The following is a 68,779-nucleotide window of genomic DNA, read 5'->3' on the forward strand; positions in this document are numbered from 1 at the left end:
TGCCTGCAGCTGCCTGCAGGGAGGCTGTAGCCAGGTGGGGTTGGGCTCTGCTGCCAGGCAGCCAGCAGCAGAAGAAGGGGACACAGCCTGAAGCTGTGCCAGGGCAGGTCTAGGCTGGATGTTGTTAGGAAGTTGTTGTCAGAGAGACTGATTGGCACTGGAATGGGCTGCCCAGGGAGGTGGTGGAGTGGCTGTGGCTGGAGGTGTTGCAGCCAAGCCTGGCTGGGGCACTGAGTGCCATGGTCTGGTTGGTTGGGCAGGGCTGGGTGCTAGGCTGGGCTGGCTGAGCCTGGAGCTCTCTGCCAGCCTGCTTGAGTCTATGGTTCTATACTTTTTGCAGCTCCCTTACCTTTCTCTACTGAGACTCCTTGAAGGCTGGTAGAGACTTTGGCCCTTCCCCAGAATAAATTGCCAGCCCAGAGTGGCAATTAGGTGGAACTGTCATCCAGAACTGTAACCCTAGAAGCCTGATGCTCTGCTGCTGCCTAACCCTACTGTGTTTAAACACTGCAAGCCTTGAGTTCATGCATGGAAGACCCTGAGGCTCACAGGCTCACAGGTTGGAAGGGACCCAAGGAGATCATCCAGTCCAACCCCCTGCCAGAGCAGGAGCACACAATCCAGCTCAGGGCACACAGAACACATCCAGACAGGCCTGGAAAGGCTCCAGGGAAGGAGACTCCACAGCCTCTCTGGGCAGCCTGTGCCAGGCTCTGGGACCCTTCCAGGCAAGAAGTTCCCCCTTGTGCTGAGCTGGAACCTCCTGTGCTGCAGCTTCCATCCATTGCTGCTTGTCCTGTCCCAGGCAGCAGTGAGCAGAGCCTGTCCCCCCCTCCTGACCCCCAGCCCTCAGAGAGTTACAGACATTGATTCAATCCCCTCTCAGTCTCTTCTCCAGACTAAGCAGCCCCAGGGCCCTCAGCCTCTCCTCATCAGGCAGTGCCCTCCTGTCCCCTCAGCATCCTCCTAGCCCCTGCTGGACCCTCTCCAGCAGATCCCTGTCCCTCTGCACCTGGGGAGCCCAGAACTGAACACAGTACTCAAGATGAGGTTCCTCAGCACCAGCAGCTCTGACAGGCCAGGTGAAAGTGGCATCTCCCTGGCTGCTGGGGCAGGTGCCCTGACCATGTGCTCAGAGGGTGCACCTCCAAGCAGGAGTTACCACTGCAACATCCTTCTGGACAAGCTCAGGAGATGTGGCACAGGCAGTTGGGCTGTGAGCTGCATCAAAACCTGCTCCACAACAGAGTTCACAGAGTTGTCATTAGTGGCACAGAGTCAAGTTGGAGGCCTGCAGCCAGTGGTGTTCCCCAGGGATCAGTCCTGGGCCCAGCTCAGTTCTGTATCAGCATCCTCCAGCTGGAGCATGCCAGGCAGCTCCACAGAGCCAGTGTCTGAAGTGGCTGCTGTAGAAGTTACCTTGTGCAAGGATAAAAGCTTGGAAGTGTTTCCCTTGCCTTCAGCTGTGACCTTGGGAAAAGAGCCATTATTATGTGGACATCCTGCTAAGGAAAAGAGGACAGGGAGGTGGTTGTGCCCCCATCCCTGGGGAGATGGTCAAGGTGAGGCTGGACTGAGCTCTGGGCAACCTGCTCCAGTGGAGGATGTCCCTGCTGAGGGCAGGGCATTGGACTGGATGACCTCTGGAGGTCCCTTCCAACCCAGGCTGTTATGGGGTCTTTACCAACCACCTGGATGAGGGCACTGAGTGCACCCTCAGCAAGTTCACTGATGATACAAAACTGGGGGGCTTGGGGGTGGCTGACAGCCCTCAGGCTGTGCTGCCACCCAATGGGACATGCATAGGCTGAGAGCTGGACAAAGGCTAACCACATGAAGCTCAACAAGTGCAGGGTCCTGCTTCTGGGGAGGAATAACAACAGGCACCAAGACAGGTTGGGGCTGCCCTGCTGGAAAGCAGCTCCATGGAGAAAGGCCTTGGGAGTGCTGGTGGGCAGCAAATTCTGCCTGGGCAGCAATGTGCCCTGGTGGCCAAGAGAGCCAGAGGCATCCTAGGGGCAGCAGGAAAAGTGTGGCCAGCAGGGCTGGGGAGCTTCTTCTTCCACTCTGCTCTGCCTGCTGAGACCACAGCTGCAATGCTGTGTCCAGTTCTGGGCTGCCAGCTCAGGAGGGACAGGGACCTGCTGGAGAGAGCCCAGTGCAGAGCCACAGGGATGAGTGGGGGCCTTGAGCATCTCCCCTCTGGAGAGAGCCTGAGAGCCCTGGGGCTGGTTAGTGTGCAGAGGAGGAGGCTGAGAGCAGATCTGAGCCATGTGTACAGACACCTGAGGGGTGGGGGTCAAGTGGAGGGGGCCAAGCTCTTTTTGGTGGCCAGCAGCAGTAAGCCAAGGAGCAACAGCCACAAACTGGAGCAGAGAAGGTTTCAGCTCCACAGGAGGATAAACTTCTTTGGTGTGAGGGGGCTGGAGGCCTGGAGCAGGCTGCCCAGAGAGGCTGTGGAGTCTCCTGCTCTGCAGACTTTCAAAGTCTGCCCAGAGAGTGATTGGCATTGGAATGGGCTGCCCAGGGGGTGGTGGAGTCACAGTCCCTGGAGGTGTTCAAGCAAAGCCTGGCTGAGGCACTTAGTGCCATGGTCTGGTTGACTGCACAGGGCTGGGTGCTAGGTTGGGCTGGATGATCTTGGAGCTCTCTTCCAACCTGCTTGATTTTGTGATTCTCTGATTCTGTGTGCCCTGCCCTGGGTGATGCTGCCTTGGCAGGGGGTTGGACTGGATGATCTCTGGAGGTGCCTTCCAGCCTCTGAAGTTCTGTGGTGCTGTGATTCTGGCTAATGGCATGGCCACGTGAAAGAGAGAGCTGCCTTCACACCCCCTCCACCCAGCCCAGGCTCTGGTGCCTTCCCTGGGCTTTTGGGGCTGGATGTGGCTGTGATGCTGCTGGAGAGGAGGAGATGCTGGACTGCAGTGATGGGAGACAGCCTCTGGGCCTGGAAAGGAGAGCCAAGCCAGGGGAGTGGCCAGCTTTGTGGCAAGCAGGGTGTGCATTGTGGCTATCAGTTGAAATTGTTGCTAGTCAAAGCTTTTTCCCAGTCAATCAGGGATGATCTGTGGGAGCTTCCTTCCCTGCTTCAGGGCACTCTGTGCTTGATACATACTGGCTGGAGAGGAGGGCAAGTGCTGTGGTGAGGGCTCTGCTGGGATTCATGGGGTCCAGTCACAGAACCATAGGATCATAGACTCAAGCAGGCTGGCAGAGAGCTCCAGGCTCAACCAGCCCAGCCTAGCACCCAGCCCTGCCCAACCAACCAGACCATGGCACTCAGTGCCCCAGCCAGGCTTGGCTGCAACACCTCCAGCCACAGCCACTCCACCACCTCCCTGGGCAGCCCATTCCAGTGCCAATCACTCTCTCTGACAACAACTTCCTAACAACATCCAGCCTAGACCTGCCCTGGCACAGCTTCAGGGCAGGTCTTCCCTTTCTTCTATCCCTGGCTGCCTGGCAGCAGAGCCCAACCCCACCTGGCTACAGCCTCCCTGCAGGCAGCTGCAGGCAGCAATCAGCTCTGCCCTGAGCCTCCTCTGCTGCAGGCTGCACCCCCCCAGCTCCCTCAGCCTCTCCTCACAGGGCTCTGCTCCAGGCCCCTCCCCAGCCTTGCTGCCCTGCTCCAAACACCTTCCAGCACCTCAACATCTCTCTGCAATGGAGGAGCCCAGAACTGGACACAGCACTGCAGGGGTGGCCTGAGCAGTGCTGAGCACAGGGGCACAAGAACCTCCCTTGTCCTGCTGCCCACACTGCTCCTCAGCCAGCCCAGGATGCCATTGGCTCTGCTGCCCACCTGGGCACTGCTGCCTCCTCTGCAGCTGCTCTCTGCCAGCACCCCCAGCTCCCTCTCTGCCTGCCTGCTCTCAGCCACTCTGGCCCCAGCCTGTAGCATTGTAGTCCTTGTGCCCACTGCAGTTCTTGTGTTTTCTGCCCAGCAGGTGCAGCACAAAACACTTCAGCAACCATAACTCTGCTGTCCCCTCGTATACAGAGTGTAAAAACCACCAATTGCTAACTCTACTGATGGGAAGAGCTGTGAAAGACCTCCCTGGACATCAGTGGGGACCACAGCAGGAGCTCTGGCACCCAGATCCCTCTGAATACTTTTAAAAGACATAAAGTAAAGCTAAGAAAAAAATCTGAAGGTCTTCAGCTAAGAAACTGCTCTTCTGGTGCCCCTGGAACGTGCCTTGCTTGGAGGCATGGAGATATCCTTCCACAGAGCTGGCAGTGCCCTCCTGCAGCCCAGCAGGCAGCTGAGTGCTGGCTGCAGCCAGAGCAGTGTGGGCAGCAGGGCAGCAGAGGGGATTCTGCCCCTGGGCTCTGCTCTGCTCAGACCTCACCTCCAGCCCTGCCTCCAGGGCTGCTGTCCCCAGCAGAAGGAGGGCACAGAGCTGCTGGAGAGAGGCCAGAGGAGGGCACAGAGATGCTGGCAGGATTGGAGCAGCTCTGCTGTGAGCACAGGCTGAGGGAGCTGGGGGGGTGCAGCCTGGAGAAGACTCTGAAGGACCTTAGAGCTGCCTTCAAATACCTGCAGGAATCCCACGGGAAGGCTGCAGAGAGACTTTTGCCGAGGGTGTCTGAGCCAGGCCAAGAGCAATGGTTTGGAGCTGAGGCAGAGCAGGCTGAGAGTGGAGCTGAGGCAGAAGTTCTGCAGTGTGAGGGTGGTGAGAGCCTGGCACAGGCTGCCCAGGGAGGCTGTGTCTGCCTCCTGCCTGGAGGTGCCCAAGGCCAGGCTGTAGAAGGCATTGGGTAACCAAGTCTGTCTGAGAGGTGTCCCTGCCTGTGGCAGGGAGGTTGGAGCAGATGATCTCGGGGGTCCCTTCCAGCCTCAGCCATGCTGAGTGCACTGCAGTGGGAATTAGGGCAGGAATCCTGCTTTTTCCTTTTAGACTGAGCTGTGCTACTGTCACAGGGGAGGTCTGGTGGTGTTAGCTGATGTGGGGCTGCTTTTGCCCCTGGAAGAAGCTGCACTGGCTTGGAGGAGCTATTTCTGAGAGCAACTGCTAAGCTGCAGGGAGAGGTACCACAAAGGGAAGGTGTTAGTGGACTTCATTCCCTTCCTAAGATATCAGTGTGGCTAACAGCCTGGCTTTTATCCTGCTGGGAAGGAAGGACAATCACAGGCATAATTCCCTTAGAGATCCCATAGCAAGACCCAATGTTAGCACAGAAAATGACCTGAGTGAAAAGAAAACTGAGCTGAAAGGTCTTGGCTCAGCTGTACAGCACTCAGGGCTTCAAAGCTTTGCTCTTCAGGCAAAACCTCCTCAAGACCAACAGAGTGGTTTGGGATGGAAGGGACCTTAAAGCTCATCCAGGTCCAAGCCCCTGCCACAGGCAGGGACACCTTCCATCAGCCCAGGTTGCTCAAGGTCTCATCCAGCCTGGCCTTGAACACCTCCAGGGAGAGGGCAGCCACAGCCTCCCTGGGCAACCTGTGACAATGTCTCCCACCCTCTCAGCAATTTCTTCCCCATCTCCACTCTCAGCAATTTCTTCCCCAACAATTTCTTCCCCATCTCCACTCCCAACAATTCCTTCCCCATCTCCACTCCCAACAATTTCTTCCCCATCTCCACTCCCAACAATTCCTTCCCCATCTCCACTCCCAACAATTCCTTCCCCATCTCCACTCCCAACAATTTCTTCCCCAATTTCTTCCCCATCTCCACTCCCAACAATTTCTTCCCCAATTTCTTCCCCATCTCCACTCCCAACAATTTCTTCCCCAATTTCTTCCCCAACTCCACTCCCAAGAATTTCTTCCCCAACAATTTCTTTCCCATCTCCACTCCCAACAAATTCTTCCCCAACAATTTCTTCCCCATCTCCACTCCCAACAATTTCTTCCCCAATTTCTTCCCCAACTCCACTCCCAAGAATTTCTTCCCCAACAATTTCTTTCCCATCTCCACTCTCAACAATTTCTTCTCCATCTCCACTCCCAGCAATTTCTTCCCCAACAATTCCTTCCCCAACAATTTCTCCACTTGAGAGTGGAGATGGGGAAGAAATTGTTGATAGTGAGGGTGGGGAGACACTGGCACAGGTTGCCCAGGGAGGTTGTGGAGCACAGAAGCACCCAATGTGATCAAAGATCACATTGGGTGCTTCTGTGCTCCACAACCTCCCTGGAGGCATTGAAGTCCAGGCTGGATGGGGCCTTGAGCAACCTGTTCTAGTGGGAGGTGTCCCTGCCTATGGCAGGGGGTTGCAACTGGCTGATCCTTGGGGTCCCTTCCAACCTAACCCATTCTATGGTTCCATCATAGAATCAAGCAGGTTGGAAGACACCTCCAAGCTCACCCAGTCCAACCTAGCATCCAGCCCTACCCAATCAACCAGACCATGGGCACCAAAGCCTGGTTGAGAGGTGTCCCTGCCCATGGCAAGGAGGTTACAGTAGATGATCTCTGAGATCCCTTCCAAACTGGGCCATTCTGTGAAGAAGCTAAAAATGAAACTGCTAATGAGACTGAGGAAGTCAGATCAGAGGAGCTGAGTCTTGTCCTCCCTCCTAGCCTTTGTTCTACTCAGTTACATCACTGCCCAGTTTCTAGTGGCTACACCTCTGAAGTATTTCCCAACAGCCAGGTCATGCCATTGCAACAGCTCCCTGCTCATTAGGTTCTGATAATTGGCAGGCTCCCAGGGTTTAGCTCTCCTGAACTTTAGCTCTTCCTTCTAAGTAGCTATTTGTTGCTATGTCTTCCATGTTACTGGCATTTGGCATTGGCACAGAGCTTCAGTCCCCCCACGACAAATGGAACACGTCTGGAGCATGCCTCTGGGATGGGCAGGGAAAGGGCAGCTGGAGTGAGACCTGCCTGATGTGTCTTGGGCAGTCCTGGAGGTGTGCCTTAGTAGCACAGAATGGTTTGGGTCAGAGAAGAGCTCCAAGATCATAGGAGGAGGAAGTTGTGGGCAGAGGGAGTGATAGGCACTGGAATGGGCTGCCCAGGGAGGTGGTGGAGTGGCTGTGGCTGGAGGTGTTGAAGCAAAGGGGATGAGATTGAAGAAGACTTGGTGCCATGGTCTGGCCTTGAGCTCTGTGGTAAAGGGTTGGACTTGATGATCTATGAGGTCTCTTCCAACCCTGATGATACTGTGACACTGTGATAAGACCAAGGGCAGGGAACTACACCTTGGCCACAACAAGCCCAAGCAGCACTAGAGGCTGGGGCCAGAGTGGCTGAGAGCAGGCAGGCAGAGAGGGAGCTGGGGGTGCTGGCAGAGAGCAGCTGCAGAGGAGGCAGCAGTGCCCAGGTGGGCAGCAGAGCCAATGGCAGCCTGGGCTGGCTCAGGAGCAGTGTGGGCAGCAGGACAAGGGAGGTTCTTGTGCCCCTGTGCTCAGCACTGCTCAGGCCACCCCTGCAGTGCTGTGTCCAGCTCTGGGCTCCTCCATTGCAGAGAGATGCTGAGGTGCTGGAAGGTGTTTGGAGAAGGGCAGCAAGGCTGGGGAGGGGCCTGGAGCACAGCCCTGTGAGGAGAGGCTGAGGGAGCTGGGGGGGTGCAGCCTGCAGCAGAGGAGGCTCAGGGCAGAGCTCATTGCTGCCTGCAGCTGCCTGCAGGGAGGCTGTAGCCAGGTGGGGTTGGGCTCTGCTGCCAGGCAGCCAGCAGCAGAAGAAGGGGACACAGCCTGGAGCTGTGCCAGGGCAGGTCTAGGCTGGATGTTGTTAGGAAGTTGTTGTCAGAGAGAGTGATTGGCACTGGAATGGGCTGCCCAGGGAGGAGGTGGAGTGGCTGTGGCTGGAGGTGTTGCAGCCAAGCCTGGCTGGGGCACTGAGTGCCATGGTCTGGTTGGTTGGGCAGGGCTGGGTGCTAGGCTGGGCTGGCTGAGCCTGGAGCTCTCTGCCAGCCTGCTTGAGTCTATGGTGGAGGGCCCATCCCCGGGCACATGTGAGATCAGACCTGATGTGGCCCTCATCAGCCTGGTCTAGTTGAAAGACAGAATGACAGATCATAAAGATTGGAAGAGACCTCAAAAGATCATCTCCTGTGGCATTTACTGTCTATATCTATGAAAATTCACCTTGCTGAAGATATAAAATATGGTTGTAACCCACTGCTGCTTCATCCTTGTGCTCTGCCTTTGTGACTCCATATTAAAATCTAGAATCACAGAACCAGGCAGGGTTGGAAGGGAGCACAAGGAGCAGCCAGTGCCAACCCCCTGCCATGCCCAGGGACACCCTACCCTAGAGCAGGCTGCACACAGCCTCAGCCAGCCTGGCCTCAAACACCTCCAGCCATGGGGCCTCAACCCCCTCCCTGGGCAACCCATTCCAGCCTCTCACCACTCTCCTGCTCAACAACTTCCTCCTCACCTCCAGCCTCACTCTCCCCACCTCCAGCTGTGCTCCATTCCCCCCACTCCTGACACTCCCTCACAGCCTCAAAAGTCCCTCCCCAGCTTTTTTGGAGCCCCCTTCAGATGCTGGCAGGCCACAAGAAGGTCCCCTGGGAGCCTCCTCTGCTGCAGCCTGCACAGCCCCAACTCTTTCAGGCTGTGCTCACAGCAGAGCTGCTGCAGCCTCTCAGCATCCTCCTGGCCCTGCTCTGGACACTCTCCAGCATCTCCACATCCCTCTTGTCCCAGGGGCTCCAGAGCTGGATGCAGCACTCCAGGTGGGGTCTCAGACACGAAATGTGGCTGTAAACCTCTGCTTCTTCACCCATGTGTCCTGCCCCTGTGACTCCAGATTAACATACAGACCTCCTCAGGTGTCTATCAGGGGTATATTTCTTTGCTGCAAGAGTGGCCTGGCAGTGGCACAGGCTGCCCAAGCAGGTAGTGAAGTCACCATCCCTGGTGGTGTTCAAGCAGTGTGTGGCCATGGCACTTTGGGCCATGGTTTAGTGGCCAGGGGGATGCTGGGTTGAAGGTTGGGCTTGGTGCTCTTGGAGAGGTTTTCCAACTCAGACAATGCTATGACAACACAACTCTGCCCACCCACGAGCCTCCACTTCTGCCAAGTGCTGCAGCTCGTTGTGAGTGAGCAGACAGCAGCAGCTAAACACAGGAGAGCTCAGCCTGAGGCAGCAGGCCCAGCCAGCACCCATGGGGGATGGCAGAGTGACCATCAAGTCTCTCTCCTGCCCAACCAGGGGGGCCACCAGGCTCCCCCCAGCCTTCAGTTCCCCTCCACCATTCACCCAGTGGGCACCATGGGCACTCACCAGTGGGGACAGGAGGAGGGTCCCTCTGCCCAGCTGGGCATGCTCGGGGCTGCTGCTTTTCCTGCTGGGGCAGCTCTGTGCAGCCAGAGTGTCACCTAGAAAGGATGGAGCAGAGGATCCTCCTGCTGGGGCAGCTCTGTGCAGCCAGAGTGTCACCTAGAAAGGATGGAGCAGAGGATCCTCCTGCTGGGGCAGCTCTGTGCAGCCAGACTGTCACCTAGAAAGGATGGAGCAGAGGATCCTCCTGCTGGGGCAGCTCTGTGCAGCCAGAGTGTCACCTAGAAAGGATGGAGCAGAGGATCCTCGGGGCCCTTTCCAAGCTGTCAGTCTGTGGTTCTGTAGAACTTGCCCATCACTGAAGGGATCGATGTGTATTGTGCTAACTGCAGGTCGCAGCCTGCTACAAATGCCCACAGGCAGATGTGCTTTGAGCAGGGTTTGAGGTCTCCACCCTCAGCCATGAAGAAGGAATGCTCCTAGGAGCATGGCTTGGGAGGCTCAGGCATTTGGCATTCAGAGCACCTCTGCAACTCTTCTGCTGGGAGGAGATACAGCAGGGAGCCTTCAGCTGCCTCTTTCCATGGAATCAGAGAAGCAGAATCAGGCTGGTAAAGCTCCTCAGGATTCCCAAGCCCAACCCAGAGCCCTGCTCTGCAAGGCTCGCCCTAAACCACAGCCCCAAGCCTTGTAACACAGCCAGGGTGGGTGACTCCAGCACCTCCCTGGGCAGCTCAATCCAGTGCCTGACCACTCTGGCTGGGAAAAATGTTTCCTGATACTCAGCTTAAACTTGCCCAGTGGCAGTTTGAGGCCATTCCCCCTTGTTCTGTCCCCAGTCACCTGTGAGCAGAGCCCAGCAGCAGCCTCTGCACAGCCTCCTCTCAGGTGGCTGCAGCCAGCCATGAGCTCTGCCCTCAGCCTCCTCTCTTTCACACTCACCAGCCCCAGCTCCCTCAGCCTCTCCTCACTCTCCAGGCCCTTCCTTGCCCTCCTCTGCTCTGGCTCCAGCACCTCCACATCTCTCTTGCACTGAGTGCCCCAAACTGAACACAACACTCAAGGTATGGCCTCAGCAGAGCAGAGTCCCAGGGGACAATCCCCTCCCTGCTCCTGCTGGGCTTGGGGAAAACCTCATCAAGTGCCACTCATTGTGCTTAGGCCAATCTATGTCTTTAAATAAGGTGTGGTGGAGTGCCAGAGCCTGTGAAGGATTCCCTCCAGAGCCCTGTGAAAGGAGAAATGGATTTGATAAACCCCTGCTGCCAAATACAGAATCAAAGATGCTCTGGGTTGGAAGAGATCACAGAGTCATGGACTCAGGCAGGCTGGCAGAGAGCTCCAGGCTCAGCCAGCCCAGCCTAGCACCCAGCCCTGCCCAACCAACCAGACCATGGCACTCAGTGCCCCAGCCAGGCTTGGCTGCAACACCTCCAGCCACGGCCACTCCACCACCTCCCTGGGCAGCCCATTCCAGTGCCAATCACTCTCTCTGACAACAACTTCCTAACAACATCCAGCCTAGACCTGCCCTGGCACAGCTCCAGGCTGTGTCCCCTTCTTCTGCCCCTGGCTGCCTGGCAGCAGAGCCCAACCCCACCTGGCTACAGCCTCCCTGCAGGCAGCTGCAGGCAGCAGTGAGCTCTGCCCTGAGCCTCCTCTGCTGCAGGCTGCACCCCCCCAGCTCCCTCAGCCTCTCCTCACAGGGCTGTGCTCCAGGCCCCTCCCCAGCCTTGCTGCCCTTCTCCAAACACCTTCCAGCACCTCAGCATCTCTCTGCAATGGAGGAGCCCAGAGCTGGACACAGCACTGCAGGGGTGGCCTGAGCAGTGCTGAGCACAGGGGCACAAGAACCTCCCTTGTCCTGCTGCCCACACTGCTCCTCAGCCAGCCCAGGATGCCATTGGCTCTGCTGCCCACCTGGGCACACTGCTGCCTCCTCTGCAGCTCCTCTCTGCCAGCACCCCCAGCTCCCTCTCTGCCTGCCTGCTCTCAGCCACTTTGGCCCCAGCCTGTAGTGCTGCTTGGGCTTGTTGTGGCCAAAGTGCAGAACCCTGCCCTTGGCCTTGTTCAGTCTCATCCCATTGGCCTCTGCCCACCCATCCAGCCTGGCCAGGTCCCTCTGCAGGGCTCTGCTACCTTCCAACAGATCTAGATCCAAAGTCTTTTCTGCAGGCAGGGACACCTCTCACTAGAACAGGTCACTCAAGGCCTCATCCAACCTGGCTTTGAACATCTCCAGGGAGGTTGTGGAGCATAAATGCACAGAATGGGATCTTTGATCTTTGATCCCATTCTGTGCTTCTGTGCTCCACAACCTCTCTGGGCAACCTGTGCCAGTGTCTCCCCACCCCCACTGGAAAGAATTCCAGTCTCAATCTCCACTTTCCCACCTTAAATCCATTCCTCTTCATCCTATCCCCACAAACCCCTCTGAAAAGTCTCTCCTCAGCTCTCCTACAGCTCCCTTCAGGTACTGGAAGGCTACTCTAAGGTCTCCCTGGTGCTGTGGTGTGGTGGTTTAAGGCTTATTGGACTATTCTGATAAGAGAAACTGGTGCAGGATCCAACTCAAGTGGATGATTGGTTGCAAAAAGAAAGTCATGATCAAGTCTTTATCATTCATTGGGCTGGTAAGAGGTATAAAAACCCAATGTATAAACCACTGGGAACAAGGCTGAGTTGGGGCTGTTCAGCCTGGAGAAAAGAAGGCTCCAGGGAAACCTTAGAGCAACCTTCCAGTATTTGAAGCAGGCTGCAGGAGAGCTGGGGAGGAACTTTTGGCAAGAGCTGGCAGTGCCAGGGTGAGGGACAATGGCTTTGAGCTGGGAGAGGGGAGAGTGAGAGTGGAGATGGGGAAGAAGTTGTTGAGAGTGAGGGTGGGGTGAGACACTGGCACAGGTTGAGGGTGGTGAGACACTGGCACAGGTTGCCCAGGGAGGCTGTGGCTGCTCCCTCCCTGGAGGTATTCAAGGCCAGGCTGGATGAGCAACCTGTGCTGGTGGGAGCTGTCCCTGCCCATGGCAGGGGGGGGTTGGGACTAGATGATGTTTAGGGTCCTTTCCAACCCAACCAGATGTTCAAGGTCAGGTTGGATGAGACCTTGAGCAAGTTGGGCTGGTGGGAGGTGAACTGGAACTGAATGATCTTGAAAGTCCCTTCCAATCCAAACCATTCTGTGGTAAGATGAATCACTTCTCCATCCTGTGTTGCAAGCAGGAGTGCCACTTCTTGCTCTGCCTTGCTTCTAGGTACACTTCAACCTTGCTTACAGCTGGCAGGCAGCAGAGGGAAACAGTTCTCAGCAGGAGGAGAGCACTGCCTTGCTTTCATGAGTCTCTTAACCAAGGGTTCTTTGTATGCTTATTTCTTGTGAGTTATCAGTAAAGGTTCACAGCTTCACAGGATGTTAGGGGCTGGAAGGGACCCAAGGAGATCATCCAGTCCAATCCCCTGCCACAGCAGGACCACACAATCCTAACACAGGGCACACAGAACACATCCAGACAGGCCTGGAAAGGCTCCAGGGAAGGAGGCTCCACAACCTCTCTGGGCAGCCTGTGCCAGGGCTCTGGCACCCTTCCAGGCAAGAAGTTCTCCCTTGTGCTGAGCTGGAACCTCCTGTGCTGCAGCTTCCATCCATTGCTGCTTGTCCTGTCCCAGGCAGCAGTGAGCAGAGCCTGTCCCCCCCTCCTGACCCCCAGCCCTCAGACAGTTACAGACATTGATTCAATCCCCTCTCAGTCTTCTCTTCTCCAGACTAAGCAGCCCCAGGGCCCTCAGCCTCTCCTCACCAGGCAGTGCTCCAGTCCCCTCATCATCCTCCTAGCCCTCCACTGGACCCTCTCCAGCAGATCCCTGTCCCTCTGCTACTGGGGAGCCCCGAACTGAACACAGTATTCAGGATGAGGTCTGAGCAGGGCAGAGCAGAGGGGCAGGAGAAGCTCCCTTGCAGGTGTACCTGCATGACAGCTGTACCTGCATGACAGCTGTAGCTGCTTTGGTTCCTGGGGCAGGAATCTACACAGGCAAAAAAGTGATGCTGCCCAGGCAGCAGAGCTGGCCCCAGCAGCTCTTCAGGTGGCATCCTCCTGCTGGGTTGGACTGTTAGCCTTGCAGTATGCCAGGAGCACTGCATCCAGTTCTGGAGTCCCCAGCACAAGCAGGACCTGAAGAGGCTGCAGTGAGTCCAGAGGAGGCCATGATGGTGATCAGAGCTTTTCAGCTGTGGGGACAGGCTGAGGGAGCTGGGACTGCTCAGCCTGGAGTAAAGAAGGCTCCAGGGAGAACTTGGAGCAGCTTTCCAGTACCTGAAGGGGCTCCAAGAGAGCTGGGGAGGGACTTCTGACAAAGGCTGGCAGTGCCAGGATGAGGGACAATGGCTTTGAGGTGGGAGAGGGGAGAGTGAGAGTGGAGATGAGGAAGAAACTGTTGGCAGTGAGGGCAGGGAGACACTGGCACAGGTTGCCCAGGGAGGCTGTGAATGATCCTTCCTTGGAGGTGTGCCAGGCCAGGATGGATGAGGCCTGGAGCAACCTGGGCTAGTGGGAGGTGTCTCATGGACAGGGGGATTGGAACCAGATGACCTTCAAGGTCCTTTCCAACTTCAACCATTCTATGAATCTCTGAAAGATTCCTGAACTGGAGCTCCTGGTTAATTTGGGCTCCTGGCTAGGGCAGGTCATTTTGAACTAACTTTTGTGCCAGGGCAGGTCTAGGCTGGATGTTGTTAGGAAGTTGTTGTCAGAGAGAGTGATTGGCACTGGAATGGGCTGCCCAGGGAGGTGGTGGAGTGGCTGTGGCTGGAGGTGTTGCAGCCAAGCCTGGCTGGGGCACTGAGTGCCATGGTCTGGTTGGTTGGGCAGGGCTGGGTGCTAGGTTGGGCTGGAGGAGCTTGGAACTCTCTTCCAACCTGCTTGGCTCTATGATACTCTGTGGGCAGGCTGCTTCAGGGCTCAGTGACCCTTGCAGCAAAGAAGTTCCTCCTCACGTTGAGGTGGAACCTCCTCCATCATCCTTGTCCTGGCCTCTTCCTCTTGCCACCCACCCCTCAGACACTTACAAACGCTGCTCAGATCCCCTCTCAGCCTTCTCTTTGACAGATTACACAGTCCCACTCCTCAGTCTTTCTTCACAGGAGAGATGTTCAAACCCCTTAACCATCCTCACAGCTCTTCTTTGGAGTCTCTCCCTGTCCTTCTTGAGTTGGGGAGCCCAAATCTGGGCACAGTATGGCAGGTGTGGTCTCAGCAGGGCAGAGGGGCAGGAGAGCCTCTCTTAGACCTGCTGGTCCCCCTTTCATCAACACACCCCAGGATGCCACTTGCTGTTGGATCTCCAGCACCTACCAGTTGGGATCAGAAGAAGTAAACAAGCCCCAGCTTTGCTGAATCACTCTTGCATGCCTGCCAGGTGCCCAAATTAGTTATCACTGCTGGTCCAGGAGGTGCAGGTGAAGCAGCAGGACTTACTCACCGTGCTCTTAAGCACAGCAAACACCTCTGCTTCTTCACCAGAGGTCTGTTTGTGTTAGCCAAGAGCAATACCCCCAAGCTGATAACAGCACTGGTGCAGCCAAATGCAAACCATGGAGATCTCCCTGCACCCAGCAAGTGTCAGGGTTGTTTGCTGTGTTCTCAGCACGTTAAGGTTATCATCACTGCTCTGATTTTTTTTCCCCTGTCCTTTTTTTTGGGGGGGAGGGGAGGTTTGGGGTTTTTTTTAGCCCAGTGGAGCAAAGGTGGTCAATAAGTTATCAAGGTTATCCAGGGGCATCTCCCAAAAGGAAAAGAAAGGTTTACACAGACACTTTGGTTATGCCTGCTAGTCAGGGGGTGGGATACACCATGGGATGTGTTGGGAAGGCACTTCTGACAAGGGGTTGTGTTGATAGGGTAAGGGAGAATGGACTGAAGCTGGAGGAGAACAGAATATGAGAGAGGCAAAACCCCACTCAGAACTTAGGCTGGGCACTGTTGTAGAGGAGAACAGTTAATGTTTCTACAAAGATATTAATGGCAAGAGAAGGGGCAAGGACAACCTCCACTCTGTTAGATGCAGAGGGGAATACAGTGACAAAGGAGGAGGAGGAAAAGGCAGAGGTGCTTAACACCTTCTGTGTCTCCAGCTTCAACAGTGGAACAGGTTACCTCCAGGACAACTGGCCTCCTCAGCTGGCAGATGGAGCCAGGGACCAGTATAGTCCCCCTGTAATCCAGGAGGAAGAAGTAAGGGACCTGCTGAGCCACTTGGACCCTCACAAGTCCATGGGACCAGATGGGATCCATCCTAGGGTGCTGAGAGAGCTGGCAGATGAGTCCCCCTGTATAATCCCTCTGCAATCCAGGAGGAAGCAGTAAGGGACCTGGTGAGCCACTTGGACCCTCACAGGCCCATGGGACCAGATGAGATCCATCCTAGGGTGCTGAGAGAGCTGGCAGCTGAGAGGAGATTGAGAACGGAGATGAGGAAGAAACTCTTGAAAGCGAGGGTGGTGAGACACCGGCACAGGCTGCCCAGGGAGGCTGCGGATGTCCCCTCCCTAGAGATGTTCCAGGTCAAGTTGATTGATGCCTTAAGCAGCCTGGGCTGGTGGGAGGTGTCCCTGCCCACGGCAGTGGGGTTGGAGCTGAGTGATCTTTAAGGTCCCTTCCAACCCAACCCACTGTATGAAGCTATGAAATGAGGCATGGCAGAGCCAAGCTGGCTCGGGTTTGCTGGCTGCTATCTCTGAGACATTCCAGCGGTAATTGGCTTTGCAGGGTGCTTGGCCAGTGATGGGTGGCTACAATAGCTGCCAGCAACCAGCCTCCAGGGCTCAGCCTGATGGGCTAACATCCTCTAGCAAATGCAAATCGCAGTATCTGTGCTATTCAGCTGCATAGCAGAGGCAGAACAAAGCCCTGCTTCGGGCACAATCCTCCCTTCAGTGATACTCATCTCTCCTCTGCTCAGCCTCTGGAGTCATTCGCTTCCTTAGGCGCAAAAAACGGACAAGAAACCAAACTTCACACGCGGCCAGAGACAAAAAGCATCCCAGGAGTGGTACCTCTCTAGGAGTGGTACCTCTTTAGTATGAAGGGAGGCTGCAGCCAGGTGGGGTTGGGCTCTGCTGCCAGGCAGCCAGCACCAGAACAAGGGACACGGCCTGGAGCTGTGCCAGGGCAGGTCTAGGCTGGATGTTGTTAGGAAGCTGTTGGCAGAGAGAGTGATTGGCACTGGAATGGGCTGCCCAGGGAGGTGATGGAGTGGCCGAGGCTGGAGGTTGTTGAAGCCAAGCCTGGCTGGGGCACTGAGTGCCATGGTCTGGTTGGTTGGGCAGGGCTGGCTGATCCTGGAGCTCTCTTCCATCCTGCCTGATTCTGTGATTCTATGCTTGGAGTCATCTGGAGTTGCACAGGGAGAATGCCTCAACGGGTGACTCTGCCAGGTTACGACATGCACTTAATCCCAATCAGGAGGGAGAGGCTGCAGCTAACAGGTTGTTTTTCACCTCACTCCATCTCTAAACAAGCTGATAACCACTTCTGAATCACGAGCTCAGAACAGTGGCTGCTGTTGCCATGCTCAGCGCTGTTTCCTGGGAGGGTTTTGCTTCCCCCTGGGGAGATGGGGACCCCCAGATACTGGAGATCCTCAGGATCCAAGCCCTGCTATCCCATTTTACTTCAGATTTGAAACTGGGATTGGGATTACCAGAGAGGCTCACTCAGTTCACCTGCAGCCCTGATTAGCTTCAGAAGAATGCTGCCTGGCTTCCCAGCATGGGCTTTGTCCTGGTTTCATACAGAAGCATACTGGAGGTCTCTGCTTGGCACTGTGGCCTCTTGAACCCAGAGGGTTAAGGGGGTGTTTCCTCAGATTTTTTATCTATCTATCTATCTATCTATCTATCTATCTATCTATCTATCTATCTATCTATCTATCTATCTATCTATCTCTCTCTGTCCATCTATCTCTCTGTCTATCTATCCATCCCCCCCTCCTTTAATGTGTTTATTTTTCCCCTGCTTCTGCTTGCTTTTCTGTTCCAATGATAGAGACCATCCTGGCATCCAGAGACTATTCTGGCACCCTTTCAGCTTTGAAAAGTCTCCCAGAGAACCTGCTGCACAGGCTTGTCACTCTGACCTCACCTTCCTACCTGCTGGCCCACACACTCCTCCCTCCAGTGCACCTCTTGCTTGTGGCTAGATGGAACCATGCTGACCTGATCTCAACACGAAGTGCTGCTGGTTGAGGTCATGGTGGGACCTGGCAGGGCCACGGGAAGCAGCAGCTAGGAATGGAGGAGAGCAATTAATCATAGAATCATGGAATCAACAGGTTGGAAGAGAGCTCCAAGCTCAGCCAGCCCAACCTAGCACCCAGCCCTGCCCAACCAACCAGACCACGGCACTAAGTGCCCCAGCTTCACAGGGCTGTGCTCCAGGCCCCTCCCCAGCCTTGCTGCCCTTCTCCAAACACCTTCCAGCACCTCAACATCTCTCTGCAATGGAGGAGTCCAGAGCTGGACACAGCACTGCAGGGGTGGCCTGAGCAGTGCTGAGCACAGGGACACAAGAACCTCCCTTGTCCTGCTGCCCACACTGCTCCTCAGCCAGCCCAGGATGCCATTGGCTCTGCTGCCCACCAGGGCACTGCTGCCTCCTCTGCAGCTGCTCTCTGCCAGCACCCCCAGCTCCCTCTCTGCCTGTCTGCTCTCAGCCACTCTGGCCCCAAAGCAGCCAGCCAGGCAGTGTCCCCTTGTGCCAGCGTCCTCCCGCATGTCCCGAGGAGACGCCCGGGGCAGGAGGCTCTGCTGGGTGAAGCAGGAGAGTGCTTCAGAAAGGAGCTGAAGTCGTTCTCACATTCCTGCTCCGGCAGTGCCTTGGCTCTTGCGACCTGCCCTTTCCCTGCCTGTCAGGGTGGAAGCTGCGTGCGAAGCTCAACTTCCCCATCCCCTTTACCCCACCTTGTGCTCCTCGCTGCCCCGCAGCTGCCCAGCCGCGGCCCGGGCGTGGGACGGGTCAGGCAGCAGGCAGCCGCGGGCGGGCAGGGAGCCATGAGGCAGCTGGGCAGGGGGGGCACAGCCCCCGGGGTGTGCGGGCGGGCAGGGGCTGGCAGCGCTCACCGGAGAGGCAGAGCTGGCAGCCGTCGGCAGCGGCGGAGGCAGGCGGCAGGCCGGGGGGTGTGCGGCTGTGCTTACGGGGAAGAGCCGTACCCACGGACTGCACCGGGCTGGGGAGCACCCTGGAAGGTCATCCCGTCCAAGCGCCTGCAGCGAACGGGGACACCTCCAGCTACAGCAGGCGGCTCAGGGTCCCCTCAAGTGTGAGCCCGAATGCCGGCAGGGGTGCCGCAGTGCGCGGGGCAGCCCGGGGCGCTCGGCGGCCCCAGGAGGAGGGCGGGCGGCGGCCGGGCCGGAGCGCGGCACGGGCAGGGGCACAGGCAGCGGCCGGGACAGCGGGCGGGGGCCGGGGCGGCCCGGCGGGGCGGGAGGTGCCGCGGGGAAGCCCAGGGGCCGCGGTTAACGGCAGGGCGGTGCGGGGCGGGCGGGAGGCGGCCCCTTAAAGGGCCGGGCGCCGGGCGGCGCGGGCAGAGCGGAGCGGCTCCCGCGGCCATGGGGATGCTCAGCCTGCCCCGCTGCCTCTCCTGCGGCAAGAGCAAGGTGAGGCGGCGCCGGGCGGCCGGGCACACGGCGGGCAGCGGGCGGCCGGGCAGGCAGCGGGCACACGGCGGGCAGCGGGCGGCCGGGCAGGCAGCGGGCACACGGCGGGCAGCGGGCGGCCGGGCAGGCGGCGGGCGGCCGGGCAGGCGGCGGGCACCCGGGCAGGCGGCGGGCACCCGGGCAGGTGCGGGATCGGGGGCAGCCCAGCGGGTGTAAAGCAGCCGAATAGGTGCGACGCTGGGGGCATCCGGGCAGGTGTCGGAGCACCTGGGGAGGTAGGGTATTGGGGACGCCTTGGCAGGTGTGAAAGCAGCCGCGGAGGTGGGATACTGGAGGCATCTGGGCACGGAGGGAAGCACCTGGGCAGGTATCAAAGCAGCTGGATAGGGGGCACGTTTGGGGTACTTGGGTGGGTATAAAGCACCTGGATAGGTGGCACGTTTGGGGTACTTGGGCAGGTATCAAAGCAGCTGAATAGGTGGTACGTTTGGGGTACTTGGACAGGTATCAAAGCACTAGGATAGGTGGCACGTCTGGGGTACTTGGACAGGTATCAAAGCACTAGGATAGGTGGCACGTTTGGGGTACTTGGGCGGGTATCAAAGCACTAGGATAGGTGGCACGTCTGGGGTACTTGGACAGGTATCAAAGCACTAGGATAGGTGGCACGTTTGGGGTACTTGGGCGGGTATCAAAGCACTAGGATAGGTGGCACGTTTGGGGTACTTGGACAGGTATCAAAGCACTAGGATAGGTGGCACGTTTGGGGTACTTGGGCGGGTATCAAAGCACTAGGATAGGTGGCACGTCTGGGGTACTTGGACAGGTATCAAAGCACTAGGATAGGTGGCACGTTTGGGGTACTTGGGCGGGTATCAAAGCACTAGGATAGGTGGCACATTTGGGGTACTTGGGCGGGTATCAAAGCACTAGGATAGGTGGCACGTTTGGGGTACTTGGGCGGGTATCAAAGCACTAGGATAGGTGGCACGTTTGGGGTACTTGGGCGGGTATCAAAGCATCTGGGCAGATTGGGATATTTGGGACAACTGAGGGGGTGTAAAAGGAACTGACTTGGTGGGACACTGGGAGTATCTGGGCAGGTATAAAGTCACTTGGGCAGGTGGGATGCTGGGGACACCTGAGCAGGTGTCGAAGCACCAGGGGAGGAGGGGTATTGGGGATAGCACCGGAATAGATGGGGATGTCTGGGCAGGTATGAAAGCAGCTGGGGGGGTGGGATATCGGGGACACCTTTGCAGGTACAAAAGCAGCTGTGGAAGTGTGTTTGGGACACCTGAGTAGGTGTAGAAGCACCAGAGGAGGAGGGGAATTGGGGGTACCTGTGCAGGTTTAAAAGCACCTGGACAGGTGGTCATTGAGGGTGCCTGGGGAGGTATCAAAGCACCTGGATAGGTGGCACATTTAGGGTACCTGTGCAGGTGTGAAAGCAGCTGTGGAGGTGGGATATTAGGGGCATCTGGAGGGGTGTGGGTGAGCACAGGCAGGTATGGGTGCACCTCAGCAGGTACGGGCATGGATGTGTCCCAGTGGACACAGGGACACTCGGGCAGGCAAGGTGCTGGCTCCTGGGCAGGTGATGTATGGGGCACCTGGGCAGTTGTGGCATTATCTGGGCAGGTGATATCCAGACAGATATAGGAACACACACTGGGGTAAGCCACGAGGGATGCTCTGGCATGAAAACCTGGACAAGTGTTTTTGAGGTGGCACACAGGAATGTGCCCGGGTGGACATCCGAATGGGTGGGTCTGAGGGCATCTGGGACTGAGTAGGGGAGTCCCCTGGAGGTACTTGACAGCACAGAGGGCTGAGACAGGATCAGAGCAAAGCTGCCTGTGAAGGTGGTTTGGGCTTGCTGGTGGGACCCTCTCTGAAAGGTTTGTGCTGCCCTGCCAGGGATCAGCTGGACTGGCAGCCCACCTGGCTCTGCCGACCCTGCCTGGCTGCCCTGCCCAGTGACGCCAAGGAGAAACGAGGATGTGCCAGCCCTGCCGGCCTGTGGGGCAGTCCTGACCCTTCCCTCTTCTCTCCCAAGGACTTCAGCCTGTCGAACGAGAAGGATGGGCACAGCAGTGAGAGCGGGGGCAGCTCGGAGCGAGGCAACTGGTCCAACAAAAGCGAGTACCTGCTCTCCATGGTGGGCTACGCCGTGGGCCTGGGCAACGTCTGGCGCTTCCCCTACCTCACCTACCAGAACGGAGGAGGTACCTGTGCCCGCGGGGGCTGCTGGCTGGGCACGCTTTGCCAGCCCCCAGGGAGAGGGGGGCAGCTCTCAGGGGGGGTCGCCAAAGCTGGATGTGAGCATCACCCTGGCAGATGGGACGGTGCCTGCTGCTGGGCACGGGAGGTGGCGTAGGATGGGAGAAGAACAGAGTGGCAAGGGTAGGAAGGGACCTCCAGAGGTCAGCCAGTCCAACCTCCCTGCCAGGGCAGGACTGCCTGGGGCAGGGCATGCAGGAACACATCCAAGCAGGTTTGGAAAGCCTCCAGAGAAGGAGACCTGACGACTTCTCTGGGCAGCCTGCTCCAGGGCTCAGTGACTCTCACGGCGAAGAAGCTTCTCCTCACGTTGAGGAGTGAGAGGCATCTCCAAGCTTTTTGAGTGCCAGCTGAGGAGGAAAAGAGCATTTAGCTCGAATTGCAAAATACCACCTGAGGATTCCAGAGCTCTTCTGATGTGCTCATGACCAACTGTTTTGTCACCGTGCTGATACCCCCTGCTTCCCCTGTTCTGCCTTCCCGCTGCTTGCCTCCCTGGTATGTGTATGCAGAGCAATCAAATCCTCTCTGCACCTTTTGTTTTGCCAGGCAAACAAGCTAAGCTGGAATAATTATCCAGGCTCAGTAATTAGCCCCATCTGATGGTTGGGAAGTGCAGGGCAGCGAGAGGCTCTACTTGCTTGCACAATGAAGTAGTGGCAAAGCCAAACGGAGGCATTGACTTCCCTGGCTGCTGTTCCAGAGCTTTGTCTGCTTGCCAGGCAACCACTGGTAGTTAGGGCAGAAATGCCAAGGCACTGCAGGTGCCTTCATAGGATCATAGAATCAAGCAGGTTGGAAGAGACCTCCAAGCTCATCCAGCCCAACCTAGCACTCAGCCCTGGCCAATAAAACATAGAATCAGGCAGGTTGGAAGAGACCTCCGAGCTCAGACAGCCCTACCTAGCACCCAGCCCTGGCCAATCCAACATAGAATCATAGAATCAAGCAGGTTGGAAGAGAGCTCCAGGCTCAGGCAGCCCAACCTAGCACCCAGCCCTGCCCAATCCAACATAGAATCAAGCAGGTTGGAAGAGAGCTCCAGGCTCAGCCAGCCCAACCTAGCACCCAGCCCTGCCCAACCAACCAGACCATGGCACTAAGTGCCCCAGCCAGGCTTGGCTGCAACACCTCCAGCCACAGCCACTCCACCACCTCCCTGGGCAGCCCATTCCAGTGCCAATCACTCTCTCTGCCAACAACTTCCTAACAACATCCTGCCTAGACCTGCCCTGGCACAGCTTCAGCCTGGGTCCCCTTCTTCTGGTGCTGTCTGCCTGGCAGCAGAGCCCAACCCCACCTGGCTACAGCCTCCCTGCAGGCAGCTGCAGACTTGTTGCAAGCCAAGCTCTGGCCTGCAGATGCATCAGAGCCCCCCCAGAGCTGCAGGTGGAACACAAGATGGCATTCTTGGTGCAGAAGTTTTGTTGCAGCCAGCTGGGCCAGGTCGTGTTCCTTCGGGTTGTGCTGGAGGAAAGGGTGAGAACAAAAGGAGCAGTTACATCCCCCCCTCCCTCCTAGGTGTTTCTTTTCCTGTCGGCCACAGCAGAGATTTGCATGTAAAGCTTATTTATGCTGCTCTGTGCCCCTTGTCCACAGCTGATAAAGACACCTGGCACATCCTTGTTTCGACACACAGAAGTAATGCAGCTCATTCTGTTTACTTCCTTCAAGCTCAGCAGGTGCCTGCAGATCCCTGCAGAACTGGGTCCTTGCTTGCTCTGAGTTCACTGAGAGGGAAGGGATTTCTGCAGGGGTGTTGCTGGGTGGTGGGTAGGAAAGCTGTGCTCTCACTTTCCCCTCCTTTTGCAGGCACATAATGAAGTGCCAGTCCCCTTCACAGAGCAGGGCTGGCACTGCTGCCAGGTTAATGTGCACTTTAGAATGGCCTGGAACAAGAGCCAGGCCGAGATGCTGCTTGGCACAGGAGTCAGCTAACCATAGCAAGTAACTTTCATGCTTTGACATCCAGCAGCTGCTCTTAAGGAGGCAGTTGCATATCACAGCTTGCTACATGAAGGAATGAGGTCCTTGTGAGATTAAAAGCTGGAAGATCATCTAGAAAGCAGCTAAAACTGCTGGTGCCTACTGCTGATCAGTGCTCCTGCTTGTGTGCTTTGATTCTGGAATAATCATGGAATCAGGCAGGGCTGGAAGGGAGCACAAAGAGCAGCCAGTCCCAACCCCCCTGCCATGCCCAAGGACACCCTACCCTAGAGCAGGCTGCACACAGCCTCAGCCAGCCTGGCCTCAAACACCTCCAGCCATGGGGCCTCAACCCCCTCCCTGGGCAACCCATTCCAGCCTCTCACCACTCTCCTGCTCAACAACTTCCTCCTCACCTCCAGCCTCACTCTCCCCACCTCCAGCTTTGCTCCATTCCCCCCACTCCTGACACTCCCTCACAGCCTCAAAAGTCCCTCCCCAGCTTTTCTGGAGCCCCCTTCAGATGCTGGAAGGCCACAAGAAGGTCACCTGGGAGCCTCCTCTGCTCCAGCCTGCACAGCCCCAACTCTTTCAGTCTGTGCTCACAGCCTCTGAGCTGCTGCAGCCTCTGAGCATCCTCCTGGCCCTGCTCTGGACACACTTCAGCATCTCCACATCCCTCTTGTCCCAGGGGCTCCGGAGCTGGATGCAGGACTCCAGGTGGGGTCTCAGCAGAGCAGAGCAGAGGGGCAGAATCCCCTCCCCGGCCATGCTGGCCACACTGCTGCTGCTGCAGCCCAGGCTCTGCTTGGCTCTCTGGGCTGCAAGTGTACACTGCTGGCTCCTGCTGAGCTTCTCCAGCAGACAAGAAGCCATCCCACGTGAGTCACTGTGACCCTTTCCCTTTGGGCACTATCTACCCTCACACAAAAACAGGCTTTCCAAACTGGCTCTGCATCTCAGGTGCTGTTTGGTGTCACACAAAGCAGGAGTTACAAACCAACCCCTACATTCTGTGGAGGTGTTCAAGGCCAGCTTGGATGAGGTCTTGAGCGACCTGTTTGAGCTGGAGGTTGAGGGTGGTGAGAGACTGGCACAGGTTGAGGGTGCTGAGACACTGGCACAGATTGAGCATGCTGAGGCACTGGCACGGGGTGAGGATGCTGAGACACTGGCACAGGTTGCCCAGGGAGGTTGTGGAGCACAGAAGCACCCAACGTGATCAAAGATCACGTTGGGTGCTTCTGTGCTCCACAACCTCCCTGGAGGTGTTAGGACCAGGCTGGATGAGGCTTTGAGCAGCCTGTTTTAGTGGGAGGTGTCCCTGCCTATGGCAGGGGGATGGAACTGGCTGAGCTTTGAGGTCCCTTCCAACCTAAACCATCCTCTGATTCTATTCATTCTGCCAAAAAAAAGAAGCAAGAAATCTCCAAACCCTCCTAGTGTGGGACCCTTGAGGTGGGGGGAGGGGGAAAGAGAATTGTGTGGTGAACACTGAAACATGAACTGTTACCTCTGCCTGTGTTTTTTTTTCCCTCTCCTCTTTCCTTCCAGGTGCTTTTCTAATCCCCTACACCCTGATGCTGGCATTAGCAGGCTTGCCTTTATTTTTCATGGAATGTTCCCTTGGGCAGTTTGCCAGCCAGGGGCCAATTTCCATCTGGAGAATACTGCCGTTGTTTCAAGGTTGGTATTGTTGTGTGTCCTCAGAGAATTCTGTTTCATAGTCATCAGGTGTGATTAGTGATTTCTTCACCACGTTGCTGCTGCTGAGAATTCCCAGTGAATTATGAAGCCAATGGTGTGATCCCAGCTGGATCCCAGCTGCACCTTCACAGAGTCATTGAGGCTGGAAAAGACCAATGACATCAAGTCCAGCCTGGGACCTAACACCACCACATCAGCTAAACCGTGGCACCACCTCAATTCCAGAGAGATGTTGAGGTGCTGGAAGGTGTTTGGAGAAGGGCAGCAAGGCTGGGGAGGGGCCTGGAGCAGAGCCCTGTGAGGAGAGGCTGAGGGAGCTGGGGGGGTGCAGCCTGCAGCAGAGGAGGCTCAGGGCAGAGCTCATTGCTGCCTGCAGCTGCCTGCAGGGAGGCTGTAGCCAGGTGGGGTTGGGCTCTGCTGCCAGGCAGCCAGCAGCAGAAGAAGGGGACACAGCCTGAAGCTGTGCCAGGGCAGGTCTAGGCTGGATGTTGTTAGGAAGCTGCTGGCAGAGAGAGTGATTGGCACTGGAATGGGCTGCCCAGGGAGGTGGTGGAGTGGCTGTGGCTGGAGGTGTTGCAGCCAAGCCTGGCTGGGGCACTGAGTGCCATGGTCTGGTTGGTTGGGCAGGGCTGGGTGCTAAGCTGGGCTGGCTGAGCCTGGAGCTCTCTGCCAGCCTGCCTGAGTCTCTGACTCTAAGTGCCACAACCAATCTTTTAAAGACCTCCAGGGGGGGTGACTCCACCATCTCTCTGGGCAGTCCATCCCAGTGCCCATCCACCTTCCCACGAGGAAGTGCTTCCTGATATCCAACCTAACCCTCCCTTGGTGCAGCATCAGGCCATGCCCTCTTGTCCTGTTAGTAGTTGCCTGGGAACAAAACCTGATGCCTACCTGACTACAACTTCCTTCTAAGTAGTTGTAGAGAGTGATGAGGTCCCTTCTAAGCCTCCTCTTCTCCAGGCTGGTCTCCCCCAGCTCCCTCAGCCTCTCCTCAGCAAACTCTCCCTGCAGCCCCCTCATGGCCATTCATTATTCAGTAAGCAGATGTGGACTGGGAGGCTGCAGGCTGCACCTGCTGCTGTGACCACAGAGGCTGGCCTCAGCTTTGGGAAGGGAGGTGCCTCTTGGGACCCCCAAAACAGAGGTACTTTTGCCTGTCTCTGTGAGGCTCTGAATTTCATGGGCAGCTTTCTGTGTTCAAAGCAACAAACCACTGTGTTACTCCTGTACCCCCAGCTCTGGCACTGAGGCATGTCAAGGACTATGAAATTGATCTCCTTTGTCCTCTTTATCTAGCAGGTAAAGAAGGAGGCTTCTTTCCAGGGCATGGAATCTTACTTACCACCTCCTCCAGAAACAAAAGGGGTTGCCAAGTGCCTTTGCTGCCTCCATTCCTACTCCTCTTGCCAGTCTCTGTTCCGTAGCACAAGCTGCCCTTTCTCAGGGGTGTGTTTAACCTTACAAGTCTATAGACACAGCAAATCTTTGTCTGTGAAGGCAGATATTTAAATGTGAGGTAGCTGAGACAACTTGGCAGGCTTTCCCCAGCCCCCAGAACAAAGCTCATCCTAACAAAGGAGCAGAGCATTGCTGCTGGCACAGCTTTGCTCTTCCACGCCGCTGCTTATGCGTTGGCAAAACTGTTCCTTGCAGTGGGACCTTGGAAAGCTTTGCTCAGTCCTAGCAGGGTTTCTTTTCTTGCCATAGAGTCACAGAATAGTTTGGGTTGGAGCCACAGAGGTGATGGAGGGAATGGAACATCTCCCTTATGAGGAGAGGTGGAGGGAGCTGGGCTCGTTAGCTTGGAGATGGGGAGCCTGAGGGGGGACCTCAGCAATGGTTATAAAGATGTGCAGGGTGAGAGCCAGGAGGCTGCAGCCAGGCTCTGCTGGGTGATGCCCAGGGACAGGCCAAGGGGCAGTGGTGGAAGCTGAGGCATAGGAAGTGCCATGGAAACATGAGGAGGAATTTCTTCACAGTGAGGGTGCCAGAAGCCTGGCACAGGCTGCCCAGGGGGGCTGTGGAGTCTCCCTCTCTGGAGATACTCAAACCCCACCTGGATGTGTTCCTGGGTGGCCTACTATAGGTGATCCTGCTCTGGCAGGGGGTTTGGACTGGCTGAGCTTTGGAGGTCACTTCCAGCCCCTGACATTCTGTGATTCTGTGAAAGGGACCTTTAAGATCAGCCAGCTGCAACCCAGAGACTACCAACCCCCATGGCTCAGCCTCCCTGCACCCCTCAGAGCTGGGCTGCCTCCTTGCACACCTTTGCTGCTCACCTCTTGGGCTCCCACTGAAACACTGCAGCAGAGTGGCTTGGAAGGGACTTTGAGGACCACTCAGTTCCAAGCCCTCTGCCATGGGTAGGGACACCTCCCACTAGCCCAGGTTGCTCAAGGCCTCATCTAACCTGACCTCCAGGTAAGAGGCAACCTGTTCCAGTGGCTCACCACCCTCACCATAAGGAATTTCATAGTCTCAAGCAGGTTGGCAGAGAGCTCCAGGCTCAGCCAGCCCAACCTAGCACCCAGCCCTGCCCAACCAACCAGACCATGGCACTCAGTGCCCCAGCCAGGCTTGGCTGCAACCCCTCCAGCCACGGCCACTCCACCACCTCCCTGGGCAGCCCATTCCTAACCTCCAGTCCAAATCTCCCCTCCAGCTGTGTTGACTAAGCAGTTGAAGCCTCCTAGCAAACTGGGAGAGAGCAAAGTGCTGATTGTCTCCTTTGGGCTAGTTCAGCTTTTCTGTAAGCCTGATTCAAGCTCTGCCTCAGAACTCCATTGGAGGCAGCCAGCTTGGATCTTCCCTTTCATTCACAGCTTTGCTCCTTCCCTGTTTGGATCCTAGGGGAAAGAATCACCCCCCTTAAATCCCAGAGAAAACCCAGCTCAGCTTCTTCCCAAGCAGCCTTTTGCAAGCCAAGTGAAGGTCATTTATTGCTTTGTTTCAAGCCAGGTGTGAGGTCCTTGAAGACCATTTTGTCTCATCTTGTCTTTGTCTCTCCTAGGAGTGGGCGTCACCATGGTCCTCATCTCCACCTTCGTGGCCATCTACTACAACGTTATCATTGCCTACTCCCTCTACTACTTGTTTGCCTCCTTTCAGAAGGTGCTGCCCTGGTCAGAGTGTTTCTCCTGGGCAGATGAAGCCTGCAGCAAAACACGGCTAGGTACCGTACTGAACAGCTACAGCTTCCTACACGGCTCTGCCTGCCTGCCTCTGCTGCTGTCCTTGGGCTGAGGAGCTGCAGGAGCCAGCCAGCAGCCCCTGCCTTAGCATGTCCTACCTGGAGCAGCCTCTCAGTAGCTGAAGTGGCCTACAAGAAGGCTGCAGAGGGTTCCAAAGGCCTGCAGTGACAGGAGGAGTGGACAGCAGGTTTGAGGGAAGTGTTTTCTCAGGGGGAAGGACCTGCCTCAAGTAGCTGAAATCAAAGCCCCAGGACCCTGCTGCCTGCAGCTGCCTGCAGGGAGGCTGTAGCCAGGTGGGGTTGGGCTCTGCTGCCAGGCAGCCAGCAACAGAAGGAGGGGACCCAGGCTGAAGCTGTGCCAGGGCAGGTCTAGGCTGGATGTTGTTAGGAAGTTGTTGTCAGAGAGAGTGATTGGCACTGGAATGGGCTGCCCAGGGAGGTGGTGGAGTGGCCGTGGCTGGAGGTGTTGCAGCCAAGCCTGGCTGGGGCACTGAGTGCCATGGTCTGGTTGGTTGGGCAGGGCTGGGTGCTAGGTTGGGCTGGCTGAGCCTGGAGCTCTCTGCCAGCCTGCCTGACTCTCTGATGAGATGAACCTTTCAGGTCTGACTCTCCTGCACAACATCTCCCAGGCAGTTTAAATCTGCAGCCTGGAGAAGAGGCTCAGGGGTGATCTTATTACTGTCTACAACTACCTGAAGGGGCATTGTAGCCAGGTGGGGTTGGTCTCTTCTCCCAGGTAACCAGCAACAGAACAAGGGGACACAGTCTCAAGTTGTGCCAGGGTAGGTATAGGCTGGATATTAGGAAGAAGTTCTTCACAGAGAGAGTGATTGGCATTGGAATGGGCTGCCCAGGGAGGTGGTGGAGGCACCGTCCCTGGGGGTGTTCAAGCAAAGCCTGGATGAGGCACTTAGTGCCATGGTCTGGTTGACTGGCTAGGGCTGGGTGCTAGGTTGGACTGGATGAGCTTGGAGGTCTCTTCCAACCTGGTTGATTCTATGATTTTGCAAAGCTGCTGCTGTTGCTGCTGCTCAGCCTGCAGAGTCCCACTGACAGAGAGCAGAAAGGCTTGTTAGTGGAGTCCTGTGATGACACAAACCTCTTGTGAGCAAATCTCTGCTCCTGCCATCTCTTGTGTCACATTCTGCAATTACAAGGGCAAGGGCAAGGTACTGCAGCTGGGTCGAGGCAATGCCAAGCACCAATGCAGGCTGGGCAGTGCCAGGCTGGAGAGCAGCCCAGAGCAGAGGGACTTGGGGGTGCTGCTGGAGGAGAAGCTCAGCAGGAGCCAGCAGTGTGCACTTGCAGCCCAGAGAGCCAAGCAGAGCCTGGGCTGCAGCAGCAGCAGTGTGGCCAGCAGGGCCAGGGAGGGGATTCTGCCCCTCTGCTCTGCTCTGCTGAGACCCCACCTGGAGTCCTGCATCCAGCTCTGGAGTCCCTGGGACAAGAGGGACATGGAGATGCTGGAGAGTGTCCAGAGCAGAGCCAGGAGGATGCTCAGAGGCTGCAGCAGCTCTGCTGTGAGCACAGACTGAAAGAGTTGGGGCTGTGCAGGCTGGAGCAGAGGAGGCTCCCAGGGGACCTTCTTGTGGCCTTCCAGCATCTGAAGGGGGCTCCAGAAAAGCTGGGGAGGGACTTTTGAGGGTGTGAGGGAGTGGCAGGAGTGGGGGGAATGGAGCAAAGGTGGAGGTGGGGAGAGTGAGGCTGGAGGGGAGGAGGAAGTTGTTGAGCAGGAGAGTGGTGAGAGGCTGGCATGGGTTGCCCAGGGAGGGGGTTGAGGCCCCATGGCTGGAGGTGTTTGAAGCCAGGCTGGCTGAGGCTGTGTGCAGCCTGCTCTAGGGTAGGGTGTCCCTGGGCATGGCAGGGGGTTGGCACTGGCTGCTCCTTGTGCTCCCTTCCCGCCCTGACTCGTTCTATGAGGGGCAATGTTTTAAGTTTGTGAGCAAAGCAGACTGAGATTGGATGTGAAGAAGTTCTGCACCAGGAGGGTGCTGGAACACTACAACAGGTTGCCCAGGAAGGCAGCTGAGGCCCCAGCCTTGGAAATACTCAAGATCAGGCTGGACAAGGCTGTGAGCAACCTGAGTGAGTGAGGATGTCCCAGCTTGGCTGCAGGGGGGTTGGACTGGGTGACCTCTGGAGGTTCCCTTCCAACCCAACCCGTTCTGTTTCTGTCTCTGACGCTTGGTTGCTTCCCTGCCGCCAGCCGTGGGTGCTACAGAGAGCTGGGCTGAGCTCTTCCTGGCTTCACAGAGTCCATCGGGTTGGAAGGGACCCTCAAAGGTCATCTTACCCAACCCCCCTTCAGTCAGCAGGGACACTTCCAACTAGATCAGGCTGCCCAGGGCCATGCTGAGTCTGATCTGGAATGCCTCCAGAGACAGGGCCACTTGGACCCTTCCTCCTCCTCCTTGCATTCCTTTTTTCCCCTTCAAAATGTCAGGTTTCAACTAAGACATAGAATCCCTGGGGAGAAAAACTGCTTTCCCATTTCACCAGGCTTCCTGGCTGCACAAACCCCTTCCTTGGCTGAAGCAAGAGTCTTGCTACAGCTCTGACCTGGGCTTCTTTCCCTGCCTCTTGCCTCCCCTGTGCCTGTGCTCCTCCTGAGCACCTCTGAGGCACTGGATTCAGTAAGGACTCTTCAGAGCATACCTCTGTGCTGCTGCCCTTGGTGTTTGGCAGCAGACATTGGGGCAGACACTTGTTATCTCCCCAGTGTCCACATCACACCAGTTTAAGGTAAAAGGTGGAGCTGATAAGGTAATTAGTAGTTAGGAACTGCTGTTGCCATGTAAGCCCTGAGATATTAGAATGCCAGGGACAGCTTCCTGACGGCATTTAAAGTAGTAGTGTGATTATAACTCTCTCAACCAGATGCCTGAGGAGCTCTTCTGAGATCCACAAGCATCTTAAAGTGAAGTTCAGAGGCTTTAACAAAAAGTTGAGCCTTGCTAATGAGCTATACCCCAAAAAAAAACTTAGCTTAGAATGTCTGAGTGCCCAAGAACTACAAACCTGAACTGAAGAAGCTCTCCTGAAATGGGCTTCAACAAGACTTTGCCAGCAGAAGCTGCTGCAGTGTCCTTTATGCCCTTGCAAAGGAAAACCTCAGCCCCAAAGAAAGCAAACAGTGCCCAGCTCCCCAATCAAGGAAAATTAAAGAGCTATGGGCTCAACTGGAGCCAGCAGTGTGCACTTGCAGCCCAGAGAGCCAAGCAGAGCCTGGGCTGCAGCAGCAGCAGTGTGGCCAGCAGGGCCAGGGAGGGGATTCTGCCCCTCTGCTCTGCTCTGCTGAGACCCCACCTGGAGTGCTGCATCCAGCTCTGGAGCCCCTGGGACAAGAGGGCTGTGGAAATGCTGGAGAGTGTCCAGAGCAGGGCCAGGAGGATGCTCAGAGGCTGCAGCAGCTCTGCTGTGAGCACAGCCTGAAAGAGTTGGGGCTGTGCAGGCTGGAGCAGAGGAGGCTCCCAGGTGACCTTCTTGTGGCCTTCCAGCATCTGAAGTGGGCTCCAGAAAAGCTGGGAAGGGACTTTTGAGGCTGTGAGGGAGTGTCAGGAGTGGGGGGAATGGAGCAAAGCAGGAGGTGGGGAGAGTGAGGCTGGAGGTGAGGAGGAAGTTGTTGAGCAGGAGAGTGGTGAGAGGCTGGAATGGGTTGCCCAGGGAGGTGGTTGAGGCCCCATGGCTGGAGGTGTTTGAGGCCAGGCTGGCTGAGGCTGTGTGCAGCCTGCTCTAGGGTAGGGTGTCCCTGGGCATGGCAGGGGGTTGGCACTGGCTGCTCCTTGTGCTCCCTTCCAACCCTGCCTGATTCTGTGATTCTAAGCCCTCTGCTAAAAGAAGATGAAGTTGCTGGAGGCTGCTCTGTGGGTAAGCCTAATTTAGGGCAAAGATGTTTTTGCCTAGAGCCACCCAGGCCTTAGCTATTCCCAGCTGGGGATTTTTCAGGCATTCTTGATGGTCAGTGAGAGGTGGAGCTGAGTGCAGCAGGGTCCTGGGGCTTTGATTTACAATCCACTGTGGAAGAGCTGCAAGTGGCAGCTGAGGTTTGTTTGTAGATGCTGTTAGCAGGCAAACTGTGGAGTCACAAGGTAGGTTGGGCTGGAAGGGACCTTAAAGATCATCCAATTCCAACCCCCCTGCCATTGGCAGGGACCCCTCCAAGGAGGAGGCAGCCACAACAAGGGCTGAGAGTGCCAGGAAGAGGGACAATGGCTTTGAGCTGGGAGAGGGGGTTGGGTTGGAAGGGACCTTGAAGATCATCCAGTTCCAACTCCCTGCCAGGGGCAGGGACACTTCTCATCAGTACAGGCTGCTCGAGGCATCATCCAACCTGGCCTTGAACAACTCCAGGGAGGGAGCAGCCACAACAAGGACTGGGATTGCCAGGAAGAGGGACAGTGGGTTTGAGCTGGGAGAGGGGGTTGGGTTGGAAGGGGACCTTGAAGATCATCCAGTTCCAACTCCCTGCCAGGGGCAGGGACACTTCTCATCAGTAGAGGCTGCTCGAGGCATCATCCAACCTGGTTCTGAACACCTCCAGGGAGGTTGTGGAGCACAGAAGCACCCAATGTGATCTTTGATCACATTGGGTGCTTCTGTGCTCCACAACCTCCCTGGGCAACCTGTGCCAGTGCCTCACCACCCTCAACCTGTGCCAGTGTCTCAATCTCCCCTCCCCCAGCTCAAAGCCATTGCCCCTCCTCGTGCCACTTGCAAACCTTCACGAAGAGCCCCAAAGCAACATTGCTGCTTCAGAAGCAGCTCAATGAAAGAGCAGAGCTGCAGGATCAGAATGGGGCTGCACAGTAGCTTCCCTGGGGTTTGGAAGGGGGAAGCTGGGACCCTTTAGAACCGAAGGTGCTTGCTCTGCCAGCCTGGCTTTTGTCTGAGCCATCCCTGTGCTAACGACCCCCTTTTGCTTGCTTGCTTGCAGTAAGCGACTGCAATGCGACCTTCGAGGGAGAAACGATTCATGCAAACTACTCCTTCATCAGCAGCCACAACCTCACCTGTCTCAACGACACCATCAACTACAAACCGGTGCAGTTCCCCAGCCAGCAGTACTGGAAGTAAGTAAATCTTGTCAAGACATTGCTGTTGGTGTTCTGCACCGTGGCAGGTGAGCTACTCAGGCTGCTCACCATCACTCATCTGTGATTCACTCCGAGGGGCATCAACAAAACTGGACTTAACAAAGGGCAGACTTGGGCTTATTTCATTGAATCAGGCAGGGTTGGAAGGGACCACAAGGAGCAGCCAGTTCCAACCCCCCTGCCATGCCCAGGGACACCTCACACTACACAGAATCAGTCAGGGTTGGAAAGGACCACAAGGAGCAGCCAGTTCCAACCCCCCTGCCATGCCCAGGGACACCTCACACTACACAGAATCAGTCAGGGTTGGAAGGGAGCACAAGGAGCAGCCAGTTCCAACCCCCCTGCCATGCCCAGGGACACCTCACACTACACAGAATCAGTCAGGGTTGGAAGAGAGCACAAGGAGCAGCCAGTTCCAACCCTCCTGCCATGCCCAGGGACACCTCACACTACACAGAATCAGTCAGGGTTGGAAGGGAGCACAAGGAGCAGCCAGTTCCAACCCTCCTGCCATGCCCAGAGACACTCTACCCTAGAGCAGGCTGCACACAGCCTCAGCCAGCCTGGCCTTGAGCACCTCCAGAGAGGTGTCTCCCATGATGAAAGGACTGCAACATCCCTGTGATGAGGAAGGGCTGAGAGCCCTGGGGCTGTGTAGCCTGGGGAAGAGCAGCCTGAGAAGGGCTCTGATCAATGTCTATAAATATACTCTGCCCTGGTGAGGCCACACCTGGAATATTGCATCCAGTTTTGGGCTCCCCTGTTCAAGAGGGTCAGGGATATACTAGAGAGCGTTCAAAGGAGGCTGTGAGGATGATCATAGACTCATAGAATCAGGCAGGGCTGGAAGGGACCACAAGGAGCAGCCAGTGCCAACCCCCTGCCATGCCCAGGGACACCCTACCCTAGAGCAGGCTGCACACAGCCTCAGCCAGCCTGGCCTCAAACACCTCCAGCCATGGGGCCTCAACCACCTCCCTGGGCAACCCATTCCAGCCTCTCACCACTCTCCTGCTCAACAACTTCCTCCTCCCCTCCAGCCTCACTCTCCCCACCTCCACCTTTGCTCCATTCCCCCCACTCCTGACACTCCCTCACAGCCTCAAAAGTCCCTCCCCAGCTTTTCTGGAGCCCCCTTCAGATGCTGGAAGGCCACAAGAAGGTCCCCTGGGAGCCCCCTCTGCTCCAGCCTGCACAGCCCCAACTCTTTCAGGCTGTGCTCACAGCAGAGCTGCTGCAGCCTCTCAGCATCACCATGGCCATAAGTTTGAAGAACTAACTCCAAGTACCTTGGGAAACAGCTCTAAAACCAGAAGGGTCCAGGAAGGTTGGGCCAACTGCGAGGTTGGACTCCTGAAGGTGCAGGAGCAGCTGTGCCATTGTGCCAGGAGATGAGGGAGGCAGCCAGGCTGGATGAGCAAGGAGCTTCTGAAGGTTTGAAGATAAAAGAGAGTGTGTATCAGCTTTGGAAAGAGGGGAGGTGTCCCAGGAAGAGCCCAAGGATGTTGCTAGGTCTTGTAGGAAAAAAAACTAGAGGGGCAAAAGCCCATTTAGAGCTTAGGCTGCCACTGCTGGTAAGGAGAATAGGAACTCTCTCTGTAAGTATATTAATGGCAAGAGAAGGGGCAAGGACAAGCTCCAGTCCTTATTAGATGCAGAGGGGAACATAGTGACAAAGGAGGGGGAAAAGGCAGAGGTGCTTAACACCTTCTTAGCCTCCATCTTCAGTCGTGGGACAGGTTGTCTCCAGGGACAGCTGGACTCCTGAGCTGGCAGATGGAGCCAGGGACCAGTATAGTCCCCCTATAAGCCAGGAGGAAGAAGTAAGGGACCTGCTGAGCCACTTGGACCCTCACAAGTCCATGGGACCAGATGGGATCCACCCTAGGGTGCTGAGAGAGCTGGCAGCTGAGCTGGACAAGCCACTCTCATCCTTTATCAACAGCCCTGGCTCACTGGAGAGGGCCCCAAAGACTGGCAGCTGCCACTGTGATGCCATCCACAAGAAGGGCTGGAGGGAGGAAATGCCAGAGCTGTCAGCCTGAGCTCAGTGCCAGGCAGGGGCATGGAGCAGGTCACCTTGAGTGCCATCACACAGCACCTACAGCATGGCCAAGGGCTCAGCCCCAGCCAGCAGGGGCTTAGCAAGGGCAGGTCCTGCCTGACCAACCTGAGCTCCTTTCATGATCAGGCTCCTGCCTGGTGAGTGTGGGGCAGGTGTGGATGGAGTCTGCCTGGACTACAGCAAATCCTTTGGCACCCTCTGGCACAAGCAGCTCCTGGCCCAGCTGCAGCTCCTGGCTTGGGCAGAGTCACTCTGCTATGGGGCAAGAACTGGCTGGAGGGCAGGGCCCAGAGAGTGGTGGTGAATGGTGCCACATCCAGCTGGCAACTGGCACTGGTGCTGTGCCCCAGGGATCAGTGCTGGGCACAGTCCTGTTCAATGTCTTTATTGGTGATCTGGAGCAGGGGATTGAGTCCAGCAGCAGTGAGTATGCAGATGGCACCAAGCTAGGAGCAGCTGTGGAGCTGTTGGAGGGTAGCAGAGCCCTGCAGAGGGACCTGGCCAGGCTGGATGGGTGGGCAGAGGCCAAGGGGATGAGACTGAACAAGGCCAAGGGCAGGTTCTGCACTTGGGCCACAACAACCCCAAGCAGCACTGCAGGCTGGGGCCAGAGTGGCTGAGAGCAGGCAGGCAGAGAGGGAGCTGGGGGTGCTGGCAGAGAGCAGCTGCAGAGGAGGCAGCAGTGCCCAGGTGGGCAGCAGAGCCAATGGCATCCTGGGCTGGCTGAGGAGCAGTGTGGGCAGCAGGACAAGGGAGGTTCTTGTGCCCCTGTGCTCAGCACTGCTCAGGCCACCCCTGCAGTGCTGTGTCCAGCTCTGGGCTCCTCCATTGCAGAGAGATGCTGAGGTGCTGGAAGGTGTTTGGAGAAGGGCAGCAAGGCTGGGGAGGGGCCTGGAGCACAGCCCTGTGAGGAGAGGCTGAGGGAGCTGGGGGGCTGCAGCCTGCAGCAGAGGAGGCTCAGGGCAGAGCTCATTGCTGCCTGCAGGGAGGCTGTAGCCAGCTGGGGTTGGGCTCTGCTGCCAGGCAGCCAGCACCAGAAGAAGGGGACACAGCCTGAAGCTGTGCCAGGGCAGGTCTAGGCTGGATGTTGTTAGGAAGTTGTTGGCAGAGAGAGTGATTGGCACTGGAATGGGCTGCCCAGGGAGGTGGTGGAGTGGCTGTGGCTGGAGGTGTTGCAGCCAAGCCTGGCTGGGGCACTGAGTGCCATGGTCTGGTTGGTTGGGCAGGGCTGGGTGCTAGGTTGGGCTTGGAGCTCTCTTCAAGCCTGCCTGATTCTATCATTCTATGGTTTGGAATTGTGCTTTCTGCTTTTGTCTTCTCTGGCTGTCCAGAAGTGATCTGGTCCAGACAGATGTGTGTGCAAAGCTCTGTGGAGGGGGCTTGAAGTGTCATTGATGAGTCTGGGTCCTTAAAACAAACCCAAACCAGCAATAAAATAATCCAAAGCAGGACCAAAACCCAACCCAAACTAGAGAAAGAGAGAAGCAAATGAGTCAGTCTGCAGCACACTGGAAGAACACTCCAGCTCCAAGCAGTCCTCAGCTCTGGAGTGGTGGCAGGGAGCAGTTAACATCTTTGTCTGTGGCATCTGATTTCTGTCAGGAGTTGCTGTGCAGAATTTCTGCTCCCTGCTCTGAGCCTGGGCCTGTTGTGACATTGCCATTTCCTCAGCCACATGGTTTCATTTGGCATCACCTCCTCTGGGGGGCTCCTGGGAACTGATCCTTCTTCTGGGCTCTTCTTCTGCCATCAGGATGTGATGCTTAGCACAGAAGAGCTGGGGCAGGCCTTATGGGAGATGGACAGAGAGCTGGGGGCTGGTGGACTTCCAGAAGAGAGGAGAGATGCAAGTAGAGAGGCAGAGTCTCAGTGGCAGCCCTGCAGGTCCCTGCTGCACACTCCCAGCAGCTGCGGCAGGGGCTCGGAATGGTCACAGATTCCAGTGGGTCGGAAAGGGCCCTCAAAAGTCATCTTACCCAACCCCCCTGCAGGCAGCAGGGACACCTCCAGCTAAAGCAGGCTGCCCAGGGCCACACTGCTCTGGAATGTCTCCAGGGATGAGGCCTCAACCACAGCCCTGGGCAACCAGTTCCAGTGTTCCACCATCCTCAGGGTGAAAGAATTCCTCCTGATGTCCAACCTAAGTCTCCCCTGGTGTAGTTTCAAACCCTTGGCCCTCATCCTGGCACTCCCAGCCCTTGCCAGAAGTCCCTCCCCAGCTCTCCTGTAGCCCCCTTCAGGTACTCTAAGCATCTGCCCAGAGCTTTCTTCTCTTCTCCAGGCTGAGCAGCCCCAACTCTTCCAACCTGCCTTGGTAGGAGATGCTCTCCAGCCCTCTGATCCTCTTTGTAGCCTCCTCTGGACCCGCTCCAGCAGGTTTATGTCTCTCCTGTGTTTGGGGTGCCACAGCTACAGAAACCAGCAGCTTGATTCATCCTTCAGGATGTGACTGGAGAGGAGAGGTTTGTGCTGCTGCTGCTCTCCCTTCACCCTGCAGTGTTCTGTGCTTGCAGCAAAGTGGCTCTGCAGCGCTCCAGTGGCCTGGACGAGACGGGCAGCATCGTGTGGTACCTGGCTCTCTGCCTCCTCCTCTCCTGGGTGATCGTTGGAGCTGTGCTCTTTAAAGGAATCAAGTCCTCTGGAAAGGTAAGGAGAGAAGGGAGGCTTTCTGCTCTGATCCTGCCCTTCCCATCTCAGCTGGGCTCAGGGAAGGTTAGCACCAGGCAGGATGCAGCCCTAACGCCACCGCACTCAGCGTGAGGCTTCCTCCGCGCTCCTTGGCTCTGCAACTGTCACATCAGGTGTGAGTAAGCTGCTGATGGCTGAACACAGAGGTGCACTGCCATGCACCTGGGCACCTTGCTGTCATAGAATCATAGAATCAACCAGGTTGGAAGAGACCCCCAAGATCATCCAGTCCAACCTATCACCCAGCCCTATCCAGTCAACCAGACCATGGCACTAAGTGCCTCATCCAGGCTTTGCTTGAAGACCCCCAGGGACGGTGCCTCCACCACCTCCCTGGGCAGCCCATTCCAATGCCAATCACTCTGTGAAGAACTTCTTCCTAACATCCAGCCTAGACCTACCCTGGCACAACTTGAGACTGTGTCCCCTTGTTCTATTGCTGGTTGCCTGGGAGAAGAGGCCACCCCCCACCTGGCTACAATGCCCCTTCAGGTAGTTGTAGACAGCAATGAGCTCACCCCTGAGCCTCCTCTTCTCCAGGCTAAACAGGCCCAGCTCCCTCAACTGAGTCTTTTGGCAGTCACTCAGCCTGCTGTGCAGGACCTGTGCGTGTGTGTGTGCACACCCTGGCAACACCCAGCAATTACCTGCACCTCCAGGCTTGCTGAGGGACGTTTGGACTGTGCAGGTCGAGTACAGCTCCCAGATGTGTGTGTGCAGGCTCCTGCCAGGTTGTGAAATGTGCCTTCTCCCTAAGGTTTCAAACTGCTTTTAGGGGCTGGATGCACAGATGTTTGCTTACAGATCCTGGCTCTGCCAGGGTCCCATTGCCGTGTGCTGGAGCACAGCTGCCTGGAGTTTTCCTTGGGCTGGGTCAGCTTCTCTTCAGACTTCAGGCAGGCTGAACATTATTCCCTGCCTCAGGCCCTTTTCCTGGTCTATTTCCTTCCTTCCCATGCTCCTTTCTTACCTCCTCTCCTATCTCCATCATTTGCTTCATCAGTCTCTGTTGCCTTCATTCTTCCTCTGACCCCTTCTGCACCTACTGTAGTAACAGCTTCTTTTTCTCCTTTGTATCCCTTCCACCACTGTGCCATTCCATCTTTCCCTAATCCCTGCCTTCCTCTCCTCAGCCTGATCTCTCCTTTTATCCTGCTTTCTCTTTGGAGCTTTTTCTCTTTGGATCAGTCCTGGGACTGGTCCTGTTCAATATCTTTAGTGATGATCTGGAGCAGGGGATTGAGTCCAGCAGCAGTGAGTTTGCAGATGGCACCAAGCTAGGAGCAGCTGTGGAGCTGTTGGAGGGGAGCAGAGCCCTGCAGAGGGACCTGGCCAGGCTGGATGGGTGGGCAGAGGCCAAGGGGATGAGACTGAACAAGGCCAAGGGCAGGTTCTACACTTGGGCCACAACAACCCCAAGCAGCACTACAGGTTGGGGCCAGAGTGGCTGAGAGCAGGCAGGCAGAGAGGGAGCTGGGGGTGGTGGGAGAGAGGAGCTGCAGAGGAGGCAGCAGTGCCCAGGTGGGCAGCAGAGCCAATGGCATCCTGGGCTGGCTGAGGAGCAGTGTGGGCAGCAGGACAAGGGAGGTTCTTGTGCCCCTGTGCTCAGCACTGCTCAGGCCACCCCTGCAGTGCTGTGTCCAGTTCTGGGTTCCTCCATTGCAGAGAGATGCTGAGGTGCTGGAAGGTGTTTGGAGAAGGGCAGCAAGGCTGGGGAGGGGCCTGGAGCAGAGCCCTGTGAGGAGAGGCTGAGGGAGCTGGGGGGGTGCAGCCTGCAGCAGAGGAGGCTCAGGGCAGAGCTCATTGCTGCCTGCAGCTGCCTGCAGGGAGGCTGTAGCCAGGTGGGGTTGGGCTCTGCTGCCAGGCAGCCAGGGACAGAAGAAGGGGACACAGCCTGAAGCTGTGCCAGGGCAGGTCTGGGCTGGATGTTGTTAGGAAGTTGTTGTCAGAGAGAGTGATTGGCACTGGAATGGGCTGCCCAGGGAGGTGGTGGAGTGGCCGTGGCTGGAGGTGTTGCAGCCAAGCCTGGCTGGGGCACTGAGTGCCATGGTCTGGTTGGTTGGGCAGGGCTGGGTGCTAGGCTGGGCTGGCTGAGCCTGGAGCTCTCTGCCAGCCTGGCTGAGTCTCTGGTTCTCTGAAGGTCTGTCCCTGTGAGCATGGTTCCTTGGGAACAGCACAGCAGCCTTCCCAAGCTGGCACAGCCTGGTTGGTTCTGTGATTCCTTCTGCCCTCCATCCCAGCCCTTCAGGGTGGAGTCTCTCTGCTCTCCCAGCCACAGCTGTTTTACTGCCTGGCTCCTCCTAAATTCACATTCTTTGGGTTCCTGGCAGTTGGCTCTTCCTGATGTCACTTCTCTTCTGTCACAAAGATAAAACCTCTTTGAAGAGGAAGGTAAGACTCAGAAGAATCTAGCTGGGCAGGAAGAAGGCAAAGGTGAAGAGCAGAGATATTTGGCTGTTGTGGGCAAACATGAAGGAGGTCTTCAGGCAGGGGAGGCTCACTGCATGATGGTGCAATGCTGGGGCTCAGTGCAACCAGCAGGGCCAGGGCAATTAGCAGCCTGCGTAACACTGAAACTCAGCCTTGGGAAACAAGAGCACTGTTGATGGCAGCCTGCATGATAATAGCCCTCTTGAGCTCTGCTTCTGGCCCCCATCCCATGGCACTGGACGTGCTGGAGACAAAGCACACCAAAAATGAGCTGTTCAGGCTCTGAGGAGATCTTAGAGCAGCCTCTCAGTCACTGGTGGAGGCTACAGGAGAGCTGGGGAGGGACTTTATGGAGCACAGCTGGAGGTGGGGAGAGTGAGGCTGGAGGTGAGGAGGAAGTTGTTGAGCAGGAGAGTGGTGAGAGGCTGGAATGGGTTGCCCAGGGAGGAGGTTGAGGCTCCATCCCTGGGGGTGTTTAGGGCCAGGCTGGCTGAGGCTGTGTGCAGCCTGCTCTAGGGTAGGGTGTCCCTGGGCATGGCAGGGGGGTTGGAACTGGCATGGGTTGAGGGTGGTGAGACACTGGCACAGGTTGAGGGTGGTGAGACCCTGGCACAGGTTGCCCAGGGAGGTGGTGGAGCACAGAAGCACCCAATGTGATCAAAGATCACATTGGGTGCTTCTGTGCTCCACCACCTCCCTGAAGGTGTTCAAGGCCAGGTTGGATGAGGCTTTGAGCAACCTGTTGTGGTGGGAGGTGTCCCTGCCCATGGCAGGGGAGTGGGAGCTGATTGATCTTCTAACCTGAGGCATTCTGTACCCAAGAGGAGCTAAAAGTCTTTGTTGCCAGGAAATAAACCCCCAACTTCCAGCTTGTTTTCCTCATTGTGTTTTGTTACTGGATTTGGGGGGAGGCTTTGGGTTTGATTTTGGTGGTGGTTGCATTTCCTTTGGCTGGTTGGGTTGGGTTGGGTTGGGTTGGGTTGAGTTGTTTGTGAGTGTGGGGGGTGTTCTTTTGGTTGTTTGGGTTTTGGTTGGTGGTTGGTTGGCTTTTTGTTGGATCCCCTTCCATCACCATGCCATTCCACAGTTCCTCCCTCCCTGCTTTCCTCTCCTCAGCCTGATGTCTCCTTTTGTTCTGCTTGCTCAGATACTTCCACCCTGGGCACCTAATTTTGTCTGGTTTTCAGTTTGCATTTCCTAGGAGCATTGCCAGAGCCCTCTGGTATAGTTTGGCCCCCACCAGCAGTGACTGATGTCAGGAAGCACATAGCTGAGGGTGGTGGAAAGGCTATCTGCAAAGTGGATGTGTGGCTTGGGTCTTCTGCTGGAATGCAGCTCCAGAACTGGCTGAGCCAGATGGTTTAGTGCCTGGTGTGAATGCCCTTCCCTGGTCACCTTTGTACCAGCAGAGCTTGGTCTGCAGCCTGGCCATTGCTCCTGCATGCAGGGCTCTGCATCCTCTGCCTTCTAATGTGTCTTCTGGCCCTTCTTTGCTGCAGGTTGTCTACTTCACTGCCATCTTCCCATATATCATCCTGCTCATCCTGCTGGTGCGAGGTGCCACCCTGGAGGGGGCTCGGGAGGGCATCGAGTACTACATTGGGAAGCAGTCCAACATCACCAAGCTGATGGAGGCAGAGGTGAGAGCTGGGCTCAGTCCTGGAAGGGTGACACACTCCTGTGCTTCTGTGGGCTTGTTAGAGGATCAGAGGACCTTGAGATGTTAGGAGTTGGAAGGGACCTCTGGAGGTCTTTGAGTCCAATCCCCCTGCCAGAGCAGCACCACACAATCTAGCTCAGGGCACACAGGAACACATCCAGACAGGGCTGGAAAGGCTCCAGAGAACCTCTCTGGGCAGCCTGTGCCAGGCCTCTGGGACCCTTACAGGAAAGAAGTTCTTCTTCATGTTGAGGTGGAACTACTCTGCTGCAGTTTGCATCCATTGCCCCTTGTGCTAGCCCAGGGCACAGGTGAGCAGAGCCTGTCCCTGTCCCTTCCTTCCCGACCCCCAGCCCTCAGATAGTTATGGACATTGCTCAGATCTCCTCTCAGCCTTCTCTCCAGGCTAACCAGCCCCAGGGCTCTCAGCACTGCAGTCCCTTCAGCACCCTTGTAGCCCTCTGTTGCACTCTTCTGAGTAGCTCCCTGTCCCTCTTGAACTGGGGAGCCCAGAACTGGGTGCAATATTCCCGGTGAGGTCTCACCAGGGGAGTGAAGAGGGGAAGCAGAACCTCCCTCAGTCTGCTGGGCACACTCTTAATCTCAGCAGGCCATTGGCCTCCTTGGCCACAAGGGCACACTGCTGCCCCATGGAGGAGGTGGTGTCTGCAAGGGACTCCCAGGTCTTCCTCCACAGAGCTGCTCTCTTGGAGGCAGATCTCCTCCCAGCCTGTCTTCCTGTCCTGCCCTGCATTTGGCATCTGCAGTTGGCTTCTGGATTCAGAACCCTCAGCTCTGTGGGAAGTCCAAGCCCCTGTTCTAGCTACAGCCAATCTAATTTAGCCTCTGCCTGCTCCCTGCCCCCCCAGACAGCTCTCAGGGGGCATGATGAGTTTTGATCTGCTGAGACATTTCTTGCTGTAGAATCAAGTGTGGCTCTCACATCTGTGCCTTTTGCTTGGGTTACTGAAATCTGAGCTGTACCTTGCCCAGGAAATCAGCTTGGGAGGTTTAGTTGCCTCAGGAAGGTCACCTTGAGCAGAGCAAGCCCAGATAGCTTTATTATCAGAGACTCAGGCAGGCTGGAAGAGAGCTCCAGGCTCAGCCAGCCCAGCCTAGCACCCAGCCCTGCCCAACCAACCAGACCATGGCACTAAGTGCCCCAGCCAGGCTTGGCTGCAACACCTCCAGCCACGGCCACTCCACCACCTCCCTGGGCAGCCCATTCCAGTGCCAATCACTCTCTCTGACAACAACTTCCTAACAACATCCAGCCTAGATCTGCCCTGGCACAGCTCCAGGCTGTGTCCCCTTCTTCTGCTGCTGGCTGCCTGGCAGCAGAGCCCAACCCCACCTGGCTACAGCCTCCCTGCAGGCAGCTGCAGGCAGCAATGAGCTCTGCCCTGAGCCTCCTCTGCTGCAGGCTGCACCCCCCCAGCTCCCTCAGCCTCTCCTCACAGGGCTCTGCTCCAGGCCCCTCCCCAGCCTTGCTGCCCTTCTCCAAACACCTTCCAGCACCTCAGCAGCTCTCTGCAATGGAGGAGCCCAGAGCTGGACACAGCACTGCAGGGGTGGCCTGAGCAGTGCTGAGCACAGGGGCACAAGAACCTCCCTTGTCCTGCTGCCCACACTGCTCCTCAGCCAGCCCAGGATGCCATTGGCTCTGCTGCCCACCTGGGCACTGCTGCCTCCTCTGCAGCTCCTCTCTGCCAGCACCCCCAGCTCCCTCTCTGCCTGGCTGCTCTCAGCCACTCTGGCCCCAGCCTGTAGTGCTGCTTGGGGTTGTTGTGGCCAAAGTGCAGAACCCTCAGGAGAGGCTGAGGGAGCTGGGATTGGTTAGCCTGGAGAAGAGGAGGCTCAGGGCAGACCTTATTGCTGTCTACAACTACCTGAGGGGAGGTTGTGGCCAGGGGGAGGTTGCTCTCTTCTCTCAGGTGGCCAGCACCAGAACGAGAGGACACAGCCTCAGGCTGTGCCAGGGGAGATTTAGGCTGGAGGTGAGGAGAAAGTTCTTCCCTGAGAGAGTCATTGGACACTGGAATGGGCTGCCCGGGGAGGTGGTGGAGTCGCCGTCCCTGGAGCTGTTCAAGGCAGGACTGGACGTGGCACTTGGTGCCATGGTCTGGCCTTGAGCTCTGTGCTAAAGGGTTGGACTTGATGATCTGTGAGGTCTCTTCCAACCTTGTTGATGCTGTGATGCTGTGAGACTGTGATACTGTGATAATTCCTCTGCCCTTGTCCCTGGCAGGTTTGGAAGGATGCAGCCACCCAGATCTTCTTCTCCCTGTCGGTGGCGTGGGGCGGGCTCGTTGCCTTGTCTTCCTACAACAAGTTCAACAACAACTGCTACTCAGATGCTATCTTTGTTTGTGTCACCAACTGTGCCACCAGCATCTTTGCTGGCTTTGCCATATTCTCCATCCTGGGCCACATGGCTTTTGTGTCTAAGAGACCTGTCTCAGAGGTTGTGGACTCAGGTAAGTCCATCGCGACGCTGGTGGCATCAAGACTTGCTTTGAGCCAGGCAGGGAAATTAACCTCCTTCCTTCCACTGCTTTTCCAGGCTTTGATCTGGCATTTGTAGCCTACCCAGAAGCTCTCTCCAGGTTACCAGTTTCTCCATTCTGGTCTTTCTTGTTTTTCTTCATGCTCCTGCTCTTGGGACTCGACTCTCAGTTTGCCACCATAGGTGAGTAGGGCTTTAAGTGACCTCTGGTGTTTCAAATGACTCCCAGGATGGGTTAGGTTGGAAGGGACCTCAAAGCTCAGCCAGTTCCATAAGCAGGGACACCTCCCACTGGAACAGATCACTCAAGGCCTCATCCAACCTGGACTTCAACACCTCCAGGGAGGTTGAGGAGCACAGAAGCACCCAATGTGATCAAAGATCACATTGGGTGCTTCTGTGCTCCTCAACCTCCCTGGGAAACCTTTGTCAGTCTCTCACCACCCTCAACCTGTGCCAGTCTCTCACCACCCTCAACCTGTGCCAGTCTCTCACCACCCTCACTACAAAGAACTTCTTCCTAACAGCCACTTTCAATCTCCTCCCTGCCACTTCAAACCCATTCCTCCTCCTCCTGCCATTCCCAGACCTTGTCAATAGTCCCTCCCCAGCCCTCCTGCAGCCCCCTGCAGATCCTGCAAGGCCACTCCAAGCTCTCCTCCAAGCCTTCTCCTCTCCAGGCTGCACAGCCCCAACTCTCTCAGCCTGTGCTCACAGCAGAGCTGCTCTGAGCATCTTGGTGGCCTCCTCTGGCCTGGTTCCAAGAGTGAGTTTAATGCTTTAAACAGCACTGCTCAAACCCCCCACACCTTCCTTTGCAGAAACCCTCACAACCACCATCCAAGACATATACCCTCAAGCAATGAAGAAGCTGAGGGTCCCTATCACCCTGGGCTTGTGCATCTTGCTCTTCTTTCTTGGCCTTGTCTGTGTAACTCAGGTAAGACAGGAGATTACTCTTTGGGCTGGTTTGGTTAGGTTGCAAGTGCTAAACTCAGCTCAAAGCAGCCTCTCTTACTGCTGCTGCTTGCATGGATGGCTCCAAGGAGCTCTTCAGTCCTACAGAACCTCTAAGGAGCTTCTTCAGTTCTATCCAGTGCTCTTGGACATGCAACTAAGACATTCCCAGAGGGAGGCTTTGAAGAACCTGCAGGTTTTCTGTGCAGAGCTTGTGAACCATCAGCCTGATCTGCTGCTCCCTGCTGCAGGAGGTTATTGGTGTAGCCTCAAGCAGTGTGGCTGCAGTGCTGGGGGTGCCACTAAGAGATGCCCCTGGGAACGTTTTGCTCCAAGTTGGTCATCCAGCAGGACAGAATTTGAGCAATGGCTTCATTTAGTGCTCTTAAGACCTTTAATGCTCAGAGTTCCAAAGGTAGAGCTTGCTCTCAGCTCTTTCTCTACCTCCTGCACTTCCAGATGTGCTGTCAGGTGCAAGGATTTTATCAGAGGTGCTTTTATCTGCATGGAGATGTTACTGGGACTTGGGTACATCTTAACCTCTTTGCTGCTTGCTCCACAGGCTGGAATTTACTGGGTTAACCTTATAGATCACTTCTGTGCTGGATGGGGAATCCTTATTGCAGCTCTCCTGGAGATAATTGGCATCATCTACATTTATGGTAAGCTGTGGTTGGACAGAGCCACAGAGTGCTGGGGGTTGCAAGGGACTTCCAGGCATCAGTGCTGGGGCCAGTCCTGTTCAGCATCTTCATCAATGCCATTGATGGGGGCACAGACAGAGTCTGCTCAGCAGGTTTGCTGCTGACACCAAGCTGGGAGGCTTGGCTGAGGCAGCTGCAGGCTGTGCTGCCATCCAGAGAGCCCTGGGCACAGAGCTGGGCACAGAGGAACCAAAGGAGGTTCAACAGGAACAAGTGCAGAGTCCTGCACCTGGGGAGGGATAACAAATTGCAGCAGCACAGGCTGGGAGGTGACTGCTGGAGAGCAGTACTGTGGAGAGGGCCCTGGGGGTGCTGGTGGCTAACAGTTGCCCATGGCACAGCAATGTGCCCTGCTGGCCAAGAAGGCCAATGGGAGCCTGGGCTGTATTAGCAGGATGTGTCCAGCAGAGCAAGGGAGCTTCTCCTGCCCCTCTGCTCTGCCCTGCTCAGACCTCATCCTGAATACTGTGTTCAGTTTGGGGCTCCCCTGCTGCAGAGGGACAGGGATCTGCTGGAGAGGGTCCAGCAGAGGGCTAGGAGGATGATGAGGGGACAGGAGGGCACTGCCTGATGAGGAGAGGCTGAGGGCCCTGGGGCTGCTTAGTCTGGAGAGGAGAAGACTGAGAGGGGATTGAATCAATGTCTGTAACTGTCTGGGGGCTGGGGGTCAGGAGGGGGGGACAGGCTCTGCTCACTGCTGCCTGGGACAGGACAAGCAGCAATGGATGGAAGCTGCAGCACAGGAGGTTCCAGCTCAGCACAAGGGGAACTTCTTGCCTGGAAGGGTCCCAGAGCCTGGCACAGGCTGCCCAGAGAGGCTGTGGAGTCTCCTTCTCTGGAGCCTTTCCAGGCCTGTCTGGATGTGTTCTGTGTGCCCTGAGCTGGACTGTGTGGTCCTGCTCTGGCAGGGGGTTGGACTGGATGATCTCCTTGGGTCCCTTCCAACCCCTGACACCTGTGTGCCTGTGACTGAACACAGCCTCACTAAGTTTGCAGATGGCACCATCAAGGTGGGGGTCTGTGTGGGTCTGCTGGAGGGCAGGGAGGCTTTGCAGCAGGACCTGGGCAGGGTAGAGCCATGGGCCAAGGCTAACTGTATGCCACTGAACAAGGCCAAGTGCCAGGTCCTGCACCTGGGTCACAACAACCTCGTGGCAAGCTACAGACCTGGGGAGGTGTGGTTGGAAAGCTGCGACTTGGAGAGGGAGCTGGGGGTGTGGGTTGGCAGCTGATGAAATGTGAGCCAGCAGTACCCAAGTGGCCAAGAAGGCCAAGGGCATCCTGGCTTGGGTTAGAATCAGCCTGGCCAGCAGGGGATGACTGCTCTGTGCTCAGCACTGCTGGGGCCACTCCTGAGTTTTGTGCTCAGTGCTGGGCCCCTCACTGCAGGAAGGACATGGAGGGGCTGGAGCAAGTCCAGAGGAAGGCAGTGGGGCAGGAGAAGGGCCTGGGTTGTGAGGAAGGGCTGAGGCAGCTCAGTCTAGAGAAGAGGAGGCTGAGGGCAGAGCTCATTGCCCTTTCCAGCTCCCTGCAGGGAGGTTGGAGCGAGGAGGGGGCAGCCTCTGCTCCTTGGTGGCAAGGGACAGGAGCAGAGGAAATGGCTTCAAGCTGCACCAGGGGAGGTTCAGGCTGGATGTTTGGAAATTTTTCTTCCCAGAGAGGGTTCTCAAACACTGGAATGGTCTGCCCAGGGCAGTGCTGGAGTCATTACCCCTGGGGGTGTTTCAGCAGCCTGTGGAGCTGGTGCTTAGGGACAGGAGGAGCTGGGTTGGAAGCTGGACTGGATAACCTTTGAGGTCTCTTCCAACTGGATGTATTCTGTGAGCCTTCTGACCCTTTTGAGTAGCCTCACTTGCAAGGGAGGCTCCTGCTTTGCACAGCAACCCATGATTGTCTTCCCACAGGAGGAAACAGGTTCATTGAAGACATTGAGATGATGATTGGGAAGAAGAACCGTTGCTTCTGGCTGTGGTGGAGGATGTGCTGGTTCTTCATCACCCCTGTGCTGCTGGTGGTGAGTCTGGAAGGCTGCACTGTGGGACAGAGCTTAGGAGATGGAGAGTGGAGAGGTCTCCATGGGAAGATTCAGTGCTGAGTGGCCAGGATGTGGTGGTGACAGGAGAGCAAACTCCACTGCACTCTGTGCTTTCTGATAGGTACTGCTCCTCCTTGGGGCCTCTCAAGAGAAGCTGGGCTGGAGGCCTGGAACACAAACCCTGTGAGGAGAGGCTGAGGGAGCTGGGGTTGTGCAGCCTGCAGCAGAGGAGGCTCAGGGCAGAGCTCATTGCTGCCTGCAGCTGCCTGCAGGGAGGCTGTAGCCAGGTGGGGTTGGGCTCTGCTGCCAGGCAGCCAGCAGCAGAAGAAGGGGACACAGCCTGAAGCTGTGCCAGGGCAGGTCTAGGCTGGCTGTTGTTAGGAAGTTGTTGTCAGAGAGAGTGATTGGCACTGGAATGGGTTGCCCAGGGAGGTGGTGGAGTGGCTGTGGCTGGAGGTGTTGCAGCCAAGCCTGGCTGGGGCACTGAGTGCCATGGTCTGGTTGGTTGGGCAGGGCTGGGTGCTAGGCTGGGCTGGCTGAGCCTGGAGCTCTCTGCCAACCTGCTTGGTTCTGTGATTAGTTCCTGCTGAACTGGGTCTAGACTCCAAAGAGCAACCCAGAGCAAGCAAACTGCCCAATTCTGGAGCTGGGTTGGCTTTAGAGAATCAGAGAATGGTTTAGGTTGGAAGGGACCTCAAAGCTCAGCCAGTTCCAACCCCTTGCCATAGGCAGGGACACCTCCCACTAGAACAGGTCACTCAAAGCCTCATCCAGCCTGGTCCTGAACCCCTCCAGGGAGGTTGTGGAGCACAGAAGCACCCAATGTGATCTTTGATCACATTGGGTGCTTCTGTGCTCCACAACCTCCCTGGGCAACCTGTGCCAGTGTTTCACCACCCTCAACCTGTGCCAGTCTCTCACCACCCTCACTGCAAAGAACTTCTTCCTAACACCCAGTTTCAGTCTCCCCTCTGCCACTTCAAACCCATTCCTCCTCCTCCTGTCATTCCCAGACCTTGTCAGTAGTCCTTCCTCAGCCCTCCTGTAGCCCTCTGCAGATCCTGCAAGGCCACTCCAAGCTCTCCTGGAAGCCTTCTCCTCTCCAGCAGCCAAGTTGCTTTGAATCTGTCCACAGTGCAGTTTAGAAAGTGCTGCTCTGGCTGAGGGAGTTCACTGCACCCTCAGCAAGTTTGCAGATGGCACTAAATTGGGTGGGATCTGCTGGAGGGTAGGAAGGCTCTGGCCAGGCTGGATCCATGGGCCAAGGGGAATTCTGTCAGGCTCAGCAAGGCCAAGTGCTGGGTCCTGCACTTGGATCACAACAACCCCATGAATGCTCCAGGCTTGGGGCAGAGTGGCTGGGAACTGCTCAAGAGGAAAAGACCTGAAGGTGTTGGTCAACAGCCAGCTGGAGATGAGCCAGGGGGTGCCCAGCTGGGCAAAAGGGCACCAGCAGCCTGGCCTGGAGCAGCACTGGTGTGGGTAGCAGGAGCAGGGCAGGGATTGTTCTCCTCTACTCTGCATTAGAGAGGCCACAGCTTGAGTCTTGGGTTCAGTTTTGGGGCCAGAAGGACACTGAGGGGCTGGAGCAGGTCCAGAGAAGGGCAATGAAGCTGGGGAAGGGTCTGGAGAACAGGGCTGGGGAGGAGCAGCTGAGGGAGCTGGTGGTGTGCAGGGTGGAGAAGAAAAGGCTGAGGGGAGCCCTCACTCCTCTGAGAGGAGGCTGCAGTGGGGTGGGGGTTGAGCTCTGCTCCCTAGTCTGAGGTGATAGGAGGAGAGCAAATGGCCACAAATTGTGCCAGGGGAGGGTTAGGTTGGAGCTGAGGCAAAAACATCTTTGGTGCAAGAGTGGTCAGGGATTGGCAGAGGCTGCCCTGGGAGGTGGTGGAGTCCCCGTGGCTGGAGGTCATCAAGAAACCCTGGAGGTGTTCAGGAGCTGTGTGGCTGTGGCACTTGGGGACATGGTTTGATGGCCATGGTGGTCTTAAGGTGAAGACTGAACCTGATGATCTTAAAGGTCTCTTCCAACCACAACAATCCTGTGACCTGATTTCTGCAGCAATATTTGCCAGGAGCTAATCTTTGGATTCTTTCCTCTCAACAAAGGAAGCTGGAGACATAAAAAACCAGAGAGAGAGAAGGCTCCCAGGCTGCTCCAGCACCAGGCACATTCCCCAACAGGCAGTCTGAGCAGCAGCCAGAGGTCAGGCTGTGATGAGATGTCCTTAAAGTGTCCCTGGGGTAGGACAAGGAGCAATGGATGGAAGCTGCAGCACAGGAGGTTCCAGCTCAGCACAAGGGGCAACTTCTTGCCTGGAAGGGTCCCAGAGCCCTGGCACAGGCTGCCCAGAGAGGCTGTGGAGTCTCCTTCCCTGGAGCCTTTCCAGGCCTGTCTGCATGTGTTCTGTGTGATCTGTGTTAGATAGGATTGTCCTGCTCTGGCAGGGGCTTTGGACTGGATGATCTCACAGTCTCACAGTCTCACAGTATCATCAGGGTTGGAAGAGACCTCACAGATCACCAAGTCCAACCCTTTAGCACAGAGCTCAAGGCCAGACCATGGCACCAAGTGCCACGTCCAGTCCTGCCTTGAACAGCCCCAGGGACGGCGACTCCACCACCTCCCCGGGCAGCCCATTCCAGTGTCCAATGACTCTCTCAGGGAAGAACTTTCTCCTCACCTCCAGCCTAAATCTCCCCTGGCACAGCCTGAGGCTGTGTCCTCTTGTTCTGGTGCTGGCCACCTGAGAGAAGAGAGCAACCTCCTCCTGGCCACAACCTCCCCTCAGGTAGTTGCAGACAGCAATAAGGTCTGCCCTGAGCCTCCTCTTCTCCAGGCTAACCAATCCCAGCTCCCTCAGCCTCTCCTCGTAGGGCTGTGCTCAAGGCCTCTCCCCAGCCTCGTTGCCCTTCTCTGGACATGCTCAAGCATCTCAATGTCCCTCCTAAACTGGGGGGCCCAGAACTGAACACAGTACTCAAGGTGTGGTCTAACCAGTGCAGAGTACAGGGGCAGAATGACCTCCCTGCTCCTGCTGGCCACACCATTCCTGATGCAGGCCAGGATGCCACTGGCTCTCTTGGCCACCTGGGCACACTGCTGGCTCATGTTCAGGTGGGTATCAATCAGCACCCCCAGATCCCTCTCTGTCTGGCTGCTCTCAGCCACTCTGACCCCAGCCTGTATCTCTGCATGGGGTTGTTGTGGCCAAAGTGCAGCACCCTGCACTTGGAGCTATTGAAGCCATCCCCTTGGACTCTGCCCATCTGTGCAGGCGGTCAAGGTCCCGCTGCAGAGCCCTTCTCCTTGGGCCCCTTCCAACCCCTGAGAGCTGTGAGCCTGTGGGATGCAGATCACTGCTGGCTTCCAGTCTTGCCCTTCAGTCTTACCTGCCTGGCTAGGGCTGAGCACCAAACACTGCACAACAATTCTCACCCTCAGCAAGCAAGAGGCAGCTTGGCAGTGGGGTGCAAACCCAAGTCAGCTCTACCACTGCTTTTCTCACTTCATTGTTTTGGTGTCCTTTGGAACAGGCAATTCTGGTCTGGTCTTTGGCCACGTTTTCACCTCCCAGTTATGGCTCTGTCTTGTATCCAGTCTGGGGTACTGCTGTGGGCTGGTGCATGATTATCTTCTGTGTCATCTGGATTCCCATCACTGCTGTTATCAAACTGATGAAAGCTGAAGGAAACCTCTGGCAGGTAAGGGCTGTCATAAACCCAAATCTTGGCATTATTAGGAGTGACAGAGTGGGGGGGGGGGGGTGTGGAAATCGAGTCCAATCCCCTTGCCACAGCAGTTCACCTAGGGCAGGTTGGGCAGGAGTCATAGAATGGGTTAGGTTGGAAGGGACCCCAAAGCTCAGCCAGTTCCAACCCCCTGCCATAGGCAGGGACACCTCCCACTGGAACAGGTTGCTGAAGGCTTCATCCAACCTGGCCTTGAACACCTCCAGGGAGGTGGTGGAGCACAGAAGCACCCAATGTGATCTTCGATCACATTGGGTGCTTCTGTGCTCCACCACCTCCCTGGGCAGCCCCTGCCAGGTTGCTGAGTTACAAGGCAAGTGTAGAGCTACCTCTTCCCCTGACCATTTACCAGCAGCCTGGGCTGAGCTCAGTGCACTTTGGCTTTGTTTTCCAGCGCCTGGTGAGCTGCTGCAAGCCTGCTGCAAACTGGGGCCCCTACCTGCAGTCCAACCGTGGAGAGAGATACAGCCACGTCCTAGACCCCAAGAAGAAGGAGCTGGAGATCCCCACTGTGTCTGGCTTTGTGTACACTCAGCACTGAAGATGCCTTCTTGGACCACGGATTTATTATTATTATTATTCATTTTTTATCACCTGCAGGAGTTTTTAAAGAGGAAACATTAAAAAGGTGACCCAGGGGCCCCAAAGCAACAGCGAGGAAAAGCAAACTCAACTCTCTGCCCTTCTGCACCCAGCCCCAGACTGCAAGTGAGCCATGATGGTTATGTTCAGTGCTGTGTGTTGGAAGGGGGAGCCTGAGCAAGTAGAGACTGAGCTCTGCCCAGGGTGAAGAAGGCAAGAGAATGCCTTGCAGGCTTCCCAGGCTGCTGGACTGGATGTGCTTAACCCCAGCCCAACACTCGCCAGCTGGGCTGCAGCTGTGAAGCATAGAATAGACTCAAGCAAGCTGGAAGAGAGCTCCAGGCTCAGGCAGCCCAACCTAGCACCCAGCCCTGCCCAACCAACCAGAGCATGGCACTCAGTGTGGGCACCATGGGTGTGGAAGAGAAGAAAGACGAATTCCAGTGCTCCTCAGCTGCAGGAGCTTTGAGCTGCAGATGTGCTGTGCCTGCCTGTGCCCATGTGCCACCTGCAGCTGCCACCTTGTGCTTGGCCAGCCACAGAGAGGTGTGCTGGGAGGTGGATGGGCATGGGGCTGCCTGGCACAGGGCCTCAGGGAATAGGAATGATTCCTCCTCCTTCTGAGCCTTGCTCAGGGCTGGGAGGCTCCTCAGGGATCCTCACCTGCAGGAGCTTCTGTGCCTGCCTGTGCCCATGTGCCACCTGCAGCTGCCACCTTGTGCTTGGCCAGCCACAGAGTGGTGTTCTGGGAGGTGGGTGGGCATAGGGCTGCCTGGCACAGGGGCTCAGGGAACAGGAATGATTCCTCCTCTGTCCAAGCCTTGCTCAGGGCTGGGATGCTGCTCAGGGATCCTCACCTTCTGTGCCTGCCTGTGCCCATGTGCCACCTGCAGCTGGCACAGGGGCTCAGGGAACAGGAATGATTCCTTCTCTGTCTAGGCCTTTCAGAGTACTCAGGGCTCAATGCTGACTACTGTGTTTGTGTGTTTGTCTTTTGTCTGCTAAGTGCAGAGTGGCAAAAAAAATGCCATCCATGGACAGGCTTCTTCCTGCTTCTCATCATTGCCTTTGGGATCACAGAGTCAGAGACTCAGGCAGGCTGGCAGAGAGCTCCAGGCTCAGCCAGCCCAGCCTAGCACCCAGACCATGGCACTCAGTGCCCCAGCCAGGCTTGGCTGCAACACCTCCAGCCACGGCGACTCCACCACCTCCCTGGGCAGCCCATTCCAGTGCCAATCACTCTCTGTGGCAAGAACAAGGAGCAGCCAGAGTGGTAGCTATTTCATTTTGCCCCTAAAGTCCCCAAGGAAGAGCCAACTTTGCTCTCCTGCTCCATGCTCCACTTTCACCTCTAACTCAAACAAATGCCCTGTTCCCATGTCCAGAATGCAGCAGCAGTCATTGATTTCTACCCACTCTGTGCCCACCAAGGCTTTACCCAGCACTTAGTTCATAGAATGGGTTTGGTTGGAAGGGACTTTAAAGCTCAGCCAGTTCCAAACCACTGCTCAAGGACTCATCCAGCCTGGTCCTGAGCACCTCCCTGGGCAACCTGTGCCAGTGTCTCACCACCCTCAACCTGTGCCAGGGTCTCATCACCCTCAACCTGTGCCAGTCTCTCCCCACCCTCATTCTCAATAATCTCTTCCTCATCTCCACTCTCACTCTCCCCTCTCCCAGCTCAAAGCCATTGTCCCTCAGCCTGACACTCCCAGCCCTTGCCAAAAGTCCCTCCCCAGCTCTCCTGGAGCCCCTTCAGGTACTCTGAGATCTCCCTGGAGCCTTCTCCAGACTGAGCATCCCCAACAGGTCCCCACAGGGGAGGTTCTCCAGCACTCTGATCATCATCCTGGTGGCCTCCTCCTTAGGACTCTCTCCACTAGTCCTTGTCCTGGGGGCCTCAGCACTGGAGGCAGTGCTGCAGGAGTGATTGGAGCAGAGCAAAGGGGCAGAATCCTCTCCCTGTGCTGCTGCTCTCCCTGCTCTGGCTGCAGCCCAGCAGGAGCTTAACCTCTGCATCCTTCACTCAGTTTTGGGTTCTCCCTTCCAGAGAAGGCCCAAGGTGCTTTTTTAAAGGTTCACACAGTGTCAGCAGTGTTGTGGTGGATCCAAAAGGAGCTGAACTTTGCCTTAAAATGAAGGCCAGACCTGCCTTGTAGTGCTGCAGCCCCAGATTTGCTAACAGCATGAGAGAATGTCATGGAATCACAGACTCAGGCAGGGTGGGAAGGGACCACAAGGAGCAGCCAGTGCCAACCCCCTGCCATGCCCAGGGACACCCTACCCTAGAGCAGGCTGCACACAGCCTCAGCCAGCCTGGCCTCAAACACCTCCCTGGGCAACCCATTCCAGCCTCTCACCACTCTCCTGCTCAACAACTTCCTCCTCACCTCCAGCCTCACTCTCCCCACCTCCACCTTTGCTCCATTCCCCCCACTCCTGCCACTCCCTCACACCCTCAAAAGTCCCTCCCCAGCTTTTTTGGAGCCCCCTTCAGATGCTGGAAGGCCACAAGAAGGTCCCCTGGGAGCCTCCTCTGCTCCAGCCTGCACAGCCCCAACTCTTTCAGTCTGTGCTCACAGCAGAGCTGCTGCAGCCTCTGAGCATCCTCCTGGCTCTGCTCTGGACACTCTCCAGCATCTCCAAATCTCTCTGCAATGGAGGAGCCCAGAGCTGGACACAGCACTGCAGGGGTGGCCTGAGCAGAGCTGAGCACAGGGGCACAAGAACCTCCCTTGTCCTGCTGCCCACACTGCTCCTGAGCCAGCCCAGGATGCCATTGGCTCTGCTGCCCACCTGGGCACTGCTGCCTCCTCTGCAGCTCCTCTCTGCCAGCACCCCCAGCTCCCTCTCTGCCTGCCTGCTCTCAGCCACTCTGGCCCCAGCCTGTAGTGCTGCTTGGGGTTGTTGTGGCCAAAGTGCAGAACCCTGCCCTTGGCCTTGTTCAGTCTCATCCCCTTGGCCTCTGCCCACCCATCCAGCCTGGCCAGGTCCCTCTGCAGGGCTCTGCTGCCCTCCAAGAGCTCCACAGCTGCTCCTAGCTTGGTGCCATCTGCAAACTCACTGCTGCTGGACTCAACCCAGCTCATCAGTAAAGATATTGCATACCTTGGTTGAGGACCCAGCTCAGGAACCCGAGGGCAAAAGCCCAGGGCTACTTCTGCTGTGAGGCTGCTCACAGGGCTGGTGCCCAATGTAACAACAGGAGACCAAAACTCCATGCAGCTCCCACCTGGTCACCTCCCTGCGCTCGGAGCTGTGCTGCTGGCCCAGCCGGGGCCGTGCGGGGCCGTGCGGGGCTGAGGCAGCCAGCAGAGAGCAGCCTCTGCTCGCCTCTTCTGCTGCCTCCCCTGCCCGCTGCCAGCAGGGGCACGGAGGCATTGGAATCACCTCCCCCCGGAGCCCAGCCTTGCTGTGGCTGCTGAACCAGGGGCTGCACTGTACAGCAGAGGCACCAGAGCAGGGCAGCAGGGCTGGGGAGGGGCCTGGAGCACAGCCCTGTGAGGAGAGGCTGAGGGAGCTGGGGGGGTGCAGCCTGCAGCAGAGGAGGCTCAGGGCAGAGCTCATTGCTGCCTGCAGCTGCCTGCAGGGAGGCTGTAGCCAGGTGGGGTTGGGCTCTGCTGCCAGGCAGCCAGCAGCAGAAGAAGGGGACAGAGCCTGGAGCTGTGCCAGGGCAGGTCTAGGCTGGATGTTGTTAGGAAGTTGTTGTCAGAGAGAGTGATTGGCACTGGAATGGGCTGCCCAGGGAGGTGGTGGAGTGGCCGTGGCTGGAGGTGTTGCAGCCAAGCCTGGCTGGGGCACTGAGTGCCATGGTCTGGTTGGTTGGGCAGGGCTGGGTGCTAGGTTGGGCTGGCTGAGCCTGGAGCTCTCTGCCAGCCTGCTTGGGTCCATGATTCTACAAGCCTCATCGATCCTCCATGGCAGGGGAGTTGGAATTAGCTGATGTCTAAGGTCCTTCCCTTAAATCACTGGCCCCAGAGGTGTTCCAGAAGCCTGTGGCCATGACACTAGGGGACATGGTTTAGTGGCCATGGTGGTGTTGGGCTGGTGTTTGGACACAATGATCAGAGAATAAATCTTATGAGTGGAGGCTGAAGGAGCTGGGGATGGTTAGTTTGAGGAAGAGGAGTAGGAAGGGAGACCACATGGCTGTCTACAGCCACCTGAAAGGAGGTTGTGGAGAGGTTGGTGCTGGTCTCTGCCCACAGGCAAACAGTGATAGAAGGAGAGGGAATGGAGAGGTTCAGGCTGGGGAGGTTTTAGGCTGGATGTTAGGAAACAAAAATTCCCAGCAGGAGTGGCCAGGCCCTGGAATGTGCTGCACAAGGTCGTGGGGGAGTCACCAACCCTGGGTGTGCTTAGCAGTCCTTTGGATGAGGTGCTTGGGGCGAGCCCTGCAGAGCAGGGCCCTGGGTTGGGCTGGGGGCTCCTGAGTGGCTTAGCCAACCTCATCGTTCCTGTGCTCCTGTGAGCCCAGAGGCCTTCTCCTTCCTTAGCAACCCTCTGATTCCACACTGGTGAGCCCAGCACCGTTCCCCTGCAGGGCTGCAGTGCTGAGAGCTGAAGAGCACATCATGGGATGCACAAAATCAGTGGCATTGTGTTTTTGTTTAGCCCCTCTGATTAGCCAAGCTGGCTGCGAGTGCTGTGCTTAAACAGCCATTATGCAGGGTGGTGACAACCAGTTTGAAGTCATTACCCAAGCAGTTTAATTGGCTGTTGCTCTATAAATAATCCCAGCCTGTTTGCATGCTTATTTCTGTTGACAGGAAGATGAAAACCATTAATTCCTGCAAACAACATAATGATGTTAGAGCAGCAGCTCAGAGAAGAGAGGGAGATCTGCCTTAGGAGAGGCTGGGATCCAGGCACTGAGAAATGGGAGTCCAGCACATGCAGGGAGGGCAAACAAAGTGTTAGAGGGGAAAGAGAGGTGTCTGCATTGCTCTTCACAGCACAGCAAAGAACCAGAGTCAGGCAGGGTGGGAAGGGACCACAAGGAGCAGCCAGTCCCAACCCCCCTGCCATGCCCAGGGACACCCTACCCTAGAGCAGGCTGCACACAGCCTCAGCCAGCCTGGCCTCAAACACCTCCAGCCATGGAGCCTCAACCCCCTCCCTGGGCAACCCATTCCAGCCTCTCACCACTCTCATGCTCAACAACTTCCTCCTCACCTCCAGCCTGACTCTCCCCACCTCCACCTTTGCTCCATTCCCCCCACTCCTGCCACTCCCTCACAGCCTCAAAAGTCCCTCCCCAGCTCTTTTGTATCCCCCTTCAGATCCTGGCAGGCCACAAGAAGGTCCCCTGGGAGCCTCCTCTGCTCCAGCCTGCACAGCCCCAACTCTTTCAGTCTGTGCTCACAGCAGAGCTGCTGCAGCCTCTGAGCATCCTCCTGGCTCTGCTCTGGACACTCTCCAGCATCTCCACAGCCCTCTTGTCCCAGGGGCTCCAGAGCTGGATGCAGCACTCCAGGTGGGGTCTCAGCAGAGCAGAGCAGAGGGGCAGAATCCCCTCCCTGGCCCTGCTGGCCACACTGCTGCTGCTGCAGCCCAGGCTCTGCTTGGCTCTCTGGGCTGCAAGTGCACACTGCTGGCTCCTGCTGAGCTTCTCCTCCAGCAGCACCCTCAAGTCCCTCTCTTCAGGGCTGCTCTCCAGCCTGGCACTGCCCAGCCTGCACTGGTGCTTGGCATTGCCTCGACCCAGCTGCAGGACCTTGCCCTTGCTCTTGTTGCACCTCCTGAGCTTGGCTTGTGCCCACCTCTGCAGCCTGTGCAGGTGCCTCTGGATGGATCCCTGCCCTCCAGCCTGGCTGCTGCACCACACAGCTTGGTGTGGGCAGCAAACTTGCTGGGGCTGCACTAAGAGCTTCCTGAGTGATCCAGTTTCCCCCAGGGCAAGGAATCCCAGGGTGATGACCTTGCCTGCTGTGTAAGGGCACTAATTAGAGGATGTGGTATAACACTCAATGTCATGCTCCTTGGCCCACTTATGTACAAGCCTGTTTCTGAAATCAGTCCCATGGTCTGATCCCATTCTTTCTGGAGTGTTCTGTACCCACAGAAAAAAGAAGAGAAAAAAATGGGCAGAGGCCAAGGGGATGAGATTGAACAAGGCCAAGGGCAGGTTCTGCACTTTGGCCACAAAAAGTCCAAGCAGCACTACAGGCTGGGGACTGAGTGGCTGAGAGCAGGCAGGCAGAGAGGGAGCTGGGGGTGCTGGCAGAGAGGAGCTGCAGAGGAGGCAGCAGTGCCCAGGTGGGCAGCAGAGCCAATGGCATCCTGGGCTGGCTGAGGAGCAGTGTGGGCAGCAGGACAAGGGAGGTTCTTGTGCCCCTGTGCTCAGCACTGCTCAGGCCACCCCTGCAGTGCTGTGTCCAGCTCTGGGCTCCTCCATTGCAGAGAGATGCTGAGGTGCTGGAAGGTGTTTGGAGAAGGGCAGCAAGGCTGGGGAGGGGCCTGGAGCACAGCCCTGTGAGGAGAGGCTGAGGGAGCTGGGGGGGTGCAGCCTGCAGCAGAGGAGGCTCAGGGCAGAGCTCATTGCTGCCTGCAGCTGCCTGCAGGGAGGCTGTAGCCAGGTGGGGTTGGGCTCTCATGCCAGGCAGCCAGCAGCAGAAGAAGGGGCCCCAGGCTGAAGCTGTGCCAGGGCAGGTCTAGGCTGGCTGTTGTTAGGAAGTTGTTGTCAGAGAGAGTGATTGGCATTGGAATGGGCTGCCCAGGGAGGTGGTGGAGTGGCTGTGGCTGGAGGTGTTGCAGCCAAGCCTGGCTGGGGCACTGAGTGCCATGGTCTGGTTGGTTGGGCAGGGCTGGGTGCTAGGCTGGGCTGGCTGAGCCTGGAGCTCTCTGCCAGCCTGCCTGATTCTGTGCTTCTATGATCTCCTCTCAGGCTGCTCTTCCCCAGGCTGACAGCCCTGGGGCTCTCACTCTCTCCTCATCACCCATGCTTACATAAGTAGCAAAGAAACAATTCCTTAGCTGGAGCCTTTTGAAAGAGACTTCTCTGTTGTGAGCCCAAAAGCAAACTGCCTAGGTGGCTGCTGTGGCTTGTGAAGCCTGAGGACCATGGTGCTCCAGCACCACTGCCAACATTGGCAAAGAACTGCTGCCAGAGCCATGCTCTGCTGCTGCAGGAGGTGGGCAAGCTCCAGGGAGTGGAAGGAAGAGCCCAGCTTTTACAGAAGCCAAGGAAACAGCTTTTGTTTGGAAGCTGCTCAGCTCCTGCCTTGCAGTGTCTGCACTGCAGCACCTCTGAAAATGTCCTGGGTAGATCTGAGCTCTACTCTGGGAGCTCCTGCAGCTGCTGCTCTTGGTCCTGCCCTCACAGCACCACAGAACTGTTTCACTTGGAAAACCTTCTGAGATCATAGAATGATAGAATCACAGACTCAGGCAGGTTGGCAGAGAGCTCCAGGCTCAGCCAGCCCAACCTAGCACCCAGCCCTGCCCAACCAACCAGACCATGGCACTCAGTGCCCCAGCCAGGCTTGGCTGCAACACCTCCAGCCACAGCCACTCCACCACCTCCCTGGGCAGCCCATTCCAGTGCCAATCACTCTCTCTGACAACAACTTCCTAACAACATCCAGCCTGAGTCTGCCCTGGCACAGCTTGAGGCTGTTCTTTTGGGGGTTGCCCAGGAGAAGAGCCCAACCCTACCTGGCTACAACCTCCCTTCCTTTCCAACCACCAACCCAACCCCACCTGGCTACTATACCATGGCCCCATGTGCCATGGCCACACAGCTCCTGAACACCTCCAGGGATGGGGACTCTACCATCTGCCTGGGCAGCCTGTGCCAATAGCTCAGGATCTTTCTGGCTACTCCCCAGCCCCCTTGGCATATCCCCAGTGGGGCCCAGCCTCCAGCCCTGGCACACTGAAGGATTAAAGACAGCTAACCCCACCCCCCAGCCTACTCTTTGGGCCATTCATGTAAGATCAAGGGAGGTGTGGAAGGCCTCGGGGGGTGGATGTCAGAACTGAAACACACAAAGGCAGAGAGAGGAGCAGCTTAGGTGACTGCATTGGAGTACCTCTGCACAAGCACAGTGTGGGGAGGATTCATCCCAGCGTTGAGAACGGCAGAGAGTGGACTGCAGGGACATTGCCTCTCTACAGCACTCCTCACCTGCAATCACAGCCCAGACAAAGAGGCTTTCATCTGCCCAAGCCCATCCCAGGATCTTCTGATGTTTCTAGCAGCTGGTTCCACACGGTAACTGCAGATTATCAGTGCAGATCAAATTGGCTCCAGTTCCTCACGCCAGAGGTAGACTTTTGGGGTTGTTGGTGTGGGGTTTCTTTTTGATCAGAAAGTTCAATCCCAGATCAGAGAAAGCCACAGCTTCAAATCTGGCAGGTAGGCAGAGCAGTGGCTTCGTTGCAAAAGGACTAGGTCCTGTGAAGTCATCCTCAGCTCTAGTTGCCATGCAGCTGGGTTAAGCCTTGCCTCATTATCTTGCCATCAGGTGGGTTATTATATCCTGACAAACCAAAGGTACAGCTGGAGATTGATCCTGGGGCACTGTGGAGACCCTGCTGGCTTTCTGGGGTGCCTGGAAATGGTTTGTCCTTTGATGTGAAGAGAAAGTTGAGTCTCTGAGACAAGTGTCCTGTGTGCTCCTGTGCACCTCTACACTGCCCTGCCCATGCCACAGCTGGAGTCCTGTGTCCAGTTCAGGGCTCCCCAGTTCAGAAGGACCTGGGGGAGCTGCTTGAAAGAGTCCAGTGCAGAGCCACAAAGATGATGAGAGGAATGGAACATCTCTGTTACAATGAGAGCCTGAGGGAGCTGGGGCTGGGGGCTTGGAGAGGAGCAGCCTGAGAGGTGACCTCATTCATGCTGATAAAGATGTGCAGGGGAGTGCCAGGAGGCTGCAGCCAGGCTCTGCTGGGGGATGCCCAATGCCAGCACAAGGGCAATGGTGGGACACAACCTTTGGTTTTGGACCCCGAGCTGCCTTGTTCCTCACTGCTGCATGCTGCTGAATGAACTGCAGTGGCTGAACTCCTGCCTGAGCTGTGGGAAGCCAACAAGGTTCAGCCTTTTAACCACCACAGCATGAAGTGTGTGCAGCAGTGATCAGGTGGTTTCAGAGGAGAGGAGACCAATGTGAGCCCCAGAATCACACAGAACATTAGGGGTTGGGAAGAGACCTCTGGAGTCCAAACCTCCTGCCAGAGCAGGGTGACACAGGGCAGGCCACACAGGAACAGAAGAGCCTTGGCCATGTGGTGGTTGCTTTCTCATCCTAAATGTAGCTTGCAAGGTTGACTAAAGCCACACAGCTGGACTGGGAGTGCTGAACCATTCCACTTCACAGTAGGACACCTGGATGGGTCCCAGGAGAGAGGGATCTGGGAATCAAAATGTGTCAGATCAACAACATGAAGTGGCTTGAAGAAATCTGCCTTTAGTGTCCTGAGGGCCCTAATTGGCTCTGCAAGTGTGAGAGGTGACCTTGTCCCTCCCAGCCTGGCTGCTGTGGAGGTGTGCAGGGCTCTGCAGCGGGACCTTGACTGCCTGCACAGATGGGCAGAGTCCAAGGGGATGGAGTTCAATAGCTCCAAGTGCAGGGTGCTGCACTTTGGCCATAACAACCCCATGCAGAGATACAGGCTGGGGTCGGAGTGGCTGAGAGCAGCCAAACAGAGAGGGATCTGGGGGTGCTGATTGATACCTGCCTGAACATGAGCCAGCAGTGTGCCCAGGTGGCCAAGAGAGCCAGTGGCATCCTGGCCTGCATCAGGAATGGTGTGGCCAGCAGGAGCAGGGAGGTCATTCTGCCCCTGTACTCTGCACTGGTTAGACCACACCTTGAGTCCTGTGTTCAGTTCTGGGCCCCCCAGTTTAGGAGGGACATTGAGATGCTTGAGCGTGTCCAGAGAAGGGCAACGAGGCTGGGGAGAGGCCTTGAGCACAGCCCTACGAGGAGAGGCTGAGGGAGCTGGGATTGGTTAGCCTGGAGAAGAGGAGGCTCAGGGGTGACCTTATTGCTGTCTACAACTACCTGAGGGGAGGTTGTGGCCAGGAGGAGGTTGCTCTCTTCTCTCAGGTGGCCAGCACCAGAACAAGAGGACACAGCCTCAGGCTGTGCCAGGGGAGATTTAGGCTGGAGGTGAGGAGAAAGTTCTTCCCTGAGAGAGTCATTGGACACTGGAATGGGCTGCCCGGGGAGGTGGTGGAGTCGCCGTCCCTGGAGCTGTTCAAGGCAGGACTGGACGTGGCACTTGGTGCCATGGTCTGGCCTTGAGCTCTGTGGTAAAGGGTTGGACTTGATGATCTCTGAGGTCTCTTCCAACCCTGATGATACTGTGAGACTGTGAAGATGAACAGCAGCAGCCTGGGGATGCCTGGGCTCCTCATGACCCACAGAGCACTGAGCACAGGAGGAATCAGCAGGGAGAGCAGGGGTAAGGATCACAGAGTGTCAGGGGCTGGGAGGGACCTGCAAAGCTCAGCCAGTCCAACCCCTGCCAGAGCAGGGGCACCCAGAGCAGGTCACACAGAACACAGCCAGGTGGGGTTGGAAAGTCTCCAGGGACTCTGGAATTCTAGGAAACCCATGGAACTCAAAAGCTCACAGGGAAGTCTTCTGCTGGACCTCAGTTTAAAACTGCTTTATTTTCACAGTTCTTAGACATCTACTTTGGCACTGTAGTCATTTTCCTCTCTCCCTCCTTTACATTTGTCCCTAGAGGTGTTTGAGGCCAGGCTGGCTGAGGCTGTGTGCAGCCTGCTCTAGGGTAGGGTGTCCCTGGGCATGGCAGGGGGGTTGGCACTGGCTGCTCCTTGTGGTCCCTTCCACCCCTGACTGATTCTATGACTCTATGCCTTCAAAGCAAGAGGTGTGGCTGATGTGGTCGCTGTTGCCTTCTGGCCTTTGAGTCTTGAGGAGCTCTATTTGCAGTTTCACTTTGCTGCAATTCTGCCCAGAAACTTGACAATGACTTCTGTAATGTTCAGACTTCTAGGGAGAGGCTGCCACAGATCAGAGAATCACAGAACATGATGGGCTGGAAGTGATCTCCAGAGCTCATCCATTCCAACCCCCCTGCCGGAGCAGGGCACCCAGGGCAGGGCACACAGAGCATATCCAGGGGGAATGGAAAGGCTCTGCAGAAGGAGACTCCACAGCCTCTCTGGGCAGCCTGCTCCAGGCCTCCAGCACCCTCACACTGACAAAGGTTTCCCTCCTCTTGCCCTGGCACCTCCTCTGCTCCAGCTGGCACCCAGTGCCCCTTGTGCTGCCCTTGGCCAGCCCTGGGCAGAGCCTGGCTGCGTCCTCCCAACGCTGCCCTGCACATCTTGAGCACAGCACTGAGGGCAGCCCTCAGGCTGCTCTGCTCCAAGCTGAAGTCCCTGACTCAGTCCTTGCTGCCATGTGCTGAGGGTGCTGATTGTGCCCTCACCTTGCCTGGGCTTTCACTACTGCCCTAGAAGCACCTGGTTAGGGATGCCACTGAGTGTGGACCCAGCCTCTCATCTTCTGCAGCCACTTTAACAATGTCCTCCAGAGCACCAATGCCCTTGACTGGGTGTTGTGTTCCCCTGTGACAGCTCAGAACATCAGTTGGGTTTCTGTGATGAGGCCACCCAGCTAGCCATGGGACAGGCAGGCAAGCTGATTGAGCAGCTTTGGGAGCAAGGCCATTTCCAGCCAGCAGGCTTGTGCTGGGTACAGATCCAGCAAGCTGGCTGCCAAGGAGGGAGTCTTGTGAGGAGCAAGCAGCCCTGCTTTGGCTAGAAGTGATGGAGCAGGGCTCCAGTAACAAACACCCAACCTCAGAGCAGCTTCTGGGGGCCAGGCTGCCCAAATAAAGACCTCTGACTAACAAACTGCAATTTCTAAGAAGAAAGACCTAGCCCTGGTGGGCAGCAACTTCTGCCTGGGCAGCAATGTGCCCTGGTGGCCAAGAGAGCCAAGGGCATCCTGGGGGCAGCAGGAAAAGTGTGGCCAGCAGGGCCAGGGAGGTTCTTCTCCCCCTCTGCTCTGCCCTGCTGAGACCACAGCTGCAATGTTGTGTCCAGTTCTGGGCTGCCAGCTCAGGAGAGACAGAGACCTGCTGGAGAGAGCCCAGTGCAGAGCCACAGGGATGAGTGAGGGACTTGAGCATCTCCTTCTAGAGAGAGCCTGAGAGCCCTGGGGCTGGTTAGTGTGGAGAGGAGGAGGCTGAGAGCAGATCTGAGCCATGTGTACAGACACCTGAGGGGTGGGGGTCAAGTGGAGGGGGCCAAGCTCTTTTTAGTGGCCAGCAGCAGTAAGCCAAGGAGCAACAGCTACAAACTGGAGCAGAGAAGGTTTCAGCTCCACAGGAGGAGAAACTTTGGTGTGAGGGTGCTGGAGCCCTGGAGCAGGCTGCCCAGAGAGGCTGTGGAGTCTCCTGCTCTGGAGCCTTTCCAGCCCCTCCTGGCTGCATTCCTGTGTGCCCTGCCCTGGGTGGTGCTGCCTTGGCAGGGGGTTGGGCTGGATGATCTCTGGAGGTCCCTTCCAGCCTCTAAAGCTCTGTGGTGCTGTCCCAGCTGACAGCCCTCAGTGTGCTAATGAAGCAAGCCAAGTGCATGCTAAACACACCTGCTGCCTGACTCAGCTCTCCTCCCAGACCATGCTACAGGTCACCCAGAAGGTAGGGACAGCCTGGTCTGGGGTATAACACCCATGAGAGGGACACCTTTGGGTGCACTGCCTCTGGCACTGGCAACTCCAACCTGCTGTATCTGTTGCTTTGACCAGTTAAACCATTTGCTGCTCTTCCTGAGCTGTGCCAGTGCCAGTCCTTACTAAGGCATCAAAGAGTGAAGGCAAAAGTCAATTCTGCCAAATACTTCCAGCGAGAGTCCTGGGCTCTGGCAGGGGCTGACACTGGAGTCATGCCCTGAAGGTGGCAGTCTGCTCCTGTTACCTTTGGGAACCCCACTTCAGGTACCTTCAACGTCTCACCTACAGCACCACTGAACACTCTGCTCAGTCCTGAGGGGTGGAAATCTCTTTGCCTTCACTACATCACCTTTTCTGCACTTCACCTCAGAAGAATTCACCTGACCAGCTAGGGGCAAGGGTAGAGGATTTCTGACATCCCTCTCTCCCATCGAGCAAGACCAATCTGCTGAAGCCTGCAGGGCTGGCTGCTGATTGAAGTGCAATCACTCCTCATCATTGCAGCCTGTGAGTAATCGACTGCTGGCACTTCTGGAAGCCAAGGGCCAAAGATGACTGCAGGGCAGGCTGGAAGAGCCTCCTGGAGCTAAGCACCAGGTGGCTTCAGCCCTCTGGCTCAGGACGATTAGCAGGATTAGACAAGCAGCTGCTCATGCAATAAGGGCAGAGCTGCAAGAAACCAATGAGCCTCAGGCATGGAGAGAAATGAGCCTTGATGTTGGTGGGCAGAAGCTGGAGCGAGTAAGAGGGAACTGGAGGTGGAAACAAGGGTGACAAGAGAGGGTGGAAACAGAATCCCCTTCCTGCTTAGATGAAGGGCCTCAGCTCTAAGGTTATTTGCTGTGTGTGAGTCATAGAATCAGGCAGGGTTGGAAGGGACCACAAGGATCAGCCAGTTCCAACCTCCCTGCTATGGGCAGGGACACCCTGCCCTAGATCAGGCTGCACACAGCCTCATCCAGCCTGGCTCTAAACCCATCCAGGGATGAGGCTTCCACCACCTCCCTGGGCAACCCATTCCAGCCTCTCACCACCCTCAGGGTGAACAACTTCTTCCTAATATCCAGTCTTAAACTACCCATTTCCAGCTATTCCATTCCCCCCAGTCCTGTCACTCCCTGGCAGCCTAAAAAGTCCCTCCCCAGGTTTCTTGTAGCCCATTTAAGATGCTGTAAGCAGCTACCTGAGTTTGCTCCAGGGTGAGCTGCAAGCATCCTTGTTTTAGGGAGGAGGACCTTTCCTTGAGGCAGCAGTGGAAGCAAAGCTCTCCATCCTCAAAAGCATGACCTTCTGGCATCCACATGGGAGGAGGGGGTAAGTCCTTGGGCCTCCTTTCCTCTAGCTCTGTGCCTTGCAGGGGCTTGATGCGCTTCAATCCCAGAGCCTTTTGCTCTCAGAGGTGAGCAGGGACCTGAAGCCCCTCTCAGTGTCCAGTCTTCTGTGGTGAAATGGGTGGATTTGGAGCAGCAGTGAGTGGAGGCTGGCAGGGTGTGAGAACACAGCCCAGCTGGTGCTGGAAAGCAGCCTCCTTCAGAGGAGAATTAGCTGCTGTTAGGACTAAACTTCAGCTTAATTATTTTATCCACACTGGGATAATTTCAATTAGCTCTTCCCATCTGATGCTCTCTCTCCTCTTTTGCTTTGGCAGAGTTTGCCCTGCTTTTGGTTTTGCTCTTGTGCTGGAGTTGGCCACAATTGAAAGAGCTGCCCATTCCCTAGGTGCTTTGTGTCTGTGCTCTGCATTCCCTGGTTGATCAGACAGCTCAGGGTACTGAAAGCAGGTTTGGTTGGATTAAATCTCATCTGATGGGGTGGAGGTTGGGTTCATTTCTCTGCCTCTCTTACCAGTCCCAGGAAAAACACTCTCAGCCAGGCACATCAAACATAACAGAGCTGCCATTGTCGAACAGGGGAGGAAGGAGGAGCCAGGGAGCTCCAGGCCAGCCAGTCTCACCTCTGTGCCAGGTAAGATCATGGGGCAGATCCTCCTGGAGGCACTACTGAGACAGGAGAATAGTGAGGAGGTGATTGGGTACAACCAGCATGGCTGCACCAAGGGCAAGTCCTGCCTGGCAAACCTGGTGGCCTTCTATGAACAGGTCACAACATGAACAGATGAGGGGGGAGCAACTGATGGCATTGACCTGGCCCTGAGCAAGGTCTTTGACACTGTCCATCAGCATATCCTGCTCTCCAAGCTGGTGACACATGGGTTGGATGGGTGGAGCACTGATGGGTACAGATCTGGCTTGATGGCTGCACCCAGAGAGTGGCTGTCAATGGCTCCATGGCCAAGAGCAGGCAGTGACAAGTGGAGTCTCTCAGGGATCAGTCCTGGCACCAGTCTTGTTCAACATCTCTGTGGGTGCCATGGACAGAGGCACTGAGTGCAGCCTCAGCAAGTTTGCTGCCCACACCAAGCTGTGTGGTGCAGCAGCCAGGCTGGAGGGCAGGATCCACCCAGAGGCACCTGGGCAGGCTGCAGAGGTGGGCACAAGCCAAGCTCAGGAGCCAAGCTCAGGTCAACAAGACCAAGTGCAAGGTACTGCAGATGGGTCGAGGCAATGCCAAGCACCAATCCAGGCTGGGCAGTGCCAGGCTGGAGAGCAGCCCAGAGCAGAGGGACTTGGGGGTGCTGCTGGAGGAGAAGCTCAGCAGGAGCCAGCAGTGTGCACTTGCAGCCCAGAGAGCCAAGCAGAGCCTGGGCTGCAGCAGCAGCAGTGTGGCCAGCAAGGCCAGGGAGGGGATTCTGCCCCTCTGCTCTACTCTGCTGAGACCTCACCTGGAGTCCTGCATCCAGCTCTGGAGCCCCTGGGACAAGAGGGCTGTGGAGATGCTGGAGAGTGTCCAGAGCAGGGCCAGGAGGATGCTCAGAGGCTGCAGCAGCTCTGCTGTGAGCACAGCCTGAAAGAGTTGGGGCTGTGCAGGCTGCAGCAGAGGAGGCTCCCAGGTGACCTACTTGTGGCCTTCCAGCATCTGAAGGGGGCTCCAAAAAAGCTGGGGAGGGACTTTTGAGGCTGTGAGGGAGTGGCAGGAGTGGGGGGAATGGAGCAAAGGTGGAGGTGGGGAGAGTGAGGCTGGAGGGGAGGAGGAAGTTGTTGAGCAGGAGAGTGGTGAGAGGCTGGAATGGGTTGCCCAGGGAGGTGGTTGAGGCCCCATGGCTGGAGGTGTTTGAGGCCAGGCTGGCTGAGGCTGTGTGCAGCCTGCTCTAGGGTAGGGTGTCCCTGGGCATGGCAGGGGGTTGGCACTGGCTGCTCCTTGTGCTCCCTTCCAACCCTGCCTGATTCTGGGATTTTGTGAAGTCCTGTCCCCTTCTCTCCCCATGGAGATCAAAGATCACATTGGGTGCTTCTGTGCTCCACAACCTCCCTGGGAAACCTGTGCCAGTGTCTCACCACCCTCAACCTGTGCCAGTGTCTCACCAGCCTCAACCTGTGCCAATCTCTCACCACCCTCAACCTGTGCCAGTCTCTCACCACCCTCACTGCAAACAACTTCTTCCTAACACCCAATCTGCTGAATCTACCCACTTGTAGTTCTGCTCCACTCCCCCCAGTCTTATCACTACCCAACTAAAAAGTCCCTCCCCAGCTTTCTTGGAGGCCACCTTAAGATATTGGAAGGCTACAAAAGGGTCTCCTGAGAGCCTCTTGTCTCTCTTTTTCTGCTGCCTCTGGGAACTGCCCAGATTTACAGAGCAGGA

The 68,779-nt window shown here is 56.7% G+C and overlaps 1 protein-coding gene across 1 annotated transcript; it reads left to right on the forward strand.

Annotated features, from left to right (window-relative positions):
• Positions 1 to 18,779: 18,779 nt before the first annotated feature.
• On the forward strand, positions 18,780 to 53,455 carry SLC6A14 (solute carrier family 6 member 14). The gene is made up of 14 exons (XM_064158895.1): positions 18,780 to 18,838; positions 20,898 to 21,066; positions 24,602 to 24,733; positions 27,765 to 27,926; positions 32,878 to 33,013; positions 37,619 to 37,751; positions 41,723 to 41,863; positions 44,132 to 44,360; positions 44,447 to 44,572; positions 45,211 to 45,329; positions 45,909 to 46,008; positions 47,955 to 48,064; positions 51,620 to 51,787; positions 52,230 to 53,455. The coding sequence occupies exons 1-14, from the start codon at positions 18,791 to 18,793 to the stop codon at positions 52,374 to 52,376; spliced, it is 1,920 nt and encodes a 639-aa protein (XP_064014965.1). The 5' UTR covers positions 18,780 to 18,790; the 3' UTR covers positions 52,377 to 53,455.
• Positions 53,456 to 68,779: the final 15,324 nt, after the last annotated feature.

The sequence above is a fragment of the Pogoniulus pusillus genome, chromosome 19 (assembly GCF_015220805.1).
Source record: "Pogoniulus pusillus isolate bPogPus1 chromosome 19, bPogPus1.pri, whole genome shotgun sequence".
Lineage (NCBI taxonomy): Eukaryota > Metazoa > Chordata > Aves > Piciformes > Lybiidae > Pogoniulus > Pogoniulus pusillus.

Excerpts from the sequence above, each read along its gene's own strand:
- SLC6A14 (XM_064158895.1), top strand. The coding sequence starts at position 18,791 with ATGGGGATGCTCAGCCTGCCCCGCTGCCTCTCCTGCGGCAAGAGCAAG. Across the intron at positions 27,927-32,877 it reads CTGCAGCAAAACACGGCTAG|TAAGCGACTGCAATGCGACC; the intron begins GTACCGTACTGA and ends GCTTGCTTGCAG. Across the intron at positions 45,330-45,908 it reads GCCTTGTCTGTGTAACTCAG|GCTGGAATTTACTGGGTTAA; the intron begins GTAAGACAGGAG and ends CTTGCTCCACAG.